This window comes from Helianthus annuus, chromosome 10 (assembly GCF_002127325.2).
Source record: "Helianthus annuus cultivar XRQ/B chromosome 10, HanXRQr2.0-SUNRISE, whole genome shotgun sequence".
Lineage (NCBI taxonomy): Eukaryota > Viridiplantae > Streptophyta > Magnoliopsida > Asterales > Asteraceae > Helianthus > Helianthus annuus.
Window position 1 is genome coordinate 179,761,527 of NC_035442.2, and position 60,948 is coordinate 179,822,474.

The window sequence follows — 60,948 nt, forward strand, 5'->3', positions numbered from 1 at the left end:
AAAAAAAGAAAGATTGGCTTAGCATTGCTGAAAGTCGCCAAACAAGTATCCTTAATGCATAAAGCTTCCTAATTTCATTAAAAAAAAGTTACATTCTTAGTGAAATAATATAATTTTTGTTTTCATGTTCTAACACATTAATTATATATGAAAAGTTTTAGAATTGTAACAAAAAAATCAAATTAACACGACAAAACACTGGAACCTATACCCGAAAAAGTTGTTAGGCTGGATGGTATGGAATGAAGCCCTTAGGGCCTCATTGTGCCACCTCAGCCACATTACGTCACGTCAACCAATAACGCCCCCTATTATTGATTTAAAATTGACTTGGCCCCACAAAATATAACTTAACTCTCGTTATTGCACTCGCGAGCAATCAATGGCGCCTAGGAAATGGGGTGTGTGTGTGTGTGTGTGGAGGGAGGGGGTAATTCTTCTTAATCGGGTGAGGTAGAGGGGGGCTACCCCATACCCACCAGACTTATGACCCAAATTTGTTTAGTCCCCTTATCCAACCAGACCAGTCCATTTTGCCAATTCCAAAAAGTCCCAATAATTTATGCCATTTATGCAACACTTTTGGGAATTGTTTACAAACATGTACATATGAGAAACAAGACACAAAGAAAACTAAAGAGTCCCTTTGGCAGAGGTCTCGGGTTCGAATCCAGTTTCCACTGGTTTTATTATTAACCCTCTCAAGTTGCATTATCTCATTGGTTAGCAGGGTATTTGTGGGCCACATGAGTTTTCCAGTAGTTTATCAAAAGAAAACAACAAAACTAATGTTTTGTGCAAGACAAATGATATTGTCACAAAACTTCTAGGTGAGAAAGGTGGAGTGTGTATCTTCACTTGTATAAATGTTATGCTATTTCATAACTCTTGCATATTATGGTAAATCCAGTATGGTTACCTTCTTTCCACGGACGACAGCTCCAGGCTCGCCTTGGATCACCATGTACTTTGCACCCGCAAGAAATAAACCCGTAGGGGCAAGGGTACCGGGTGCATCGAATTCTTTGATGATAGCATTAATCTCTTCAGGTTTAAACTGCACAAAAGAATACATGAAAGCAAGTATAAAATATGTAGAGTTGATGTGTAATATTAACAATGTCCATAGTCTATAACATATCAGACACAATGGTCTAATAACTCCTATAAAACCAGTCGGAACAAAACCACCTACACAACTGGTACGGTTGAGTACTCTTGAACCACCTTCATTTCAACCAGCCGGTTATGGTGACGACGGCCTACATTTTTCACTCCAAATTCATTTACTGGTCCAGGTTCCATATTTTTTTTTATTTACTATATGTGTAACTAATTTAAAAAAAAAAAAATCTAGGAAGTGCTTCACACGAGCCGAGCCGAGCCCGAGCCTTACACTATTCGATCATCGGCTCGTTAGGCTTTGCTGGAGCTTGATTCGAGCCTATGTTTTTGGGCTCGAGCTTGGCTCATGTACAAAACTTAAAGCTTGAGATCGGCTAGGCTCGGCTCGGCTCGACTCGAGCTAATTTGAGAAAAACCTTAAATGAGCTAAAGCTCTGCTGGAGCTTGTATGCAGTATCTTAAACAAGCCAAAGCTTAGCTCGAGCCCAGCTAGATATTAATTAATACATTGTAGTTTAAAAGGAGTTAAGTTAAAATTTAAAAATACACAAGGCTTGTTAAGGCTTGATGAGCCTAAACAATCTTCCTATTTAAGGCTCAAGCTCGGGCTCAATAACTAAACGAACTATATTCGAGGTCCGGCCTCCGCTCAGCTCGATAAGGCTTGACTCGTTTCGAGCTTTTTATTGCATAACTAATTTATACAAAACACACCTGAGGGAAAGAAGAGCTCTTAGCCCAGACGGTACCATCGGTACCAAAGATAGCGGCCGAGGCGAGATGCTGACCGGTACCTTCAATGTCACACATCAAATGTTCATCCACGTAAGTTTGCCACGACATTTTGAGATATAGTTTTTTGTGTTAAATTTGTTTAGAAATTTCAATTGTAAATCAGGAAGAAATGTTATATACAAAGTTGGAATTTATTGTTGATTTGTAGAGACACAATGATGATGTTGAGTTGAGAACGAGCAATCTTCTCGCCATTGTCAATGTTTTGCATCCATCCAGTCACCTTCATTTCCGCATTTATTTAAGGACTTTTCCATTTGTAAACATACCACAAACAATGTTTCCATATATAGCCAATGAACAATATGGAAAAAATTCTTAGGGTCTGTTTGGTATTGGGTAATGGAATGGACGAAGGAATGGAATAGACGTGATAATGGAATGGACGAGGGAATGCAATGGATCATTACCATTCTATGTCTTGTTTGGTTACCATGTGTGAATGGAATAAGTTATTATTGTGTATTGTTCGGTAGGCAAGAAAAACAGAGTAATAAAATCAGCGGTGAGTGGTGGTGGTGGTGGTGGTCGGTGGTAATGATTGTGGGTGGTTATAGGTGGCGGTGGTGGGTGTCGGCGGCGGCGATGGGTGGTGGTGGTGGCGGCGAGTGGAGGTGCGGCGGCGACGACGAGTGGTGGTGGTGGCAAGGTGGTCGTTGGTGGTGGGTGGAAGCAGAGGTGGCGGTTGGTGGCGGCGGCGACGGTTGGTGGTGGCGGTGGTGGTGGCGTTGACGATGGTGGTAGGCGGTGGCGGCGGCGAGTGTCGTTAGCGGTTGGTCGCAGCTGTGGGTGATAACGATAGCGAGTGGGTGGCGGCGGCGGCGGCTGTCGGGGTGAGGTGGTGGCGGGTGGCGGCGATGGCGTCGGTGGTGGGTGGTGGTGGGTTGTGGCAAAGGTGGTGGGTTGTGGTGTTGTTGATGAATAGTGCAAGAGGGGATGGAATGAAAAAAAAACATGGGGGGTGGAAGGAATGATTTTGAGGGAATGAAATGCATTTTGGAATGGGTGATTCCATTCCATTGACCAACCAAACACCATTTTCTTCATTCCCTTGTAATCATTCATTCCATTCCACCTCTCATTCCTGCATACCAAACACCACCTTAGGGTATCCGGGGCACTGTCGGGGAGATGGTGCGGTGACCCCTAACCCCGATCGGGAACACCGCCGCCATTAACGCGGGGACCCGATTCGGGGAGGGGATTCGGTGTGAATTCACCGCGTTGAATGGCACGATGTTTGAGGAACGGTCACTTTTAAACGGTAAAATTTAAAAAAAAATCACTTTTTAAACAAATATAAATAACCACACCCACCACTAATTTTTTATACTCTCAAACCACACTCACTTCACTCATTTTTTATACTCTCAAACCACACCCACTTCACTCATTTTTTATACTCTCAAACCACACCCACTTCAAACCGAGCAATGGAGAACCAACCCCGCGAAGCCAAGAAAAAAAACTAAGGGACGGGGCTCGCAACCGTCTCGTGGTGGTTCGAGCGGTGCAAGTGCACAACCACAACCCCCTTTCGGATATACTTCACAACCCCCGTTTTTTTTCCAACAACCTTCACACCCCTCCTTTTACAACACCCAACCACCCAACCTTCAACCCAATTTCGGCTATTTTCAAAATTTGTTATCAATGGATGCTCCTCCTCAATCCCCCGCCTTCGACCCATATGGTTTTCGTTCCCCACAAGTTCCATCTACACGAGAAAATGTTGAACGTCCTCTACCTATTTACGACGACGAGGACGATGAGGTAGTGCCCGAAACTCAAAATTTGGGCGACGAGGACGATGAATATAATGTGGATGAAGACGCGGGCAACGAAGAAGATGACGCTCGGGATAAAAAGGGGAAAATGGCGAGCGAAAAATGGACAAAGGTCCAAGAAGAGGCGTTGGCGAAGGCGTGGGTACATTGCTCTACCAACAAAAAGAAGGGCAATCAACAAAACCGCGATAGTTTTTGGCGTAAGATTTTAGATCATTTTAACGCGACCGTCGGTGAAAGTAACCGGACCGTTCATCAAGTACAGTCTAAATGGGGCCCGATGATGACGAAAATAAACTTTTTCAACGGCCTATACCAACAAGCGGTAAAAATTATATTTTTTAACATTGTATATTTTTTAATTTTCTTTACTAAGTTCATATTTTTTAACACTTATTATTTTATAATATGTAGGATCGCACACGAGGAAGCGGGTGTAAGGATCTCGACGTGATGAAAGTCGCTTTAAAGGAATTTAAAGAGAGATTTCCGAACGGTTTTCAACATGTCTAGTTTGAATGTAATTTTAATTTTCTAGTTTGAATTTAATTTTTATTTTTATTTTCTACTTTGAAATGTATTTTGTTAAATTTTATTTAATTTTTTGTAACGCCCCAAAAACGGGTTTGGTAAATTAAAAACCCGGTTGATGTAAACAAATAAGTTTTAATCTCTTATTTAACCAAAATGAAACTAGAGGGACCAAAACCGTTAAGTGGGAAACATGATTTTATAAACAAGAAATTAAAACACCACACACACATATAGAGTGTGTGTGTGTGTCGATGAGCAGGAAGGAAGAAAAGGGTTCAAACCCTAGTTTCTTCAAAATCTTCAAATTAAAAGGGAAATCGAAGGCTAGTTGACTGCATAAACTAAGAATGGTGATCATCTAAGCATTTCCTACATCAAGTAAGTCGAATTTTTGCAATTTGGTGATGTTTGATTTAGTGGGTTTAGTGTAATTCGTGAATGTAATGCTAAATCTAGTATGAATGATGGTTGCAATGGCTGAGTAGACATCGAGATATGTTAAATTTTGAATATGAACATGGATTAGGCAAAACCCACTTGCATGTCAAGGAATGGCTAGAAACATTGAGATTTCTATGTGTTAATTTGATTGTTTTTGATGATCTTGTTACGAATAATTGGTGTCACAACCATATGTCCGTAGTTAGGGCGAAATATTGTTATGAGCTTGATTGATTGTTAATAAGTTATGTGAAGAATTAGTAGGAATCACGCTTTAAAAGCTTGTACATAATGTTTTACAAATGTGATACCCGCCAAGTGTTCGATGAAATGCCTAAGAGAACAAAATTGTGAAATCGTATGAAAGTTGTGGGTAGTATGTATAGAAGGTGTTTATGGTGTAGTCGTTAGCAAAATAATATGTTAAGTGTGCTTAAGGTGGAGTCCATATGAGAATTCGGATTGAATGTATGGTTTGGTAAAATTATGCATTAGGAGCTTGTACCTTGTGCTTGAATGGTGTAATGCTCACCTTGTATTAGATGTGCTTGAATCAAGGTAATTAAGAGCGAAGGTGTATGATATGTGAAAGTATATGTAAGCAAATGTGTATGCGAGTATGATTATGTGATCATGTGGTTGTAGGTACTTTAGCATCATAAGTACGAAATGTACATAGTGTCGTATGGTAGGTGCTAAATTAATATGTGTTTTATGCGTTAACGTGATGGATTGCATGAGCCTAAAAAGATGTGGTTTTTGGATGTATGCTTTATGTTTATTAGACTTGACCATGAAAGTCAAATGTGAGTTACGCTCTTGATATGATCATTTAGATGTGAAATCGTGTACACTAACAAGGATGTGATTGCGGTAATATGAAAGCATTAGGGATCATGTGGACATGGACTCAAGCACGAAAGACTAACGGGTCAAGATGAGGCAAGCAAGCGGGTATGAACACGGATGCACAAGGTAAGTGGTTCCGTAATCACTTCTTAGTTATTTATGTAAAGTTATATGCAACTTAACTAGGTATGATAATTGAGATCGAATAGGAACAAATGGTATGATATCGATGAAGTATTAAACGGATCTCAGCTTTGATCCGAACAAGGTATGCGTGATTGAGAATCGTAACTAGGTAGTAGGATTGGTTGCTTATGCAAGGTAGTGCTTGTTGTTAATAATGGGGCAAGGTTGACAAAAACGCCCTTGGTGGGGATTTCGGGTAAACGACCTTAAAAGTCATTTGGAAGTGAGTTATTCGATTAGAGTAATGTCTTGGTTTAGTATGAAAGCGAAGTATAGGGTTATGTATGTTATAGACCTTTTAATGTATAAATACCCATAACGGGTCGAATAATTCATAAGTGAATAATAAGCCAAGAGCGTGTAAGACAAGAATTTCCTTAATCCGGATGTTGGGTTTTGGGTTCTTATGATAAACGGTGAATTTACAAGCATGTAGAAAGGAACGGGAGGTTAAACGGGTAAACGGGGTGAAAGTTATGCGAATTTTAGTTTATGCGAACAACGAAACAACACAGCAGGAAAATGAATAAACGAGGGGCCGTCGCCGACGCCCAGAAGGGCCGTCGCCGACGGCATGTGGGAATTGGATTTTGGCCGACGGCCTAGTTTCCTGTCTACGGAGCTTTTGGACGACGGAGGTGCGTCGCCGACGACCAATATGGGCGTCGGCGACGGTGCCCAGAGTTCATGTTTTCTGTTTTCTTCCATATGTGAACCGGGTTGATCCAGTTCGTGTCCCGGCGCTCCGTTAAGCTCCCGAATGGACCAAACTCAAGTTTCTGATGCATTTTTGATAAAGGAAAGGTATGTATGTTTATAACTCCAAGTGTACGTATGTAGTGGGTTATGTAGTTATGCTTAATAATAAGCATGAGTGTTTGAATGTATGTCTAGTTGTAGGAAGGATATGTAAGTACGTAGCTATGTATGTAGATATGTATAAGGGTGTGTATGAGTGTACGTACGTATGTAGATGTATATATATGTGGGTATGTAAATACGTATATGTGTATGATTTAGACACATTGATGATTAACGTTATTAATGGTGTACCACAAGAATGATAAGTAATGCAGGTACATTCATGAAGCCTCACCAGGAAATAGATACGCAGATGTAATTCTTGAAGTTGATAAAGAAAGAGATGTGAAGTGTACGTGAATGATCTTGATTATACATTATGTGCTAATGTTTGAGTGTATATGGTGAATGCAGGTTGTACGGGACACGGAGGATCATCAAGGTATAAAGATCGAGGACTGAGTCACTTGAGGGATTGTACGGGGTTGTCAAGGATGTAATTTGTTGTACATAAGCTATGATTTATTCTATAATTGAGTCAGTTGTTGTATTCTATATAAAAAGGTTGTTTTGAAAATAAAATTCAAATAAGCCAAGGTATTATTATGGAAGAAATTTTTATAAATGCATTTCCGCTGCGACTTTTGGTCAGACGTGAATTAGGGCGTAACAAGTTGGTATCAGAGCCCTGGTTTGAGAGAATCAAGTACAAGAGGATAGGTACTTGAACTCGAACCTGTGTGCTCTTATCACAAGAAGCCCGTACAATCCGAGACTCGACCAAGATCTAAAGGTAGAATCAAAGGTAAGTATGTGCTTAAGTATGTATTGGAAGATAACTAACTATATGTTATGTGTAAGGTAAGCATGGTTGCTTGAAAAGAATGATTTGTGGATGCGGTCTAGCACCGACGCCAAGGTATGTAATTTGACATATTGACCCAAGTACATATGTTTAATATATGTAAGTACATGTGATGGTAAAACCTAACAATGAAAGGAAAAATTTTAAGTGAAAAATAATGATAAGAATGGTAATGAAGTTCTGGAAATGTTACACGTGCCGAAACCTAATTCTTCGGACATAAGGTGACAATTACACGAAGACACGAAACTAGTGTGTGGATTGTGTACCTGGCCAGTACACAAGAAACGCATGACTTTCGTGAGCCCGTGATAATTGTTACAGGTGTGTCCGTTAGAATTAAGTAGTAGGTGGACGTGAGGGTGAAGGGAAATGTAAGACTCTCAAAAACGAGAGTATGAAATGCTATGTTAGAATCCGCGAGACGGATTCAAAACATGAAAGAAAGGTATGAATGCAATGCTTGAATCCGCGAGACGGATTCAAGGAATGAAATATGCGAATGCAACGCTTGAATCCGCGAGACGGATTCAAGGAATGAAAGATAAGAATGATGCAAATCCCTTGTGGATTTGGTTATGATGGCGAATGCTATGATAAGTTATGCAAGTCGACCGGTTCAAATTGAACAAGTCGAGTAAGGATAAGGTACCATCCGTTTGGAACGGGTGGTCGTGAATGCAATAACAAATGTATGAAGTTCAATCCGTTATACGGATAGAACGAAAGATTTATGTTGAAAGCAATTAACCCGATATGACCGGGTCGTAAGTGGTATGCTTGAATCTCATTATGAGAATATATGCCATTACCCATTTAATTGGGTAATCGAATGCGTAAAAGAAATAAAAGCATATAAGTGAATGGAATTAAAATGTTGGAATCGTAAGCAAAATAAGTATTATGACTAACTTTTAAAACGGGAAGGGCAAGTGTTTGCGAGAAAACATTGAAACAGTGAAGCGATGAGATCGCAAGCATGTCTGAATTAAAAATGGGTACCAACATGTACTCCGATACGCATGTTTATATATATGTATAATAAGAAATAAGTGGCAGTTTGACCTTGAAAAGTCGAACTGCAGAAGCTAAGAAATAATTTAATTTCAAACCGTGGGGCTGCTAGAGAAGAAAGGAAATGTGTAGAGTAGTACACCAAATAAGTTATAGAATTACGAAATAATGGTTATGTATCTACCTGTCAAGAACGTGTCAAATAATAAGAATGATATATTAAGAAATGGCCATGTATTGACCGTTATGAATAGGACTAGCACACTAATGCCTTACGAAGGAATTGAGAAAGTATTAATATATAAATAAGGCGATGTGATAAACATCATATCTGAATGAAATCGAATGGAATGTGTAAACCCCTAATTTTATAATGAGATTGGCAGGAATCACGATGCGATAAAACTGCTTAGGACGGCGAAAGAATGCCCATGAATGAAAGCTTATGATACCGATGGACAAGATCAGGCCTATTAAGTTATGGATTCGTGAAGGAGCAAGTCAACTCTGGTTGTTTCACGTTGGCTCGTACCAAATTAGCGAGGTTAGTAAATATATGAATGTAATATGCTTAAATAGGAAGCTAGAAACAAGCCATAGACTTGGGTTTGCTAGATTAATAATTGTATACAATTGGAATAAATTCGATGAATGAAACGTTAGTGATGATAGGCGTTAAGAGCTAGTAGCATAAAGTGAAAGACACTAATAAGAGCTCTGGAACAGATTCTGAGTTTCATGTAATTATGGAAGTAACTTACATAATTTAAGAACGTAAGGACAATGCGTACAATCATGTTTAGGTATGAAACGAACTTCTGACCAAGATCCCGAATGTATTCATGTTATGATGAGCATCGTGAATGAATAGATGGAAAGTAAGAGTAGTTTTAGTCTACTAAGAATGAGAAAGGTTTCGGGGACGAAACCTCGTTTAAGGGGGGTAGACTTGTAACGCCCCAAAAACGGGTTTGGTAAATTAAAAACCCGGTTGATGTAAACAAATAAGTTTTAATCTCTTATTTAACCAAAATGAAACTAGAGGGACCAAAACCGTTAAGTGGGAAACATGATTTTATAAACAAGAAATTAAAACACCACACACACACATAGAGTGTGTGTGTGTGTCGATGAGCAGGAAGGAAGAAAAGGGTTCAAACCCTAGTTTCTTCAAAATCTTCAAATTAAAAGGGAAATCGAAGGCTAGTTGACTGCATAAACTAAGAATGGTGATCATCTAAGCATTTCCTACATCAAGTAAGTCGAATTTTTGCAATTTGGTGATGTTTGATTTAGTGGGTTTAGTGTAATTCGTGAATGTAATGCTAAATCTAGTATGAATGATGGTTGCAATGGCTGAGTAGACATCGAGATATGTTAAATTTTGAATATGAACATGGATTAGGCAAAACCCACTTGCATGTCAAGGAATGGCTAGAAACATTGAGATTTCTATGTGTTAATTTGATTGTTTTTGATGATCTTGTTACGAATAATTGGTGTCACAACCATATGTCCGTAGTTAGGGCGAAATATTGTTATGAGCTTGATTGATTGTTAATAAGTTATGTGAAGAATTAGTAGGAATCACGCTTTAAAAGCTTGTACATAATGTTTTACAAATGTGATACCCGCCAAGTGTTCGATGAAATGCCTAAGAGAACAAAATTGTGAAATCGTATGAAAGTTGTGGGTAGTATGTATAGAAGGTGTTTATGGTGTAGTCGTTAGCAAAATAATATGTTAAGTGTGCTTAAGGTGGAGTCCATATGAGAATTCGGATTGAATGTATGGTTTGGTAAAATTATGCATTAGGAGCTTGTACCTTGTGCTTGAATGGTGTAATGCTCACCTTGTATTAGATGTGCTTGAATCAAGGTAATTAAGAGCGAAGGTGTATGATATGTGAAAGTATATGTAAGCAAATGTGTATGCGAGTATGATTATGTGATCATGTGGTTGTAGGTACTTTAGCATCATAAGTACGAAATGTACATAGTGTCGTATGGTAGGTGCTAAATTAATATGGGTTTTATGCGTTAACGTGATGGATTGCATGAGCCTAAAAAGATGTGGTTTTTGGATGTATGCTTTATGTTTATTAGACTTGACCATGAAAGTCAAATGTGAGTTACGCTCTTGATATGATCATTTAGATGTGAAATCGTGTACACTAACAAGGATGTGATTGCGGTAATATGAAAGCATTAGGGATCATGTGGACATGGACTCAAGCACGAAAGACTAACGGGTCAAGATGAGGCAAGCAAGCGGGTATGAACACGGATGCACAAGGTAAGTGGTTCCGTAATCACTTCTTAGTTATTTATGTAAAGTTATATGCAACTTAACTAGGTATGATAATTGAGATCGAATAGGAACAAATGGTATGATATCGATGAAGTATTAAACGGATCTCAGCTTTGATCCGAACAAGGTATGCGTGATTGAGAATCGTGACTAGGTAGTAGGATTGGTTGCTTATGCAAGGTAGTGCTTGTTGTTAATAATGGGGCAAGGTTGACAAAAACGCCCTTGGTGGGGATTTCGGGTAAACGACCTTAAAAGTCATTTGGAAGTGAGTTATTCGATTAGAGTAATGTCTTGGTTTAGTATGAAAGCGAAGTATAGGGTTATGTATGTTATAGACCTTTTAATGTATAAATACCCATAACGGGTCGAATAATTCATAAGTGAATAATAAGCCAAGAGCGTGTAAGACAAGAATTTCCTTAATCCGGATGTTGGGTTTTGGGTTCTTATGATAAACGGTGAATTTACAAGCATGTAGAAAGGAACGGGAGGTTAAACGGGTAAACGGGGTGAAAGTTATGCGAATTTTAGTTTATGCGAACAACGAAACAACACAGCAGGAAAATGAATAAACGAGGGGCCGTCGCCGACGCCCAGAAGGGCCGTCGCCGACGGCATGTGGGAATTGGATTTTGGCCGACGGCCTAGTTTCCTGTCTACGGAGCTTTTGGACGACGGAGGTGCGTCGCCGACGACCAATATGGGCGTCGGCGACGGTGCCCAAAGTTCATGTTTTCTGTTTTCTTCCATATGTGAACCGGGTTGATCCAGTTCGTGTCCCGGCGCTCCGTTAAGCTCCCGAATGGACCAAACTCAAGTTTCTGATGCATTTTTGATAAAGGAAAGGTATGTATGTTTATAACTCCAAGTGTACGTATGTAGTGGGTTATGTAGTTATGCTTAATAATAAGCATGAGTGTTTGAATGTATGTCTAGTTGTAGGAAGGATATGTAAGTACGTAGCTATGTATGTAGATATGTATAAGGGTGTGTATGAGTGTACGTACGTATGTAGATGTATATATATGTGGGTATGTAAATACGTATATGTGTATGATTTAGACACATTGATGATTAACGTTATTAATGGTGTACCACAAGAATGATAAGTAATGCAGGTACATTCATGAAGCCTCACCAGGAAATAGATACGCAGATGTAATTCTTGAAGTTGATAAAGAAAGAGATGTGAAGTGTACGTGAATGATCTTGATTATACATTATGTGCTAATGTTTGAGTGTATATGGTGAATGCAGGTTGTACGGGACACGGAGGATCATCAAGGTATAAAGATCGAGGACTGAGTCACTTGAGGGATTGTACGGGGTTGTCTAAGGATGTAATTTGTTGTACATAAGCTATGATTTATTCTATAATTGAGTCAGTTGTTGTATTCTATATAAAAAGGTTGTTTTGAAAATAAAATTCAAATAAGCCAAGGTATTATTATGGAAGAAATTTTTATACATGCATTTCCGCTGCGACTTTTGGTCAGACGTGAATTCGGGCGTAACATTTTTATTAATATTTTTTTAATAACATGCATAATTACAACAAATAAAAAAACAAAAACAAAAAAAATAAAAAACCAAGTCCCCTAAGAGGGGAGTGCCGCTATCAATTTAGGGTGTTAGGAGAGTTTAAGAGGGGAGTTGACGTGACACACGAGGATTGGTTATGCGTAAGAGAGGGGACTCCCCTCTTAGGGGAGTGCCCCTCTCCTCTCTCCCTTATGTTGATGACACAAGAATTTAAAATGTCACACCCCAACCGATGGCGGAATCATCGGGGCGCGGCACTGAGCGAAACAGATTGTTCAGAAGTTTCCACAACAACTATCGTACAATTCAGTTATATAACACGTCCCATACCGTGTCCCAAATAATAACAAGTTATCATAGAAATCAACCAAACAATATGGGAACTGTTCCGACGACTCATGTTCTTAATTATTACAGACCGAATTAAAATATTGTCTTAAGACTTCTAGACTGCTAACTATAGATCTTACTGACTACAGGTGCCAGTACAAGATCTACAGATAATTATGGCCCTGGATCAGGTACGTGGACACTGTCCTAAGGTCACAGGCTCCTAGAAGCTTATTATTGCCTCGCTTCCCTAGCACGCTAGTAGCTTAAACACCTGTTACATACGTTAAAATAAAAGTCAATACATATAATGTAAAGGTGAGTACACAAGTTTGATATAGCATATAGAGTTCGAATAGTTTACGCATAACCAAGCACGTACACAAGGGCAAACGATGCATGTAAATTATCAACATGGGACCATCGATACCAATGACTTCAAGTTGACTGTCCGAGACAGTTCGCAATACATGATTACCACCGTAATCCATGCAAGTAATTGTCCTTAGCAACCCCCGTGTGAACGGGTGCTGAGTCCAAACTATAGTACTACGTTGCTAAAGCAGGCAGATAGCACTCCACGTGTAAACATAATAAACAGCAATCATTTAGGCAAGTAATACATGCAAGTAGGTTAGCGTTCAAATAGTTTGTGTTGTTTGTGGATTTGATAGATTACGTATGTAACACCCAAAAGTGCTGAAAGCAAAAAGGGATCGAGTATACTCACAGTGGTTGGTTGTGGATTGAAGGGAGCACTGAGAATAGGTTAGCCTGAATAGTTCGATAACACAACGATGAGTAACACGGAAAAGTAAACAATGTACTTGGATCGAGTAGGCCATTCGATCGGACAGCAGTTCGATCGAGTGGGCTGTTCGATTGGTTTGAAAGTCCGTTCGAACATCCATTCGATCGGCTGGCTGGCTCGATCGGCTGGTTCCTTCAAGTGGATTGTTTCTTCCTTTGATGTGAAGGATGTGTTTGTGTATGATGGTTTGTACTACCTTTCAAGTTGGCCGATCGAACAGCTGTTCGATCGGTTAGCCCAACCGATCGGCTAGCACTTCATTGTTTTCAAATATGTCACTCGATCGGTTGGCATGTTCGATCGGGTGACATTCCAATGTTTCGAAAAGTCTAAGTGTTTTGAAAGTATAGTATCTCATGATTCGAGCAGTAGTGATTACAATCGAGTGGCGTAGTCGATCGAACAGTACCTCGTCAATACTACACTTTTGTGAGTTGGTGGGTCTAAGTGCTAGTCGATCGGTTAGCCTAACCGATCGGCTGGCATAGTCGTTCGGTTGGGCTGTTCGATCGAACAGCCTAACCGTTCGGCCAGCTTCTCGATTCGGTTAACCTACCACTTAACACTTGGTTATTCCCGTTAATTGTTGACGTTTTAGAGATATTTTGACTACGAGTTGAACCACAAAGCTGAAGTCCCTACTTAGTCTACTGACTCGAGCAGGAATCACCCAAGCTCGGTCAGAGACGGTTTGGAACCTAAGTTTAACGTTTAACCCGAAATCGGTATATCTCTCGGTAAAACCCGAATCTTGAACCATGTGTTTGTTTAGATTGATTTGTAAATCGGTTCAAGTCTCGTTTTCACCTTTTTGAGTGTAAAAGAGTTGAAAGATAGATGAAAACCCATCTTCCAATCCTTTTCCACCGTGAAATGTTAAGATCTTTGGAAGATTTTAGGTTATTGATGTGGAAATCGGTTAGATCTAGCTTATTCATGGTTGAATGAAGTCAAGAACATGAAGTTCTTGATGAACACCAAGAACACCATGATGACATCACTCAAGAACATCTAGATCTTGGTGATTTCATGGATGAAATCCAAGTTTTGAAAGATAGAAAGATGGAGAATCGATTAATGAACAAAAACGTACAAGGATTAGAGTGAAATACTTACTGGTTTGAGAGAAATCTGAGATTTAGTGAGAAGAAGAGGCTGGTCGGTCAGAGCTTTTCCAAAAGTGGAAAGTTTGACAATGACAGCCCTATTTATAGGCTTCCAAAAGGGGAAAGGGTCAGCTGATCGAACAGCATCCCTGATCGAGCAGCTGTCCGATCGAACAGCCTGTTCGATCGGCTAGCCTGTTCGATCAGGTTGCCCTGTTCGATCGGCTTGCCTGGTTTTGGAGTGTTTCGCGACGATTTTTGATATTTCGACTTCGATGAACGATGATTTGAGAATGATAGAATTCCTAATCAAATTAATTTTAGTCCCAACTACTATATCTAACATACAAGCATCCTTACAACCATTTCGGGTTCGATATCCATTGAGTTTGATTCACCTTTGAGTCTTGATTGATTTGATTGATTCACCACACACTTTATCATAAAGTAAACATGCACAAGTAACACATAAGGCACACACACACGTATAAAAGTACTAAAATCCCCACACTTGAGTTTGATGATTGATTCGATTAGCTTAATTATTGATTGATTAGCTTTATTGCATTGTTACTTCCTATCATTCACAGTCGGTCGTTGATTCACAGTTCGATTTCCGGTCGATTAGTTTGATTATACAACACTTACTCCAAATAATATGAAAATCAAAATGAAACTAAAATGAAATTAATCTTTATTAACCTTTAATTCCAATAACAATCAACACTTGACTTTGACTTTGACTTTTGGAAAACACGGGGTGTTACAGTCTCCCCTCCTTTAGGGAATTTCGTCCCGAAATTAGGCCGAGAACCGTACATCGCCGTGTGATTTTACCTATTTGATGCTTCAGATCTATCTGAACAACTGCGGGTACTTGGCCTTCATGTCACTTTCGAGTTCCCAAGTGAACTCCGCGCCTCGTTTGCCTTCCCATCGTACTTTTACAATAGGAATGCGAGAGCGTCTGAGTTGCTTGGTCTGTCGGTCCATGATTTCGACAGGCTTTTCCACGAAGTGTAGCGTCTCATTGACCTGAAGATCGTCGAGTGGTACTATTGCGTCGTGGTCGGCTACGCATTTTCGAAGGTTTGAAATATGGAAAGTCGGGTGGACATTGCTGAGTTCCTCCGGTAATTCGAGTTTGTAGGCAACTTTACCGATCCTTTCCAGAATCTTAAAAGGTCCAACAAATCGAGGCGCAAGTTTCCCTCTTTTGCCGAATCGGACTACTCCCTTCCAAGGTGATACCTTTAGGAGCACGTAGTCGCCAACTGCAAATTCGCGGGGCTTGCGTCGTTTATCGGCGTACATCTTTTGTCTATCCCGGGCCTTCACCAAGTTTTCCCTTATCTGGTGGATCTTGTCAGTCGTTTCTTGCAGAATCTCGGGCCCAGTCAATTGTGAATGACCGACCTCGTGCCATACAATAGGCGAGCGACATCTCCTACCATACAAGGCTTCGAAAGGTGCCATATCGATGCTGGAGTGATAGCTATTATTGTACGAAAATTCGACCAACGGTAGGTGTTTGCTCCAACTACCACCAAAATCGATAACACACGCACGGAGCATGTCTTCAATAGTACGAATCGTTCTTTCAGTCTGCCCGTCGGTTTGCGGGTGGAATGCGGTACTCAAATTCAGCGTCGTACCCAGAGCTGCTTGAAAAGTTTCCCACAATCTCGATGTAAACCGAGCGTCGCGATCCGAAATGATGTCTCGAGGCGTACCATGATTCTTAATGATCTCGTCGGTGTAGATTTGGGCTAGCTTGGCCACCTTATAGTCTTCTCGTATTGGCAAAAAGTGGGCTGATTTGGTTAGACGGTCGACTATAACCCAAATACTGTCGTGACCTGATGGCGTGGTCGGAAGCTTAGTTATGAAATCCATAGCTATGCTTTCCCACTTCCATACGGGTATCGGCGGTTGTTCGAGTAAGCCTGACGGTCTTTGGTGTTCAGCCTTGACTCTTGCGCAAGTTAAACAGCTACCAACATATAGAGCAATGTCCCTTTTCATCCCAGGCCACCAGTACTTGTAGCGAAGGTCCTGGTACATTTTGTCCGCACCGGGATGAATGGAATATCGGGATTTGTGGGCTTCGTTCATGATGATCTTTCGCAAGTCTGTCCTCCTCGGAACCCAGATTCGGTCCAGATAATAGAATATCCCGTTGGCTTTGCTCACGAGCTGAGTTCCATCGTGATAGATTCGTTCTTTCTTCAACGTACGCTCGTTAAAGCAAGCGTGTTGTGCTTCGCGGATGAGAGCTTCGAGGTTATACTGAGCCTGGATGTTTCGAACACCTATCACGTAATTCTTTCTGCTGAGGGCGTCTGCAACTACATTCGCCTTGCCTGGGTGATAACGGATCTCACAGTCGTAATCGTTGAGAAGTTCTACCCATCGGCGTTGACGCATATTGAGTTCTCTCTGGTTAAAGATATGTTGTAAGCTCTTATGATCGGTGAAGATCGTACACTTTGTACCATACAGGTAGTGTCGCCAAATCTTTAAGGCAAAGACAACTGCGCCTAGCTCAAGGTCATGGGTCGTATAGTTCTTCTCATGGATTTTGAGCTGTCGAGATGCGTAAGCTATAACCTTGTCTCGTTGCATGAGAACACAGCCAAGTCCAAGGTTTGAAGCATCACAATAGACAACGAAGTCATCGCTTCCGTCCGGCAGTGTAAGAACTGGTGCATGGCACAGCATGTGTTTGAGGGTTTGGAAAGCAGTCTCCTGCGCGGTTCCCCACACAAAAGGCTTGTCTTTATGAGTAAGGGAGGTAAGCGGTACAGCAATCTTTGAGAATCCTTCGATGAATCGCCGGTAGTAACCAGCTAATCCGAGAAAAGAGCGAACTTCTGACGGATTCCTTGGCGTAACCCATCCCCTGACTGCCTCAATCTTTGCAGGATCAACGTGTATACCCCGACTATTCACAATGTGACCCAGAAATTGAACCTCCTCCAACCAGAACTCACACTTGGAGAACTTGGCGTAGAGTTGGTTTCCCTGAAGCAACTCGAGAACCAATCGCAAATGCTGCGCATGTTCGGCCCTCGATCTAGAATAGATCAGGACATCGTCGATGAATACAATGACAAAACGGTCTAAGAACGGTTTACACACGCGATTCATCAGATCCATAAAGACCGCGGGTGCGTTGGTCAAACCAAAAGGCATGACAACAAATTCGTAGTGGCCGTATCGGGTTCGAAAAGCGGTTTTGGGTATATCTTCCTCTTGAATCCGCAATTGATGGTAGCCTGAACGTAGATCAATCTTGGAGAAACACTGAGCACCTTGTAGTTGGTCAAACAGATCATCGATTCTTGGTAAGGGGTATCGGTTCTTGATGGTCAGCTTGTTCAATTCCCGGTAATCGATGCACATTCGGAACGACCCGTCCTTCTTTTTGACGAAAAGAACTGGTGCGCCCCATGGAGAAGTGCTCGGGCGAATGAAGCCTTTTTCAAGTAACTCTTGGAGTTGGTTTGAGAGTTCTCGCATCTCAGATGGAGCGAGTCGATACGGAGCTTTGGCCACTGGGTTGGCTCCTGGAATGAGGTCGATTCGAAAGTCGATATCACGACTTGGAGGTAATCCAGGAAGATCATCAGGGAACACCTGAGGAAATTCTCGGACAACAGGAACATCCTTGACTTCAACTTTCCTTTTCTTGTCCGTCTCTGCTACAACAATGTTGGCCAAGAAGGCTCGATATTCCTTGCGGAGATATTTGCGAGCTTGAAGACAGGACATGAGCTTGAGATCTTTCGCAGTAGTTTCACCATAAACACATAGAATATCACCACTAGCTAGCACAAAACGAATCATCTTATCGGCACACACAACTTCAGCACGGTTTTCACGAAGAAAGTCCATGCCTACTATGACATCGAAACTTCCGAGCTGCATTGGAATGAGATTAATCGGGAATATATGATTGTTGAGCTCGAGAGTACAATCACGGAGCACAGAATTGACAGCAATGGTTCTTCCGGTAGCGACTTCTACTTCGAAGGGTGTCGAAAGATAAGAGCGCTTACGTCTAAGAAGCTTCTCAAATTCAAATGATACAAAGCAGTTATCGGCTCCAGTATCAAACAAACATGATGCATATATACCATTCACAAGGAACGTACCATTGACCACGTTGTTATCAGCTTGAGCCTGGCGTGCGTTGATGTTGAAAGTTCTAGCGTGAGCGGCTTGTTGTTGAGGCTGTTGTTGTTGCTGGGGTTGTTGAGCTTCTTGTTTCACCACCCTGTTCGGGCACCGGTTTGCGAAGTGGTTAGGGTCACCACATGCAAAGCAGGTCCGAACATTGTTTGCTGGGGCCTGTGCAGCTTGAGGAGCTTGAGGAGCAGGTAGCAGGGCTTGGTTAACAGCGGCTTGAGCTTGCGTTTGACGAGGACCATAGCGGCAATTCGCAGTGAAATGCCCGTAAACGTTGCAGTGGACACAGAATCGGCAGGCCACACCCACCGGGTGATGATAAGAACATGTAGCACAGAGTGGGTGGGGGCCGGTGTACGCACGCTTAGCTGGCGGCGCATTGATCACTGGCGCAGTGCGCTGTGGTTGTTGCTGTTGTGGCGGTACTGACTGAAGAGGAGCAGCATTGGTTGCGGCAGCACAACTCTTGTTCTTCTTTCTTCTTCTCGAGGACTTGGAGGCTTGAGCAGTAGGGTTGTCGGTTGATGCGGCAGTAACTTGATGCAACGACTTGGATGGCTTATCCCAGACACCAGCCTTAACTCGCTTGTCGTTAATCTCGGCAGCGAGCAGGTAGGTTTCCTCGATTGATGCGGGTTTGGCGGCGAACACATAATCTGCAACACAATCCGGAAGAGCACGGATGTATTTCTTGATGGTCATCTCGGGAGTCTTGACCTGGTCTGGACAAATAATGCTCAGTTGTTTGAAACGGGCGGTGAGACCAGCATTGTCTCCCTCCTTTTGCTTGATACTCCAGAACTCATCCTCCAACTTTTGGCGTTCGTGGGGAGGACAGAACTCGTCCATCATGATCGCTTTCAATTCTTTCCACGTCAGCTCGTATGCAGCGTCGTTCCCGCGCTTGTTCCTTTCTGCGGTCCACCAGTCCAAAGCTCGCGACTGGAAGACACCGGTAGCATTGAGAGTACGGAGGTGATCTGGGCATCCGCTTTGACGAAGGGTGACTTCTACCGAGTCAAACCAATGAAACAGAGCCGTAGGGCCATCTTCACCGGTAAACTCTTTTGGCCCACATGCCTTGAATTGTTTGAAGCTAAAAGTAGCTTTGTTGGAGTCTTTGGGCGTGAGGGTTCGGGATTCCTCAGATGACTTACTTGCGTTCTCGAACACATCACTGACGGCTTTTGCCACAGACCTTGAGATGATCGCGGCGAGACGTCGATCTCTCTTTTCCTGACGGGTAAGAGGTTGACGAGGCCTTGATGATGACGACATGGTCTGCAATAGACATCGCCATAGGGCTCAACACAACGAATTCGAATCTCGCACGTCTTAGTTTACTAAAGCTTAGAATCACGTCGCATCTCACGTCACGTAACACATATAACACATAAGCACATAATCATAGAGGCACATAAGCACAGAAGCAATTAGAGCACATAAGCAATTAAGCAAATAGAGCACTTAATTCCCTAAGCACGTACGAATTTTTTTTTCACAGAGGCTTTCAGAAAACAGAAACCTATAACCACAAGTCGAGTGTCGTTCGTTTTGCATATCGGATAGCATCACACTGTATCGTCTAACTTAGTCGTATAGCGTAGCATAGCACACTGGTTTCGTTTAGATCACATCAACAGGGATTCGAACCGAGATAGGATAGCAACAAAGGTCACGCAGATTGATAACAAATGGAGTAACCAACGAATCTTAAAACACGTAAACAGGTAAATCACATAAAATCAACGAAACAACACTCAAAATTGGAAAATGGATTGTCTGCGGCTACTAGACTTTGACTAACCATGGCAATTTAACTATTCACAGTTGACTTGTCGTCACTTTCGACTCTAGGGGACATGTTTCTGCCTCGATTCTTGGGCATTATGCATGCGCATTCTAGGCCATACTCGTGAGTTCAGGTCGTTGGAGTCCGTCAATTGCCTTGGCGAGATAAAATAAAGTCGGAAAACTGCCAAGGTTAGGGTTTCACCCCTAGCTCAGCAATTTCTTCCTTGTTTTAAGAAAATCTTAGAGGAAAGTTTTCATCAAATTACGGGTTTCAGCCCTAATTTGGTATAATTCTCCCCCGTTTGTTGATAGAAAATCGCACAAAATAATTGGCAAAAATTCGTAATTTAGGCAGGAATTTGCGGGTTTCACTCCTAATCCCGTCCAAATCACGAAATTTGGCTCGGAGTTCGGATGTAATGATAGAATAGAAGGAAACAACATAAAATAAGCACATAAACTTGGTCTCTTGGTTCCTAACTATAGTCTAGGTCTCTAAGACAGCGATCCGGACTAGACCGTGTCTAACCTAATTCCCTATAGTTATGGCTCTGAAACCAATCTGTCACACCCCAACCGATGGCGGAATCATCGGGGCGCGGCACTGAGCGAAACAGATTGTTCAGAAGTTTCCACAACAACTATCGTACAATTCAGTTATATAACACGTCCCATACCGTGTCCCAAATAATAACAAGTTATCATAGAAATCAACCAAACAATATGGGAACTGTTCCGACGACTCATGTTCTTAATTATTACAGACCGAATTAAAATATTGTCTTAAGACTTCTAGACTGCTAACTATAGATCTTACTGACTACAGGTGCCAGTACAAGATCTACAGATAATTATGGCCCTGGATCAGGTACGTGGACACTGTCCTAAGGTCACAGGCTCCTAGAAGCTTATTATTGCCTCGCTTCCCTAGCACGCTAGTAGCTTAAACACCTGTTACATACGTTAAAATAAAAGTCAATACATATAATGTAAAGGTGAGTACACAAGTTTGATATAGCATATAGAGTTCGAATAGTTTACGCATAACCAAGCACGTACACAAGGGCAAACGATGCATGTAAATTATCAACATGGGACCATCGATACCAATGACTTCAAGTTGACTGTCCGAGACAGTTCGCAATACATGATTACCACCGTAATCCATGCAAGTAATTGTCCTTAGCAACCCCCGTGTGAACGGGTGCTGAGTCCAAACTATAGTACTACGTTGCTAAAGCAGGCAGATAGCACTCCACGTGTAAACATAATAAACAGCAATCATTTAGGCAAGTAATACATGCAAGTAGGTTAGCGTTCAAATAGTTTGTGTTGTTTGTGGATTTGATAGATTACGTATGTAACACCCAAAAGTGCTGAAAGCAAAAAGGGATCGAGTATACTCACAGTGGTTGGTTGTGGATTGAAGGGAGCACTGAGAATAGGTTAGCCTGAATAGTTCGATAACACAACGATGAGTAACACGGAAAAGTAAACAATGTACTTGGATCGAGTAGGCCATTCGATCGGACAGCAGTTCGATCGAGTGGGCTGTTCGATTGGTTTGAAAGTCCGTTCGAACATCCATTCGATCGGCTGGCTGGCTCGATCGGCTGGTTCCTTCAAGTGGATTGTTTCTTCCTTTGATGTGAAGGATGTGTTTGTGTATGATGGTTTGTACTACCTTTCAAGTTGGCCGATCGAACAGCTGTTCGATCGGTTAGCCCAACCGATCGGCTAGCACTTCATTGTTTTCAAATATGTCACTCGATCGGTTGGCATGTTCGATCGGGTGACATTCCAATGTTTCGAAAAGTCTAAGTGTTTTGAAAGTATAGTATCTCATGATTCGAGCAGTAGTGATTACAATCGAGTGGCGTAGTCGATCGAACAGTACCTCGTCAATACTACACTTTTGTGAGTTGGTGGGTCTAAGTGCTAATCGATCGGTTAGCCTAACCGATCGGCTGGCATAGTCGTTCGGTTGGGCTGTTCGATCGAACAGCCTAACCGTTCGGCCAGCTTCTCGATTCGGTTAACCTACCACTTAACACTTGGTTATTCCCGTTAATTGTTGACGTTTTAGAGATATTTTGACTACGAGTTGAACCACAAAGCTGAAGTCCCTACTTAGTCTACTGACTCGAGCAGGAATCACCCAAGCTCGGTCAGAGACGGTTTGGAACCTAAGTTTAACGTTTAACCCGAAATCGGTATATCTCTCGGTAAAACCCGAATCTTGAACCATGTGTTTGTTTAGATTGATTTGTAAATCGGTTCAAGTCTCGTTTTCACCTTTTTGAGTGTAAAAGAGTTGAAAGATAGATGAAAACCCATCTTCCAATCCTTTTCCACCGTGAAATGTTAAGATCTTTGGAAGATTTTAGGTTATTGATGTGGAAATCGGTTAGATCTAGCTTATTCATGGTTGAATGAAGTCAAGAACATGAAGTTCTTGATGAACACCAAGAACACCATGATGACATCACTCAAGAACATCTAGATCTTGGTGATTTCATGGATGAAATCCAAGTTTTGAAAGATAGAAAGATGGAGAATCGATTAATGAACAAAAACGTACAAGGATTAGAGTGAAATACTTACTGGTTTGAGAGAAATCTGAGATTTAGTGAGAAGAAGAGGCTGGTCGGTCAGAGCTTTTCCAAAAGTGGAAAGTTTGACAATGACAGCCCTATTTATAGGCTTCCAAAAGGGGAAAGGGTCAGCTGATCGAACAGCATCCCTGATCGAGCAGCTGTCCGATCGAACAGCCTGTTCGATCGGCTAGCCTGTTCGATCAGGTTGCCCTGTTCGATCGGCTTGCCTGGTTTTGGAGTGTTTCGCGACGATTTTTGATATTTCGACTTCGATGAACGATGATTTGAGAATGATAGAATTCCTAATCAAATTACTTTTAGTCCCAACTACTATATCTAACATACAAGCATCCTTACAACCATTTCGGGTTCGATATCCATTGAGTTTGATTCACCTTTGAGTCTTGATTGATTTGATTGATTCACCACACACTTTATCATAAAGTAAACATGCACAAGTAACACATAAGGCACACACACACGTATAAAAGTACTAAAATCCCCACACTTGAGTTTGATGATTGATTCGATTAGCTTAATTATTGATTGATTAGCTTTATTGCATTGTTACTTCCTATCATTCACAGTCGGTCGTTGATTCACAGTTCGATTTCCGGTCGATTAGTTTGATTATACAACACTTACTCCAAATAATATGAAAATCAAAATGAAACTAAAATGAAATTAATCTTTATTAACCTTTAATTCCAATAACAGTCAACACTTGACTTTGACTTTGACTTTTGGAAAACACGGGGTGTTACATAAAAAATGAAACTGTTTATTCATGTAACCCGTTTATGACACAAATAACACGTTTAAATGTTTAACTAATCATGTTAAATGAGATATGAGGTTGACACGATATGTTTAAGACCAGTTTATCGAAACGGTAAACATTCATGGCCGGACCTACGGTATAAGTAACCTAGGCTTAGGCCTAGGACCTCCAAAAAATAGGGCCTCCAATTAAAAGGAAAATCATATGCTAACAATTAATATCAGTGTAAATTTATTGTTTTAGATTTGTTTGATTTCTTATACAAGCAAATCACTATGTGTTATAGTTGTGTTTGATTTTTGTTTGGTTACAAACACGGATAAAAGAGTACCGTTTGTAATAATTAAAAAGGAAAAAGGGCCCCAAAATTTCATTTTGTCTTAGGCCTCCAAAATATTGGAACGGCCGTGCAAACATTTATAGTTTTACAAATAATTACATACATTATAGTTTAATTCTCCGGCTAACGTGGCTCATTAAAAAAATTATAGATTTTAATTTTAATTTTTAATAATTTTTATTCTATTGTGCTAGTTATATCTTATTGTTTATTTACTGTGTTAAGTGAGTTGTGACAAACGTGTCATGTCTTTCTGTTATTGAATTGGTTATATATTAAACCGTGTGAAACATATTTGTGTTAGTGTACGACTAAATGACATATTTAGTTAAATGTTAACCATGTGGTGTCAGTACCGCCCTTTTAAATCATACACATACACATGATGGGGAACAAATAACACCGTGACCAGAATAGCATTATATCTGGAAGAGGCTGGTTAACGTACAAGACCTCTTTATCGTACACAAATAAGGTGCATAATTAGGGTTTAATCCAACCATGCGTAATTATACAAAAAAAATGTGTGTAATTATGCAATAATTATGTGCGTAATTATGCAAAGTTAATTACTATTGTGTCACTGCGTTCAATTGAAGGCCTAAATTAGATTAGATGCGCGATTGAGATGCCCGCGTACACATCACCCGATAAGATGGTCATTTACATCCAGAATACATTCAAGTCATGCGTTTTAGCTTATTATCCCAAGTGATATACTTTAACATTCTTGCATGGTTTAACATTATACGAGACAATTCCCAAAGGTAGATGAAAAAGAGGTACGTTTTAACTTATTATCCAACTACCTTCTTCCTGGTCTTGCAGGGGCGGACCCACATACGTGGGTCGGACCCCAATGTTTTAAAAAAATAGTAGATTCGGTATATAAAATTGTATAAGGATCTTATAAATACAATTAGATGGACATCATTGAAAGAAAAAAAAAACCTGACGTAATTGTAAATCTTTTACTTTACCAACAAAAGGTCATAGGTTCAATCTTTATATATCTTGTTTTTCTTGTTTTTTTAAATCTAGTTCAAACCTCGCTATGACCAAACCCGAAAATTTTAACATTTTGCTATGAAAATTTTGAACACTGAAAAAAAAATAGACCCCATTGAAAAAAATCTTGGGTCCGCCACTACTTGTATTATAAAGTCAGTATCCTTTAATGTAGCCAACAACTTCATCCGATGTCTGATATATCACCGACAAACTCCGTGAAATCCAATCTCAGTACACAGTAGACAAACATAATTAATCAAGCTTGCTTTGAGTTGAAACAAAAATGCTGTAGTAAATCAAAGTACAGATATCATATTTATATACATTACTAGAGTTGGAAGTTAATATACCTGTTCAGGTATCCAAGTTCTAGGAATGTCAAAAGAATTGTGTATTAAAGTCACAGACAAGAATAACTTTACTAAATGATACAAATGCATAAACAAAATAAACTAATCTAAGAGGTAATACATGAAACAAGATTAATGTAGCTCTAGATTACTCATAAATCGTATTAGTAAGCTATTTTGATAACTTAAGGAGCAAGCAACCCTCGCATACCATTAGGGGTGTAAACAAGCCCATAGGCTCGAGAGCTACTCGTGATCGGCTCGTTTAAAAGCTCGAACGAACCGAGCCTTAACAAGCCCGAGCCTGAAATAGAACTCGTTTAGTTATTGAGCCCGAGCTCGAGCCTGAAATACAAAGCTCATTTAGGTTCGCAAGCCTAAACGAGCCCAAACAATTTTTTTATATGTAATATAATAATAATGATGATAACATAGGTGAGTGGAGCTCGAGCTGAGATTTGGCTCATTTAAGCGATACCGAAGCGAGCTCGAGCCCAGCTTTTAGTTCATTTGAGATTGTTCTCAAAATAGCTCGAGGCGGGCTCAAGCTTTAGGTTTTACCCGCGAGCCGAGCTTGAGCTTCATCAAAACATGATGAGCCGAGCTCAAGCCTAGTCGGGCTTGGGCCTATGCCCCTAATACCATTAGTTATCAGAGCCCGTTATCACAAAATAAGCTCCTGAGGCTTGACTATTGACCATACAGTCAATGATCGTTAAAATGAACTTTGTTTTGCGTAAAACAAATACACGTTTCAGCATTAATGAAAGTAAACATAACGGGGATGCATTCTTGTTTTGGTCCTAAAGTACATAAGAATGTATTATTCCAATTTCATAAAACCTTTTAACATAATATTTTAACCACCACGATTGTGCTACAGGGTCACGCATTAGGGCAGGTTAATTCCAAATAGGGGAGTTAACGGATAGTGTTCGTGTGTTGGCGGGCGAACCTTAACACAACCTGTGTATTCACGGGTTGACTCAGACAAGTCACGTTTAACCAGAAAAAGTTATAATAAGGCGAAGTGTGTTAGGCGTGTAACATATCCGACAAGCAAGGGCGGACCCAAGGCATGCCTTGAGTGGGCGGGCGTCTCCTTTAAAATTTATTTTTTTGTGTATTACATAGGCAAAAATCCTGACCGCACCACTTGAAATTTTGGATGAACCCTTCATTCGCACCCCTAGAAAATAATTCCTGGGTCCGCCACTGCTAACAAGCCGACAATGTCTTCGCTCTTCAGCCTTCACTATTCAAATCGAAACCATATATAGTAAAACTATATAAAATGAAAATTAAGAGGACCTCTCTGTCTTCTCTATTTATTTTATAAACTGAGGGAAAGAACTTGCTGTGAGGCGTGAGCACTGAGCAGGGCCTTGACAATGGGCCGGGTGGGTGAGTGACCAAGCCCATTCTCACGGGCCATTTTTTTTTAAATTATACAATATGCCGTGTAAATATTGTGTATATATTTAGTTTCGATTTATAAAACTAGTATTAAGCCTTCCCGCGTTGTGGTGGGGGTGTAAGACTGTGATAAATAGCACCAGTGCCACACTATAGCCAACAATCACCAACACTGAAGTTGCAGCGTCTTAGTGCGGAAAAAAAGTAGACCGACACATAAAACATAGAAAATACTAACTAACTCGATTTAGGACTCGTGCGTTGTGACAAATTTGTTAAACAGTAAATAAATAAACAACGTAAAAACACTGTACAACACACGTACGTTGCGCCATGTTAACTTGCAAAATTTAGAACGAAACGTATAACAAAATGTAAAAACGTTTAACCACACACGCACATTGTGCCATATTAACTCCCAAAATTTAGAACGAAATGTAAAACAAAATTTTGCAAAATATGAAAAACATAAGAAATCAAAGTTGAAAGTAAAAAAGTTGTAAGATTAAATTGGTAACTGAATACTTTTGGGTTAAAAGTACAAAATCAAGTAATTTTTAGGTAAAAGTGTAATATCAATTTTTTTAAAAACCCCTCAAAGAAAAGGGTACAACGGGTATGTTTGGCATGGTGCTTTTGGAAGCTTATAGCTTTAACCTTTTTTTTTTAAACTCCTACTCGATAAAAAGTCTTGTTTGGTTGAAGGAGCTTGAAGCTTTTAGGTTAGGAGCTTGAAGCTTTTGGTTGAAGGCTCCTACTAGTAGCGTTTAGAAAGAGCTACAAGCTTTTAGGAAAAAAAATGACTATTTTAACCTCTAAAGATAATGAACTTTTTAGTTATGTCCATTTTGGTCATTTTATACATTTTATTAAAAGCTTCAGTTACTCTGCCAAACACCTAAATATATCTAAAAAGCTATAACTATCAGCAATCAGCTTCTAGCCACCAGTTACTTTGCAGAACATACCCAATACCTTTATACATCAACTTGTTGCTAATTTATACCTTTTGTTTTCTAGAATTTCAGACCTGGTCCGCAAAAGTAAGGTTTATTTCATTTTCAGCCATTAAGGTTTTTTTTTTTTTACATAAAACTAGTTATAAAGTAGACTTTCAAATTTGAAACCCGATAACCTTTTGAAGTTTATACCTTGAGGGACCGATTTTGTTATATATGAATTTATATTTCAGGGATAAACTATTTTTTTTCTAGTCGCATAAACCTTCTGAATTCTCATGAACAGCTCTCATTGTAATAAATCTAATACTAATAAAAAAGTATAATTAATGCCACATGTCATTCTTATACTAAAACAAGAGCCTACTTAATGTCACATGGCATTCTTTCATTCAATTTACTATTATTATTATTATTATTATTATTATTATTATTATTATTATTATTATTATTATTATTATTATTATTATTATTATTAATACAAAACAATAAAAATCCTAAACAACTTAATACTAATAAATATTTTATTATTTAGTTAGATAATGATTATTTACTTTTGACTTATCTAAAATATATATTTAGTTATTAATAACAACTCTACTTATAATAAACAATTTCAAATAATGTTGATGTGACAACATCTTCTTATTCTTTAAAATGATTTTTTTACTATATGTTTAAAACATCTATTAAATAAATTAAAATTTTATATTATAATAATAAAAATGGTAAAGAATAGGTTAATCCGATATTTGAAACCGGTTTACTTCCATGCTTTGAAAACACTTTTAATGTTATTAGACTCGTGTAATAAACGGGTTTAAGAAAAGAATATCTTCATAATAATTTTGATGAATGTCTATACTCACTGGATGTCCTAAATGGAGTTATATTTTTAGGTTTGCAAATCATTGATAATTACCAAAGGTCAATGTTCCAGTGACGTTATCAAGAAATATTGATCGAAAGAATGGTTTATGTAATGGAACTCGACTACAGGTCCTATCACTGGGTGATCAGCTTATTGAGGCACTCATATTATCCGAAAGTAATACTGCCACTTGAACGTTTATCCCTAGATTTCGTTTAATACCGCCAAATAGAAGGATTCCATTTAAATTGAAAAGAAGGCAGTTTCCTCTCGCCTTATGTTTTGTCATGACGATAAATAAAAGTATAGAACAATTTCTATGTAAAGTTGGATTGTTTCTAAAAGAATCAGTTTTTACACATGACCAATTGTTGTGTCATCTATGGTAAAAAAGACACTTATGTAAATTTTTGAAGAGAATATAAATTTAAATAATTTATAAATTTATATCCTTAAACCCGTGTAGTACACGGGTCTAATAATCTAGTATTCAATATAAAGCTAAGATAAATAATATGTAGATGATGTGTTTTAAAGAAATTGGTGTTGGATACCGAGTGAAAAGGTGTAAAAACGTAGGTGGATGAATAAAATTGAACTTGTAAGAGCAAGATGGGTTTTACTATTATACATACGCACGTACACATAGGCTGAATGGCTTAGGAATTTCGAACTCGTGCATATATGCAACATATGAAAACAAACGTCAGACAAAAACCCTCGGGCTCGCACAATCCATATTTTGTCTTATTCGGTTGTTGGTTTTGAACTAAGGTGCTCTAAACTAACCGGGATAGGCTGCTTTGACCGAACTAAGATATGTTGGTTGGCTCTCATGGTTTGTTGCATTATAAAGTGTAACTGATGTAATTATTATAAAATAAAATAAAATACGTATTGCGTACTAAACCGTTTAAATTCCATTTTTATAATACATAACCGGTACGTGTTTATCCCATTTGCCTTTAATAACTTTGGTTTACTTGTGACAAAAGCTGTGAATCTACTTAGTCGAGTTCAAATGGTCATGCATAGTAATGTTATGACCCCGAGATCTATGGATGTAGTTTTTCAGAGACTTAGTTTTGCTATTCAAAAACAGGTAGCGGCGCAGCTTTTTACCTGTTTACCTTCTATCTCGATGTAATTTCCATTAGAAGAGATGGAATGTTAAACCCTAAAATCTATAGTAAATGATTTGCCCTTTTTCTTTCTATATGACAATAAACCGAGCTATATACCTTAGAGCATTCATATCTATTCCATCTTTTCTATCATATAATTTCACTAAAAACAACTACATTTTTTCTATCATTTTAATTAAAAATATTTTTTTATACTTTTATCATTACCTTTTCTCTATTCTTCACTCATAACCACTTTCAAAATATATTAAAAAATTATAGAGGGTGAACAGTGTCCCCTCAAGTTTATAGATGAACAATAACATTTTCTCTGTCCTCTACTCACAACCACCCATAATCACTTTTCAAAATATAAAAAGCTCCCTCACAAAATTTGGGAGACGGATTGTCAATTCTCTCAGTTCAAAGAGACAAACAGTACGCACTATACAAAGAATGCAGACCAAAGATTCAACAAGAACATATTATTTTCAAGTGCTATTTTAGACAAGTGATTCTGTCTCTCAGTATAATCAATAGTTAAAATGTTAAATAATGCCTCAACGGTTGACCCTAATACAGAGACACATATGCAAAAGCTGTTTTAAGAAAGTGTTGTGTTTATCACGGGGTTGTCTTGAACGATAATGTATTCTTTTATTTTGACTTTTTGGTTAATCCGATAATCGATAGATAATCAGAGTAATTTACGCCCGTGGTTGCGGGGCCTAGCAAAAGCTGGTCAATAATACTAAGAGGATATAACTACAAAGTGACAATTTACGAAACTGACCCTTGGCCTTGACATGTGACTTTGGTGATGGACACTCTTCTATATAATAAATACAAAATGTTGGATATAATTATTATTTAACAGCTTCTCTTGAAAGATCAGTTTTGTCTTGTCACAAATTAGTTCGTGACTTTGCCTCATCAACAAAGATACTCTACAGTTATAATCCTTTGATTATTTTGCTCACAAGAATTCATTCAACTTCTTATGAGATAATGTCATAATGAGCAAATGATGCCAGTCCAACTGGTTGATGCACCCGGGTTTTTACCAATGGTACTCGAGTTCGATCCCCACTTGAGACGGTTTATTCCTCCCTTTGGCGGCTCTCAACTCGTCAAGTCTTGATCCAGGGCGAGGTACCTGTGGGGTTTTTTCCTTGGACGCCGGTCACTCTCTGCTGCCAGCTGGGGCACGGTTAAGACACTCACGTCTGGCCAGAGAGGGGCGACGGGCCTCCCCAATGAGGGGGTGTGGGGTGTCTCGCACCCAAAAAATTGTGCACATTGCCGTTCCAAAAAAAAAAAAAATAATGTCATAATGAGAATATGACCCTTGTTTGTTACTAGTGTCTAAACACTGTTTTACATGCTCTATTCGTTAATAAAAGTAAAACTCGTTCGTTATTTAGTATAAGTTCTACTTACGAGTTCTATAAATAATCTAGATGTTTAAGAGAACCGTTAACTATAACCGTTATAACTTTGATTGTAAAAATGTATAGTTATTTTATTGCTAAGAGAAAAGTGGATATATGGTTATATATAGATAAACCATGTATTTTCACAAATGTTTAGGAATAACAAACTAGTATTAATAACCATAACAATAATACTAAACCAGTGGCATGGCAAAATAATAAATTACAAACAAATGACAGGTAAACGGACAACAAGCTACGCTACAACCCACTTTTGAATTGCAAAACCGATCCTACTAAAGACGAACCGACTGTTTAAGGGTTGAGAAATAACCATAAAAAGCTCTATTTATCATTTTTCTATACATCATTTTTCTACGGATCAAGATACATATCTGGACCATCTTACATCTATGATTCTATGGGTCAACATAGACGCTCACTCCATGGTCGTGACACTTATGACATTATAAGCCATATGGTAATAGTTACAAAAGATCCCACATGCAACCGGTACGCCAACTCAATATAAAACCATGCCAAAACCTCTATAAATGCGATTGCACCCCATAAGGTACAAAAATGTTGACATTCAATTCCCATATTTTAATATCCCAACTACCAAAACATTCGTCTGTCCTCACGCCAAGGTCTGGTCGCAGGAGCAAAACTGTTTGATAAGACAAACAACGCGTTTGTTTTGCAGATCTAAAGCCCTCGATTCAAATCTTGGAGACATCTAGTCAATGGTGTTTCAACATTAAGCATAGTAGTTTTGACATTTTTTTCATAATTCCTAAATTTTAAAATGAGTAAATTATGTTTTTGGCCCTTATGGTTATATCACTTTTACTATATTAGCCCAAAATAAGAATTTTTAACATATCTGCCCCCATGATCTCTATAACTAACCATTTTGGCCCCTAAGTCTAGAGATCATGGGGGCCAAAATGGTTAGTTATAGAGACCATGAGGGCTAAAGTGGTTAGACTTAGGGGCCAAAATGGTTAGTTATAGAGACCATGGGGGTAGATATGTTAAAAATTCTTATTTGGGGCTAATATAGTAAAAGTGATATAACCACAGGGGCCAAAAACGTAATTTACTCTTTTAAAATTGACCTTTATATAAAATAAAGAGTAAATTACTTTTTGAGTCCTTGTGTTTTAGTGGTTTTAACAATTTGAATCCAAAATCAAAATGTTTAACGCCCTGAGTCCCTAAACGTTTTTTTTATAACTTTTCGAGTCCTTTTGAGTCCAACTTTTAACCTTTCGAGTCCATTTTTTTTTTAACAAAATTGGACTCAAAACGTTATCAAATGAACAAAATTGGACTCAAAACGTTATAAAATGAGCGATTAGAGACTCATAACGTTAAACTTTTTAATTTTTGACTCAAGTGATTAAAACTACTAAACTACAGGGACTCAAAAATTAATTTACTCTAAAATAAAATACATTAAAAAGGACTCATTGATAGGTAAATGGATCTATAAGTTGGACACTGGATAAGATGTTTGTGATCTGGCAAATATGTCATGCATTTAATTTTGTAACTAAAAGGAAGAATGCAATATAAAAATAGTACACTTATAATAAATAAACAAATACTCTACCTCCATTAATAATGCTGGTCAAATACTGTACCAAGATTGTTAAATCCCTTAAAAAACATGTGTTATCCATACCAACACAAACAATAATTACATATAAAACTATAAAAGTACTAATCTTTCCCATACTACCCCTCAAGAATCAATATTTCTTGTCTTGAATGCACAACACAACTAACTCATGGGGCTGATGCATTCAACCTTTGAAGTAAAGTCCCACAAGCAAGAGGCCTAATAGATGGAACTCTAAGACAACTCAACCCACCACCCGGAACCGAATCGCAATCCGGTTCGGGCCGTTGCATCGCCAACCCGGGTATACAATTCAAAGCAATATCAAAACCAACATTCTTATCATACAACTTGGCACATTGTTGACTAAACCCTGATATAAAATTATAAGCCACACTCAACTTCAACAAACTTCTTAACTCACAAACCAATTCTGGTAACTCCCCTGATAACTTATTATGAGCCACATTTAACACCTCAATATCCTCCAAACACGATATCGTATCCGGTAAATGACCCATCAACGAGTTGAAACTCGCGTCAAAAACTTGCACGTCTGACCACATACCTATCCCTTGAGGTATACACCCGGTTAACTGATTGTTCAAAAACAATATTTCCTTCAACTTTGGGCTCGAATACCCGAAATTAATCGGTATGTCACCCGTAAGCTTATTGTTAGCCAAATTAATAACCGAAGCAGGCGAATTCGCTAAATTTCGAGGGATTTCACCAGAAAAAAAGTTATTGTTTAGGAAAATTGCATCGAGATTTTTGTTGAACAAATCTTGAGGAATTGGGCCGGAAAATGAATTGAATCTGAGGTCTAGATATAACAAATTTGGTATTTGTAAAATGGTAACAGGAAATGGGCCTGTGAAGAGGTTGTTACTGAGGTCAAGTTCTGTAAGGGCATAAAGGTCTTTTAACGTTTGTGGGATTGTACCTGAGAATCTATTACTATTCAGATGAAGAAGGGATAAATCTGTTAATAATGATAGCTCTTTTACCAAAATACCCTCCAAGTTACCATGGTTGAGATCTATACCTGCAACTACCGGTTCAGATGGATCACCCATTTCATCACTCGGATCTGCACAAAACACACCTTTGTAACCACACACATTTGACCCGACCCATGAGTTTAGTAACCCATTTGGGTCACTTTTAATAGCTGATTTCCAAGCTTGAAGGGCAATATAGGCATTTTTGAGATTTGAAACTGGAGATGATGAGGGGTTTGGGTAGCTAACTCCGCCGCCTACCCAGCCGCCGGCGCCGCCGACACCGACACCAACTCCGACACCGCCGCCGACACTGAATGAGGCAGCATTGACGGTGGTTTTGAGGAAAATAAGGATTAAGGAAAGTGAAAAAAGGAAGGGTTTTTGGTTCATTTGTGTAGGTGGGTGTTGGGTTTTGTTGGAGTAAAGTTGTTTTGTATTTACAGAGATGGGGGAGATGGAGGTGGGTCTTGAATTTAATGATTTTGTATGGCCCATTCTATACACACCCCCCCTCCTTCCTGATTACACCCCCCCTTGTGAGAGGAAAACTGTCGGTCCCACGCAGGCCCCACCTGTAAGTATGTGAGAGGAGGGGGGTGAAAAAAGTAAATAGGGGGTGTAGAAAGTAGCACCCTTTTGTATCGTATGCGTGTGTGGATCTTTTGCATTATTGTTATTATTCTTCTTGGATTTGTTACATGTATTATTTATTATTGTTTGTAACAAGTACATTATTGACTTTTTACAATTGTTCAGTTGATCCTCAGCTAATCTAGAAGGACTATACATAATTTTGAAAAAACGTAATAATATACGTAAATTTCAAAATGAGGTTAGCAATTTGTTACTCGTTTATCTGTTATTCTATTTTGAATTTCCTATAATATTTGCTAATATTTTTTTTTGAACAGCTAATATTTTTTTTTGAACAGCTAATATTTGCTAATATAAGCCTACTATTAAAAAAATATGTACTAGTGTTGTTTATATAGGGTTAGAGTATTCACATCCATGGCATCAAAATATGTGTGTGGTGTTTTTAAAATATAAAGAGTATAAAAAGTGGTTGTGAGTGGAGGAGAAAGAAAATGTTACTGCTCATCTGTATATTTGGGGGGACACTGTTCACCCCCTATAATTTTTTTAATATATTTTGAAAGTAGTTGTGAGTGGAGGAGAGAGAAAATGTATAAAAAATATTATTTAATTGAAAAGAAGAGAGAAAATGTAGTGTTTTTAGTGTAATTTAGGGTGAAAATATGGTGGGTTGGATGTGAATGCTCTTAGAGCATTCACATTCAATCCATCAAATTATACATACATTCCACTAAAAAACAACTCCTATATCAATATATTTTTTCACTAAAAACAAATATTTTTTCTCTCATTTTCACTTAAATAATATTATCATTACATTTTTCTCTCTCCTTCACTCACAACCACTTTCTATATATATTAAAAAATTATAGTGGGTGAACAGTGTCCCCTCAAATATACAGATGAACAGTAACATTTTCTCTCTCCTCCACTCACAACCACTTTTTATACCCTTTATAATATAAAAACTCCGCTCACATATTTTGATGGATAGAATGTGAATGCTCTTAGGTTCGTTTGTGAACAACCCTCTTGATTGTGAAGACTACTGAACTAAGCATAGCCCTTGATTATTAATACACAAGTGCGAACGAGTGGTTTTACCAAATTTTCAAAGAGGTGCGATCGAGATTTTGTCCTATGAAATAAACTAATTTTTTTTTTCTAGGGGTGCATCCGCCCACCCAGGGCTCTACCTAGGTCCGCCAATGTATATATGTAAATTGTCATCTATGTTTTAATTGATAATATATGAAGTGAAGTTAGTGAGACGAATATTTTTGACCAGATTGAGTCAGGTTATGGAAATACTTTGAAGTTTTTAGTGTAGAAACAACTATACAAGTTCTTTAATTTGTATGGTTAAATCATGTTTAACTTTAGATGATTATTAAAAAAATATGGCTTCTAGCAAATTTAAACTTTATTTGAAAGAGAAGTATATATCTTACTTGAAAATACTTTGTTACCTGTTTATCTGCTATTCTACTGTAAATTTCCTATGATGTTTGCTAATATAAGTTGTATACCATTAAAAATATATATGTACTAGTTGTGTTCATACTTCATATGTACATTGTCATCCATGTTTCAATTGATAATATATGAAAGTGAAGTTAGTGATACGAATATTTTTTTACTGGATTGAGTCAGGTCCTGAAAATACTTTGAGGTTTTTAGTGTAGATAAACCTATACAAGGTCTTTGACTTGTATGGCATCTTTTTAAGGTGATATCATTTTCAACTTTAGATGATTATTAAAAAACTATGGCTTCTAGCAACTTTAAACTTTATTTGAAAGAGAAGTATTGCCTATACACATCTAATTAAGTGATAGCTACTTGAAAATATTTTGTTACCTCTTTATTTGCTATTATTATACTGTAAATTTCCTGTGGTGTTTGCTAATATAAGCCGTATACCATTAAAAATATATATATGTACTAGTGTTGTTCATACTTCATATATGTGCATTGTCATGATGTCATCCATGTTTTAATTGATAATATATGAAGTGAAGTTAGTGATACGAATATTTTTTAGTAGATTGAATCATGTCATGAAAATACTTTGAGGTTTTTAGTGTAAATACAACTATACGAGGTCTTTGATTTGTATGGTATAATTTTTAAGTAGATATCATTTTCGACTTTAGATGATTATTAAAAAATATGACTTCTAACTTTAAACTTTATCTAAAAGATAAGTATTATCTATACACATTTAATTAACTGATAGCTTACTTGAAGATAATAAGACATTGGCTCAACTCGGTGTATCTTATGCCCTTATATCACATATTTGGTGTTATTTTTTATTTTTATTGTCCTTAAATTAAAAATGACAATTATATATTAAACTTTGATGCTTTCATTGAGGTATGTGATTTATGATCCAACAATGACTTTAGTTTCTTGTTTCATTCAAGTTTATAGTGTTCTCATCCGAAGGGGTCATTTGACTTCAGTATTATATTATAACTTAAATGTACAAACCAAAAAACTACGGGTCACTTGACCCTTATGCGTGGGTCTGCCCTTGTATGTTCGGGTTATATCTCCGGATCGGATATTCGATTCGGGTTGGGTTAAACAATAATAGCTTCAAATAAAACTACATAAACTTCATTCATTCAAATGAGGCACTCTTACTAATAAAAAATGTTATGATTGTTTAACAAAAATAAAGACCAAATATTTATAATGATGCGAGATAAATGTTAAGTACCTGGACGAAGAATTACAACTCAGCCCAACGATCTTTAAGATAAATGGTAAGTAGCTTTAAGATCTTTAACATAAAAAAAAAACCCTCAACTTTGATTTATATATAAAGTAGTAACAAACTTTACTTAAAGTTTAGGCTGTTCACATTTTTTAACCCAATACGAAAATATGTATAAATATTGTTGACAATAAACTTGGTAGGGGCAGGGGAATTTTGGGCAAAATAACTGGCGGGGCAGACCTATATAATTTTAAAAATTTCGGACGAAAAAACGGAAATATTACAGTTCTAACCGAAACATTCGGGGGGGGGGGTGCACCCCCCGGTCCCTTAAAAGCTACGTCACTGGAGGAATGTCCCGGCTCGGTCATTCCGGGTCGGAAAAACCATCGTTAAATAAAGATATAATAACAACAATATCTCAATATTCTCATGCAAATAGAAGATATTCAAATAGAAGATTTGCATGATCTCCGAGAAAAATAGGAGATGTTGTATAACCTACTCTTCGATTTAAGAGGAAACCCTAATTCACCAATATGTATAAATAGAAGACGCATCGTAAGGTAAAGATATACAATTCTCTCTCAAAACACTTTTACTCCCACATTCGAATACTTATTCTCACGCCGGAGGGTGGTTACAGGAATAACCCCATTCCTGTAACGAGCCCTAACGGTATTCTGTTTTGTAGATCAGAAGTTGGATCACTCTCAGTCGGATCTTCCAGCCAAGGGACGTATCTCAGGTGACATTTCTAACAAATGTTGGGTATTATTGGCCCGGAATGCACGGGGATGCATTAAAGGAACTACGTAAATGCATGAGTTGTCAACGTCATGCGCCGCAAACCTTGCGTCGCAAACCTTGCACCGCAAGAACATCATGATACCAGTAACCACGGCATGGCCTTTCCAGAAATGGGCGGTCGATATCGTAGTCCCTTTTCGATTGCCCCGGGAAAAGTCAAATTCCTCATATTTACTCATTTTACCATTCTATATTTTCTTTCTATTTCATTTCACAACTCGTACAAGTTTTGAGGAAACAGTATATATCTAGGAAAACAAAAAAACATATTTGATATATTTCCATGTTTTGAGTAAGAGGTATTTAAGATCAACTTAAATTTACATTAATTAAAAATGCCATTTGGAGAACAATATAAAGTTGTAATCCATTAATTAAAGTAGACATTCACATCACATTAATTGGTTCCGACCGGGTCGCAAGGTTCCCAGCTAACCCCCACCAGGACTGGTCCCTTTTAAATCATGGACCTGACCCCCTGGGCCCAAAGATAACGAACGGTTCAGGCCCAATACTGATCTTAGGATCTTTTCCAACACACACTTTTTCTGTATGGTCTCTTTTGAATTTTTCATTGTGTTATTTATTTCTTTAACTATTTTTATTTCAGTATAAAATATTTCTCATGTATTAATTCACAAAATAGTTTTGTGAGTTAATTTAGTATTCAATTTTGTATAAGTTATTATAGCTTGATGTATAATTAACTAAAGCACACATTATTTTTCTTTTCTTTTCTATCCAGCATTTATGTGTTCCTGATTTTATCAACTTCTGGTTTGTAAGTAGAAGTTACGGTTTAACTTTTTTTACACTTTTCACCCCTATAGATTTTGTGTCTTTTATAACTTTGTCAGAAAACATTTTTCATTTTTTTAGACGAACACTTTTCCATTTTCAACTTTAGTTTCATATACGTTCCATCTTTTACAAATTTTTCGTTTTACGTTTCGGACTAAATTTTACAAATTAACACCCTGCAACGCGCATATTTGGTTTTACGTTATTTTGTTTTGTTGTTTAACGGGTCTGTCGCAATGAGTTGGTCATAAGTCGACTCAGTGCCGTTCCTACGTTTTCGGAGGCACTAATCGAACTACGAAGTGGTGGCCCTTTTCCAAAATTATCATTTTCAAAAGTTCGGATTCGATTTGACATTGCTAAAATATAAATCTATTTAGGAGATTAACAATGAGCCTTAAAAAACAATTTAAAATAATCAAATAAGCCCTAAAAGCCTAAATAACAAACTGAAATCGGCAAATTAGCCCTAATTCAACAACTTAAAATCAACAAATAATGAAATAAGCATAATCCCTAAACAAGAGATTCAATTTGGCAAATACACCTTACTTCCCTATTCAACAAATGAGGATGTGAATGTCTAAACTGAATGAGAGCCAAAAGATTAAATCGCAAAAAAAGAGTCTGAGTGCCAATGTGTTCTGAGTTCTGAGTTCCAAGCCAGTGGCAGTCACAATAGTGAAAATCACAAAACTGAGGAGAGTGAGCAGTATGTTCCAAGTTCGAAATTGAAAAATCGACAAATCACAATTTCGATTAAAGGAGCAGCTGATTATTGTAGAGTGTATATAAAAGATTAAAGGAGCCGTCAGTTGTTAAATGTTACCTTGCGAGTTGCAATGATGCAGAGTCTGATACTTTGATTAAATCGCAAAACTGATGCCATGATTATTGCTTATCTTTGCCTGATACTTTGATTGCTCAATGCTCATTGCTCAATTCCATATCGTAAACTCAAACGTCTCTCAGAGACGGTCTCTGATGAATCATCGCCGCTTTGGCTGTCGCTGTTTGATACAGTGATAATATCGCCGCTTTGGCTTCTGCACAGCAGCACGTGCTTTCAATGTTCACAGATTGAGAGATATGCCATTGGGTTATTAGGTTTATGATTAGAGATTTGGGCCTGATTTGCTAAAATGGGTCTAATACACAGAAAATCTACTAGAAAACTGGTGGCCCTTCAAATTTGGTGGCCCTAGGCCTGGGACTAGGTTCAATAACCCATTGGGCCGGCTCTGTCGACTTAGTTATTCTTTTATATATTTTACGTTTCAATGTAATATTTGCAAGTTAACACGCTGCAACGTGCGTTCATGTTTCGACATTTTTACGTCTATTTTTTTTAACAGCCTCGTCGCAAAGCGCGAGCCCTAAATACTAGTTCTTTTTATATTTCATACAAATCACTGATTATTAATATGAACCTTATTTAAAATAAAATAAAATAAAATATGTAATCAAGACACATACAATGTGACCGACACTTTGGAATAAAAATGCATCAAAAAATATTTTTCATGTTTAATCGGTTCTAATAGGTTATAGGATCGAGTACTAAATCAGAAATGTATACTCCAACATTTATAATAACGATATTTTCTTGATGAAATGATTTGGTAGATCCAGTTGTTAAAGCATAAGCATGTTATAATACAATTTTAGGAGAGGATGGGGTCGTATATAGCACCTACCATGTACTTTATAATCATAATTTGTATGCTTTACGTTTTTATTTCTTTCATATTTTTTTTTGTCCATGAGTATCATAATGTTCGAATTGACTATTGCATGTGGATCAATCTTTGTCACAAAGTTTTAGTATGAGAATGAAGAAAATGTTGATGAACACCAAAAATACAACCAAGGTGGGGGATAATGATAAGGAAATATAGATGACAGGAAGTATTTTTAAGCATAAAAATATTATATGAACAATTTGACAAGTATATTATTTGAAATAACTAGTAAATTGCCCCGCACGTTGTTTTGGCGTTTCGTAAAATTTTTACGTTAAAACATAGAGCAACCGAAAACGTACATAAAGATAAACACGAAAATTTATTATATTTGACCTGACTCATTTCCGAAAAAAGTTACGTTGTAACGTAAATCAACTTGAATTTTTATACTCCACGTACATAAAAATAAACACATAAAACTTGACTACAAAGTTTTTAATAAATTAAAGAGTTCTACGTATCAATGTTAAAATTTGAATGGTAAAAATATACAAACATACAAAAGAACAAATAAGACAAAAAAAAAAAAAATCAAACCACCACTATTCATAGTGGTTGGTATTTGTAATGTAATATATACTTATATAGGATATTATTCGGTCAGATTTTCTATTAACATGTTAAAAAAATTTATCGGTTCTTGAACTTCGACCATTTAAATTATCATCGGTAGAGTAATTAAAAAATATAAATAAATGTCTAATTGCCTATTTTCTTTTATTTGTCTATTGTCTATTGCATGTAACGGTGCAAAGCACTGGTATAAATAAACGTAAAGCAAAAGGAAAGTCCACCATACCATGCCATAGTACTTTTCAGTCTCAAGTTGTCACACCCCGATTTCCACGAGTCTCACTGGTGGGCCCGGTGGGGGATTACCGTGACGATGTTGGCAACAATATAGTCAAACCACACAATTATATAATGCACAGCGGAAGCATAAGATAAATATATAAATTTCAACCTCTGATGATAATATCAATGTATTACAGAAGTTGAATATCCACAGTGGATCGTAAATAAACATAAAGTATTGTTCCATCAGATACTGCAATCAAGCTTGCGAGACTTATCACGACGCTAGGGAGCTAATACCAGCCAATTTTCGTTTAGGTACCTGCACTTAATCTTTTTTGGGGAAAATACGTCAGTTTACACTGGTAAATACGTTCAACTGACACATTTAAAAATGTTTATTAAAATTGATTTGAATGCACAAGGCACAGACTCTTTTATAACTTAGGAAAATTCATAATGATCTTGTGAACGTTTTACATGTTCTTTTATGCGTTCAGTAGCCCGGGTCGTGCCGGGTTAAAGATTTATAGACACACCACGTTTGCGTAAAACCGTAGTATAAAAACCAACGGCTACGTCTTTTAAATTTAATGTCGACACTTTATACCGGGTGTACGCCTACACCGGGATGTCGATGGTCGTGGCCATTTCGTAAAATGATGCCAAGGATATCCGGGACAACGGTCATTAAACCCCCCAAAGGCTTATAAGCAACAAAACTGTTTAAATGAGCCGATCATATTTAATCAATTAACCACCTAAGCGATGGAATTATACAATGCTCAATCAAGCGGTATTAATATACCGTAACCCAAGCCCATATAGGGGAAATAAGTTAAAGTATTTACCTTTGCAAGTATAAATCCTTAATTTAGATCAAGTCGCCGATAGCTTTTACTGGGGCTCCTAATCTGGAACGAAGGTTTTAATTAACCTCTTAGAATCCTAACGGTCCTTATATTAGCCGTAGCTTAAACCGGTTGATTCCGATACATAGATATGGTTAATTCGCACGAAAAGGCGAAAACCGAGAATGGAGTATAATTTGGACCCAACAAGTTCAGAGACTTGTTTTATATGGGTTTATAGTTCGTACTCTGGATTTTGGGGTTCAAATAATATAATTTGACCCATATCGGCTATTGCACGAAAACTAGTTCCATGAGCCGTACCGTGTGCGCAAATAGGCGAAACGGTTAACTATGAGAGTCGTACGCTTATTTCCTAAGTCAATATGCCTTAAAAGTATTTTGGTATCAGTAGGATACCTTCCGTAATGCCCGTAACGAGTTTAAGTTTATATTATGCCCCGTAGGGGCTTTTCGGTCATTTTAAAGACTTTAAAAAGGGCTTTTCGAGTTCTTCAGGAAATCTGAGTTTCCCGAACAGCTTATAAAGCTTAAAATACTTTATTTATTATTTAAAACTAGTGGCAACTGGAATCGGGTCAAAAGACCTTGTAGAACTCCCGTTTTGGCCAAAAAGGGCGTATTCGGTATTTACCGAACCGTAGCCATAACCGCAGGTTATGAGCAAGGTAAAAATTATTAAAAATCTTTAAAATTTCCAAAATATTATTTTACCACAGTGGGTAAAAGTTTTGGTGACGAAAACTTGGTTTAGATGGGCGTTACGCTAATTGCGCCGTTAATTACTAAAGTTTATTTAAATTGCGCTAATTAGCATAACTCTCATTCTAGACCTCGGATTGACGTGAAACTTTAAGGACATGCTCATAATTTAATAAGCAAGGTTTTGATCCGTTCACGTGTCCGAAATACTCGTTTAAATTTTAAAAGGCCGTTACGGTCAACTTTTAGGCGAATGACGGAAATACGTAAAAGACTCGGATAACTCATGAACCGACCACAGAGGTCTATACCAACATGTGACCTGGTCCTAAGAGCGTCCTAAGGTATATTTATACCTCACTAAAACGGGTCAGAACTGAAGTCAAAGCAAAAGTCAAACTTTTGCGACTTTCGGCTCCGAACCGGTTCAATATAGTAAATGATCGATTCAAACGAGCGCAAACAGGTTTATATACTTATTATCGTGTTTTATGATTGTCAAAACAGGTTCCATAACATATACATTACAGATTATGCATAAATCGCTAAAATAGCTTTCTGTTGACTTTTTAACCGCACGTTTGACTCGACATTTGACATAGTTAGAGTGGTGATCAGGGGGAACCATTTTAGAGGTTTATTACCCACATAAATACCAACTCATAACCACTTTTGATTCGTCATAAGACTGAACCATTATTGATTTATTGTAAAGTCAAACCGTAGTTACGACGGTTTGGTTCTTAGCCATTTACTAAGGAAATGTGGAACCACAAAGGGTTAGATCACTTACAGAGGTTGTGTTCTTGCTTATGGAGCAGAGATGAGGACTTGAGAGCACTTAGAATGATCAAGGATGTGAGTTTGAGTTGTGTGAATTGTTATCAGCTTAAGGCATGCTATTTATAGCCAATGCCAAGCAAACATGATCATTACAACACTTACAATCAGACCAGAGGTGATGGTAGGTGTCCCCTAAGTGTTATGGGTTGAGCATAGGGTGCCCATGCCCCATTTGTTGGTTATTGATCGTTCAAGGCTCCAAAAGTCAAGAAAACATCAACATTCTGCATCTGGGCACTTTACGCGGCCCGCATGGGAGTTCCCATGCGCTTTAACGCGGGTCGCCTGAGTTTAATAAATCAGATGCGTAATTGAGGTGGCTCGCGGCCCGCCTCAACTTACCCCTAACCTTCACGCGGGTCGCGAGAGGTTATAATTTCAAAAACTTTAAATCTTTTGTTATGATTACAGAATCTGGCCATTAATAACGAAATCTTTCGTAATGATTTACCTGACCTTTCGGGTTTGAAGGGGTAACTTTGCGGTTTGGCCCTCGGTTATTTACCGATAGGGGCCTCGTGTTATTTACCCGCATTATTAAGTCCCCGGTTTATTTATTAATTATATTGGAAAGCCTTAACTTTCACTGTTGACGCTTTTAACCCTTCTTATACGAATTTGAGTATAACTCTTTCGTTTTAAAACGGAACTTCGCGGAATTTATACGGTATATTCTAGTGAGCGTATAATACTGTTACGAAGCCTTGGGAACGTTAAAGGGTCACTCAGAGGTAATTTTAAACATGTTGACACAGTTAACCCCTGTAGTTCGTAATCTCTTACTTTCTTCCGCGTTTCGCTTCCGTACGTTTTATGATTTATTCGTTTGAAGGTACAAGCATTTATTTAGGGTTACTATACAGTATATTACCCTTGTTGACATTTATAACCCTCGAATTTATATATTTTCAAGGTTTGTCAAAATTAGTCCTTTATTTATTATAGGTGCCACGTGTACACAAATGACACGTGTTAACACATCATTGGACACAAAAATTCGAGGTGTTACATCCTCACCCCCTTAAAATAAATCTCGACCCGAGATTTACTCAAATAAATAGGGGTACTTTTCTTTCATTGTAGCTTCGACTTCCCACGTATATTCAGGACCTCTACGAGCATCCCATTTGACTTTTACAATCGGCACGTGCTTTCTGCGAAGCTTCTTCACCTGTCGATCTTCAATCGACAAAGGTTTTTCTATAAATTTTAAGCTCTCATCTATATGCACATCTGTGTGTGGAATCACCAACGATTCGTCGGCGAAGCACTTTTTGAGATTGCAGATGTGGAACACATTGTGAATTCCATTGAGCTCTTCAGGCAAATTCAAGTTATAGGCAACTGATCCGACCCGTTCAATGACCTCAAATGGTCCTATGTATCTCGGACTCAGTTTGCCCTTCTTGCCGAAACGCATCACCCCCTTCCAGGGTGACACCTTAAGTAATACCTTTTCACCCACTTCGAAGTGAAAATCCTTACGCTTTGGATCAGCGTAGCTCTTCTGCCTATCGCGGGCAGCCTTGAGACGTTCCCGGATTTGGACAATCTTGTCCGTCGTCTGGAAAACAATCTCTGGTCCCGATAGTTGGACCTCCCCTACTTCCGCCCAACAAACAGGCGATCTGCATTTCCTACCATATAATGCCTCAAAAGGCGCAGCCTTTATGCTGGTGTGGTAGCTATTATTGTAGGAGAATTCGATCAGGGGTAGGTTTTTATCCCAGTTACCACCTAAATCGATCGCACATGCACGAAGCATGTCTTCTAGCGTTTGGATAGTACGCTCACTTTGACCGTCCGTCTGTGGATGGTAAGCCGTACTAAAGTTTAAACGCGTGCCCAAAGATTGCTGGAAACTTTTCCAGAAGTGAGATGTGTATCTAGTATCCCTGTCGGAGATAATAGACACAGGTATGCCGTGTAAGGCTACAATCTTATCAACATAAAGTTGGGCTAACATATCGGAGCTATATGTCTCCTTGATGGGTAGAAAATGAGCTGATTTAGTCAGCCTATCGACTATGACCCATATTGTATCATTTCCTTTCCTGGTTTTGGGTAACTTGGTTATGAAGTCCATAGTTACACATTCCCACTTTCACTCGGGAAGTTCAGGCTGTTGTAGCAAGCCAGATGGCTTTTGGTGCTCGGCCTTGACTTGAGCACAAGTCAAGCACTTCGCTACATGGGCGGCTACAGACTTTTTCAAGCCTATCCACCAATAATTTGCCTTTAAGTCTTGGTACATCTTGTCAGCACCAGGATGGACTGAGTATTTGGAACTATGGGCTTCCTGGAGAACAACATCTCGTAGTCCTCCATATATCGGAACCCATATACGTCCGTTCAGTCTAAGAATTCCATCCTTGCTAAGAGTCAACTGCTCCTCAGTTACTCCCAGCTTTTCATTAGGATAATTAGCTTCCAACACAGCCTCACGCTGCGCAGCTAATATCCTTTCCATCAAATTATTTTTAACCTCAATGCTCTTGGCATTGATTCGAATGGGTTTTACCCTTTCCTTCCTGCTCAAGGCATCGGCGACCACATTCGCCTTGCCGGGATGGTACCTGATTTCACAGTCATAATCATTCAGGGTCTCCATCCAACGGCGTTGCCTCATATTCAACTCTTTCTGGTTGAACAGGTGCTGGAGGCTTTTGTGATCAGAATAAATCACAAATTTAATACCATAAAGGTAGTGCCTCCACAACTTAAGTGCAAATATAACGGCACCCAACTCCAAATCATGGGTGGTGTAATTCTTTTCATGCACCTTTAATTGCCTTGAAGCATAGGCAATCACCTTCCCCTTCTGCATAAGCACACACCCCATGCCCGTGTGTGATGCATCGCAGTAGACTACGAATTCATCTGTACCTTCTGGTAAGGTTAACACAGGTGCGTTGCTTAGCTTCTGCTTCAGTATTTCAAAGGACTCTTGCTGCTTTGGGCCCCAAATGTACTTTTCTTTCTTCTTGGTCAAAGAAGTCAAGGGTGCAGCAATCCTTGAAAAGTTCTCAATAAACCTTCGGTAGTATCCTGCCAAACCCAGGAAACTACGAATTTCGGTAGGCGTTTTTGGCTCTTGCCAGTTCATGACTGCCTCTACCTTAGCGGGATCCACTTGGATACCACGCTCACTCACAACGTGTCCTAAAAACTGAACTTCTCGTAGCCAGAATTCACATTTCGAGAATTTGGCGTAGAGTTTCTCACGCTGTAGTAATTCGAGAATGCAACGGAGGTGCTTCTCGTGGTCAGCTTGGCTCTTGGAATATATAAGGATATCGTCGATGAAGACTATGACGAATTTGTCCAAGTATGGCTTGCAAACGCGATTCATGAGATCCATGAACGCAGCCGGTGCATTTGTGAGCCCAAAAGGCATCACTAGGAACTCGTAATGACCATAGCGAGTCCTAAATGCAGTCTTGTGTACATCTTCATCTCTGTCCCTTAGTTGATGATAACCCGACCTTAAGTCGATCTTTGAGAAGTAGCTTGCTCCTTGCAGCTGATCGAATAGATCATCGATCCTTGGTAAAGGATATCTATTCTTTATGGTAACTTTATTTAGTTCTCGATAGTCGATGCACAACCGCATCGATCCGTCCTTCTTCTTTACAAACAGGACTGGTGCTCCCCAGGGAGATGAACTAGGTCTGATAAAACCCTTCGCCAGCAGTTCATCCAACTGGGTTCTCAGTTCTTTCATTTCCGTCGGAGCTAATCTGTAAGGTGCTCTTGCTATCGGAGCCGCTCCAGGAATGATGTCTATTCTGAACTCCACTTGTCTATCTGGTGGCAAACCAGGTAGTTCTTCAGGAAAAACCTCGGGGTATTCAGAAATGACAGGAAGATCCTCGATCTTCGGCTTTGGTTCTTCAATTATCACCTGAGCCATGTAAATTACACAGCCTCTGTTCAAACACCTTGAAGCTTTCAGCATAGATACTTCTTCGGGCAATCCGTAATGCGTATCCCCGCGAATGGTAAGAGATTCACCACTCGGAGTCTTTAAAACTATTTGCCTTTTGCCGCAAATGATTTGGGCCTGATTACGGGATAACCAGTCCATGCCTAGCACGATGTCAAAACCCGCTAATTTGAAAGGAAGTAGAGATAAAGGAAAAGAATGGTTCCTAATGGACATTTCACATCCTTCTAGAACAGTAGAGACGGTTTCTATCGTGCCGTCTGCTAACTCTACTTCGTATTTCACGTCAAGGGTTTTGATTAGCATATTTAGTAGTTGGCAAAATTTCTGGTCTACAAAGGATTTATCGGCGCCAGAATCGAATAGTACTCTTGCAAATATATTATTTACGAGAAAAGTACCTGTAAGCACATTGTCGTCCTTAACCGCTTCCTTTGCATCCATGCGAAAAACTCTCGCATTTGACTTCTTTGTCTCTTCCGCCTTCTTGGCATACTTTGGGCAATTACTCTTTATATGCCCCTTCTCATTACAATTATAGCAGGTTGCATCCTTTATCTTTTTGCACTCCACTGTCTTATGATCCTTGGACTTGCATAGCCCACAGGACGGAGTCTTTTGTTGCGACTGTGAACCAGACGCAAACCTACACTTCCCGGAGTGAGGTTTCTTGCAGACCTTGCAGTGAGGTCTTCCATCAGCTTGCCCCTCCTTCTTTGCCTCCGACCCTCTCTTGCCTTCACCGTTTCCACGGTGCTTCTTCCCAGACTTTCGTGAGGTATCATCCTCACGTTTTCGCTTTTCAGCCTCCTTGCTCCTTTGTGCCCTCAGACGGACAGCATCGAATGTAAGAGACAAGGAGAGGTCAGTAACTGACCTGAAGGTCGTTGGCCTAGAGGCCTTTACGCTGGCCTTGATCGCCGGCTCTAAGCCCCCAATGAAACGGGCAATCCTTCGCGGTTCTGGTGTCACAAGATATGGCACCAGGCGTGACATAGTGTTAAAGCTTGTCAGATAAGCTTGACAATCCAGGTTTGTCATCACCAGTGAGACAAAATCCGCCTCAATCTTCTCAACCTCGTGCTGAGGGCAGTAGTTTTCTTTTATGAGGGTAATAAACTCCCCCCATGTCATTTTGTATAAGGCAGACTTACCTGAAGCCTGCACCAGAGCTCTCCACCACGCCAGGGCCTCGCCCTTGAATGACTGGGACACAAACTTAACCACGTCCCTCTCAGCGCACCCGCTGATGTCCACAATCGTGTCCATCTCGTCCAGCCAGGTGATACAATCAACCGCACCTTTCTCCCCTGTAAATTCACGGGGCTTACATGATACAAAGTATTTGTAGGTGCAACCCTTAGCACTGGACGCATCAGTATATTCTCTATCGCGATGAACGCTGTGCTCAGTAGACGAATGTTTGTCGTCATCTTTCTTGGGTTCAGAGGGTGGTTTGGAGTGTGTCTTTGGTTTAGAGGGTGGTTTTGACACAGTTCTGCCTTGAGACTCAGTATGTTGACGATCAATAGCTGCCTGAACAGCATTGTCAATCAGAGCCTTCAGTTGTGCGCCTGTCAAATGCACTGACGCATTGTCATAGTCATCTTCATTTGTGTGGCTGTTCTCTCCATTGGGATCCGCCATTGTAACTTGAATCTGTTACAGAAGATAACAAAATTTTATTTAGGAGATTGTTATATGATTGTCTTTTATGACAATTCGTCAACCATGGTACAGAGACCATATTTGGTTAACTTATTATTTCATTATATATTAGGATCTGAATATCTCCTATTTCAACTATATAAATAGTATTGGCGGCATAAAGCCTAATCATGATGATGTTTTATAATATTAGCCGAGATTTCAGAGAATCAAAGGCATAGAGAATTGAACCGTAGTTCTTTTATCTCTTTCTGACAGAGAGTCATAGACTACCACTGCCTTTTGTCTTTATAAGACAATTATTATGGCCCAAAGGCACTACACCTCTAATGGATGTTTTAAATATAGTTGGCCCGTAGGCGCTACATCCCTAATGGATGTTTTAATATGGTTGGCCCGTAGGCACTACATCACTAATGGATGTTTTAATAATATTGGCCCGTAGGCACTACATCACTAATGGATGTTTTAATAACATTGGCCCGTAGGCAATGCATCACTAATGGATGTCTTTAATAATATTGGCCCGTAGGCACTACATCACTAATGGATGTTTTAATATGTTGGCCCGTAGGCAATGCATCACTAATGGATGTCTTTAATAATATTGGCCCGTAGGCACTACATCACTAATGGATGTTTTAATATGTTGGCCCGTAGGCAATGCATCACTAATGGATGTCTTTAATAATATTGGCCCGTAGGCACTGCATCACTAATGGATGTCTTTATAATACTGATCACCTTCATTGGTGATTTAACCCACGACTTATAAATCATTTAGTGGGGTTTGAAATCCTTAAAGGATTATTGTATAAGAATGACGTGCGTGATTTTAACGAATCACATTTGCCATGAATGTTAACATGCGTACAGAGGTTAACAGGGAATCAGAATCTTTTCAATTAGGTCGTACCATCTTAACTGGATCTTAAAAGACACCAAGCTAGGTTTTACCTTTTAAGATTCTTTATTTAGGCAGATCAATATAAAAGGAATGGTTTTGATTTATTTTTTATATATATTAAAACAAAACTTATAACATACATTCCATAATCTCAAATACAATTACATATTGCCCTAAACGGGTCTTTTTAAATAGTACATACCTCCACAGAGGTTTTAAAATAAGTGACAAGTCCACGCAGGGACTAATACAAGATAGGTGTCCATGCAAGGACTAAAGATAAGTCCACGTAGGGACTGAAATACGATAAGTTGTCCACACAGGGACTTATTTTAAAGTAGAAATTACAGTAGTACAATTATTAAGGGCTAATGGTCACGTTTCTTCTTTTTGCCCTTTAGTAGATTCGCCAAGCCTTTGAGAAATCCTCGGTGGCTTTTCTTCTCTTCCTCGAACTCTCTCTCCACACGATCTAGTCGATGGAGTATTTCTTCCTGTTCAGGAGGAGAGAAACGTGGTTGTGGCGCTTGATGCGGAACTGGAGGTCTGGGAGGTATTGGATACCCATGAGCTGAGTAATCCGGTGGTCCCATGCTTCCATGTGCTCCGTCAGGGTAGCGCGCATTATATCTTGCCGACACCACATATGGGTCGCGTTCATAACCATAGTTGTATTGTGCTTGTGACGGTTCGAACGGGTTGTAAGCCGTCGGACCCGTATAAGCAGGTATGGGTTGGTCATACCCAAATGGTGGCGAATTTCGTGCAGCTGGTGCGGAGTTCGCCTCCTGTATAGGACTTGAAGGTCCTTCTTCTTGTAGCGGCGGATAGTGGCTACTACTAGAATGTCGAGGAGTGCTGAAGTGGATACCCCCTCCTCCTCGGGTAGACATACGAGCATTTGTCCTCCTACGCCTCGGCGGATCAGGTATCACTGGTTGTGCCGGTGGCGGAGGTGGTGGCGTAACTGCCTCAAAGCGTGAATCCTCAGAGGGATCCTGTGGATGTCTCGGTTGTTGAGATGTCTGTCGAGATGGCGTGTAGTACCATTCATGTCGGTCAAACATCGCTTGGAAACTGTCAGATCCTTGATAGGGCGTTCCATGGAAGGATGACCCATCCGAAACTTCTATCGGATGCGTGGGCGTACCACGAGCTGGTTCAGTAGGGTCCTCATCTTCCTCCATGGGATCTTCAGAAAAGTGGTCTTGTGGACCAAGCGGAACAAATCCTAAAGGTTCCTGTATGTAGTCAGCCGGATTAAACTGACCTATGTAGTATGGAGTAGGGTCGTCATAATTCCGGTGCGAAACCGAACGTTGTAGAGGTATGAAGGAAGGTTGTGGGTTGTTAGGATCATTTTCTGAATTTGGTTCAAAGGAGTGCCGGTAGGATGGCGTCGAGCTGTGCGAAGTGGAATGCCTCGCGGGTTCGTAAAGATCTCTTCGTCGTTGTGGCTCTTCGCTCCGTGTCATCGAAGGATGTCTTGTACCAGATGGTCCAGCTTCGTTATCGTGATGTGTCACGATTTCTCCTCTGCCTCTTCGTCCCCTTCCTCTTCCTCGGAATATAACAGGTGGCATTTTCCTGCTTAAAACTTATTAAAAATCGAATCGAAAATAAAGACAAAAAGGAGTATTAATCCGAATTTGTCCTAAGTTCTTGTCTAGACTCAAGTATGTGCAATTGTGTCATTGAGATTAAACACAATAGGATAGTGTTTAATTCACTCAACGTTGGCTCTGATACCAACCTGTCACACCCCGATTTCCACGAGTCTCACCGGTGGGCCCGGTGGGGGATTACCGTGACGATGTTGGCAACAATATAGTCAAACCACACAATTATATAATGCACAGCGGAAGCATAAGATAAATATATAAATTTCAACCTCTGATGATAATATCAATGTATTACAGAAGTTGAATATCCACAGTGGATCGTAAATAAACATAAAGTATTGTTCCATCAGATACTGCAATCAAGCTTGCGATACTTATCACGACGCTAGGGAGCTAATACCAGCCAATTTTCGTTTAGGTACCTGCACTTAATCTTTTTTGGGGAAAATACGTCAGTTTACACTGGTAAATACGTTCAACTGACACATTTAAAAATGTTTATTAAAATTGATTTGAATGCACAAGGCACAGACTCTTTTATAACTTGGGAAAATTCATAATGATCTTGTGAACGTTTTACATGTTCTTTTATGCGTTCAGTAGCCCGGGTCGTGCCGGGTTAAAGATTTATAGACACACCACGTTTGCGTAAAACCGTAGTATAAAAACCAACGGCTACGTCTTTTAAATTTAATGTCGACACTTTATACCGGGTGTACGCCTACACCGGGATGTCGATGGTCGTGGCCATTTCGTAAAATGATGCCAAGGATATCCGGGACAACGGTCATTAAACCCCCCAAAGGCTTATAAGCAACAAAACTGTTTAAATGAGCCGATCATATTTAATCAATTAACCACCTAAGCGATGGAATTATACAATGCTCAATCAAGCGGTATTAATATACCGTAACCCAAGCCCATATAGGGGAAATAAGTTAAAGTATTTACCTTTGCAAGTATAAATCCTTAATTTAGATCAAGTCGCCGATAGCTTTTACTGGGGCTCCTAATATGGAACGAAGGTTTTAATTAACCTCTTAGAATCCTAACGGTCCTTATATTAGCCGTAGCTTAAACCGGTTGATTCCGATACATAGATATGGTTAATTCGCACGAAAAGGCGAAAACCGAGAATGGAGTATAATTTGGACCCAACAAGTTCAGAGACTTGTTTTATATGGGTTTATAGTTCGTACTCTGGATTTTGGGGTTCAAATAATATAATTTGACCCATATCGGCTATTGCACGAAAACTAGTTCCATGAGCCGTACCGTGTGCGCAAATAGGCGAAACGGTTAACTATGAGAGTCGTACGCTTATTTCCTAAGTCAATATGCCTTAAAAGTATTTTGGTATCAGTAGGATACCTTCCGTAATGCCCGTAACGAGTTTAAGTTTATATTATGCCCCGTAGGGGCTTTTCGGTCATTTTAAAGACTTTAAAAAGGGCTTTTCGAGTTCTTCAGGAAATCTGAGTTTCCCGAACAGCTTATAAAGCTTAAAATACTTTATTTATTATTTAAAACTAGTGGCAACTGGAATCGGGTCAAAAGACCTTGTAGAACTCCCGTTTTGGCCAAAAAGGGCGTATTCGGTATTTACCGAACCGTAGCCATAACCGCAGGTTATGAGCAAGGTAAAAATTATTAAAAATCTTTAAAATTCCCAAAATATTATTTTACCACAGTGGGTAAAAGTTTTGGTGACGAAAACTTGGTTTAGATGGGCGTTACGCTAATTGCGCCGTTAATTACTAAAGTTTATTTAAATTGCGCTAATTAGCATAACTCTCATTCTAGACCTCGGATTGACGTGAAACTTTAAGGACATGCTCATAATTTAATAAGCAAGGTTTTGGTCGATTCACGTGTCCGAAATACTCGTTTAAATTTTAAAAGGCCGTTACGGTCAACTTTTAGGCGAATGACGGAAATACGTAAAAGACTCGGATAACTCATGAACCGACCACAGAGGTCTATACCAACATGTGACCTGGTCCTAAGAGCGTCCTAAGGTATATTTATACCTCACTAAAACGGGTCAGAACTGAAGTCAAAGCAAAAGTCAAACTTTTGCGACTTTCGGCTCCGAACCGGTTCAATATAGTAAATGATCGATTCAAACGAGCGCAAACAGGTTTATATACTTATTATCATGTTTTATGATTGTCAAAACAGGTTCCATAACATATACATTACAGATTATGCATAAATCGCTAAAATAGCTTTCTGTTGACTTTTTAACCGCACGTTTGACTCGACATTTGACATAGTTAGAGTGGTGATCAGGGGGAACCATTTTAGAGGTTTATTACCCACATAAATACCAACTCATAACCACTTTTGATTCGTCATAAGACTGAACCATTATTGATTTATTGTAAAGTCAAACCGTAGTTACGACGGTTTGGTTCTTAGCCATTTACTAAGGAAATGTGGAACCACAAAGGGTTAGATCACTTACAGAGGTTGTGTTCTTGCTTATGGAGCAGAGATGAGGACTTGAGAGCACTTAGAATGATCAAGGATGTGAGTTTGAGTTGTGTGAATTGTTATGAGCTTAAGGCATGCTATTTATAGCCAATGCCAAGCAAACTTGATCATTACAACACTTACAATCAGACCAGAGGTGATGGTAGGTGTCCCCTAAGTGATATGGGTTGAGCATAGGGTGCCCATGCCCCATTTGTTGGTTATTGATCGTTCAAGGCTCCAAAAGTCAAGAAAACATCAACATTCTGCATCTGGGCACTTTACGCGGCCCGCATGGGAGTTCCCATGCGCTTTAACGCGGGTCGCCTGAGTTTAATAAATCAGATGCGTAATTGAGGTGGCTCGCGGCCCGCCTCAACTTACCCCTAACCTTCACGCGGGTCGCGAGAGGTTATAATTTCAGAAACTTTAAATCTTTTGTTATGATTACAGAATCTGGCCATTAATAACGAAATCTTTCGTAATGATTTACCTGACCTTTCGGGTTTGAAGGGGTAACTTTGCGGTTTGGCCCTCGGTTATTTACCGATAGGGGCCTCGTGTTATTTACCCGCATTATTAAGTCCCCGGTTTATTTATTAATTATATTGGAAAGCCTTAACTTTCACTGTTGACGCTTTTAACCCTTCTTATACGAATTTGAGTATAACTCTTTCGTTTTAAAACGGAACTTCGCGGAATTTATACGATATATTCTAGTGAGCGTATAATACTGTTACGAAGCCTTGGGAACGTTAAAGGGTCACTCAGAGGTAATTTTAAACATGTTGACACAGTTAACCCCTGTAGTTCGTAATCTCTCACTTTCTTCCGCGTTTCGCTTCCGTACGTTTTATGATTTATTCGTTTGAAGGTACAAGCATTTATTTAGGGTTACTATACAGTATATTACCCTTGTTGACATTTATAACCCTCGAATTTATATATTTTCAAGGTTTGTCAAAATTAGTCCTTTATTTATTATAGGTGCCACGTGTACACAAATGACACGTGTTAACACATCATTGGACACAAAAATTCGAGGTGTTACACAAGTACAACATCAAGAATGAAAATGGAATTTTCTCGTTTCCCTCTGTCACACCATTTATGAGTCTTTGAATATTAAAGAACTGACGACTTGCTATTTGAACAAAGTAGGGTAAATAAACAGAAGCTCTATTAATACATGGAAAGACAAAGTAGACAAGACTCTAGGTATAGGGTGTGTTTGATTTGTATATAACTTAGACCACGTTGTGTGGGCGTCGAGTCGAATCAGGGGCACAACTATTAAGGGCTCGCGGGGTGGGGGGACCCCGGTTTTATAAAAAAAAATTTAGGTATATTCGTTTTCGACCCCCTAAATATTATATAGCCCAAATAATTATATTTGGCTCAAATATTGTATCGTAAACGTGTTTGCAAGAATGTATTGTTTATGGCCCACCCTATTATTAAAAAAAAACCCAAAATAAACCTGGTGATTAATTGAATAATTGAATCCGACTATGATATGGTTTACTTTATAGTTCAAAACTAGCAATTATACCCACTCTTCGCGGCGGGATAACGTTTTTTTTTGTTGCGTATTACGGCTGGTTGTTTATAAAATTCAAACGTAGAAAAAATGAACTTAACAGCTATATATTTGAAAATCACGAAAATGTATGTTGTTGTAAAAGTGTATGCATAGAATACCCAAAAATAAATTCAAGGAAGAATGGTATGGCATGTTGAGATGATGTCGAAACGTAAAGTGTCTCAAATTCATACTGTTTAATAAAAAATATTACATTTGACCTGGCTCGTTTCTGAACATAATTACTTCAAAACGAACAAATTGAAAACGTACAGAAGAATAAGCATGAAAATCTTTTATATTTGACCCGACTCATTTCCGAAAGAAAAAAAATTACATCAAAATGTAGAACAACTGAAAACGTACATAATAATAAGCATAAAAACATATTATACTTGACCCAACTCATTTATAGGAAAAATTTAAGTCGAAACATAAATTAATTTTAAATCTATACCGACACATATATAAAAACTAGTTGGAAACCCGCGCGATGCGGCGGGGTGACAATTTACAATGTGGCATTCATTTTATGTTAGTTTATCATTTCTTTTGTAATTGTATAGTACGTATGTTAGTTTTTTTTATCCGTAACATCAATGTAGTCTATGTCATGAGCCTTACAAATCTCAATTTATTTTACAACTAATGGTACACAACTCCAAATCTCTACTAAATTACACCAAATTATCATCTTACTTGAGTTTGAACCCAAGACCTCTCACTAAAAGGCAAGAGTATCTACCAAGTGAGTTTGCTCCCACATTAGCTTTACATATTTCAATTAAATATAGCAAACACACGAATAAGAAAATATAGGCATAAACATGTTGCACGTTTTGAATGTGTATAACAAGCTAGTCACAAGTCTCAAGTATATTACAAGTAGCCCGGTTTCACATACCTTTAGTATTCTATATTGTATATAAAATTTTGCACCAAAAGCAAAGAGAGGTTGCAATAATATGATAAATCAAAGTTGATCTTTCCACAAGTTTTTACACTAAACCATCACAGAAACATAACTTGGTCTAAAAAAACAATCATTTCTCCAATCAAAATAAAACAACAGAATTCTTCAATCTAACTTGTTCAAATAAATAGAACACTGCAGCAAATAGCTAACCCTATCATCCTAAATTATCATCAAACTTTACTTTGCTTATTTCCAACTGCAACACATCAATAAAATAATTGTTTGAAGATCTATTATGACAAAAGGGTGAATTCGTAAATTGAGAAGGTCCACAATTCCACCAATCACCAGTTCCAAGTAATATTTTACAAATAGAAGTATGAAGTTTTCAGTTATTAAAAAAATGAATCTGGATTTCTGTTTATTTGATTACTTACATACTGCACCTTGTCTATATATCTATGGATCACCGGACTTGCTTTCTTGTCTTTTGGAGTTTTCTGTAGAAAATGTGAAAATGAAACCAAATGAAATTGAGAAAAGAATAAGATTAAATTCTAAAACTACATATTAAAAAAGTGAAATTATGAAATACCTGAAGATTCACAATAACAACCTTGCCACCACCTGGGAGACACTTCGAGGCAACTTGCATACATGAGTTATTTGTAAACTGAACAGAGTAGAAATTATCAATACACCCATAAAAGATTCATTTATTTACACTGCAACCAGTCATAATCCATGAACCAAAGTCATAACTACATATTTAGTTATCTTTTTTTTTTTTTGCATATTTAGTTACCTGATACCCCAAACATAATACAACATCGGCCTATTGACAGTACATATCAGCTAGATTCATTTCTTCAAATGGGAAGGCATCCTGCACGAGCACACAAAGCATTTAGAAAGTGATTGAAAAAATAGGTTTATAATTGATAATAGACTTCTGAATCTAGTACGATGAGCTTCAACCACAACTAATGTTTATTTAGCTTTTCAAATTCCAAATTGGCTTTTGTTCTGTAAAACTTTTGAGCCCTTTGAAAATCCTATTACATTTGAAAGTTTGACCAACTCTATTGAGATAAGTAGTATGTCTAAAAAATCTTTGCAGCTCAACCTGGCCCATACCAAAAGATTACCCATTGAAGCCATAACACAACCTGCCTGGCCTGCTCCTTGTAACACTCCTACAAGGGAAGGCTGTCTGTGACACTTTTCATATATCTATGGACATACTTATGGTCTGAATTGATCCGAGACAACAATATTAATATAAATCTTTTTAATATATACGATTAATATTCTTTCAAGTTAATGATTATTCAAGACATCATATTAAACTAACAATTGCCCTCAACAAGATTTAGATACCTCAAGGCTATACATTCCAAAAGAGAACTTTATTTAATTTTTAGGTCATCCCAATTCAATACCAAAGTAATATCAACCCATCAGCTAAACTATCATGGATATTATACAATCTCCAATGTCATTGTACCAACTAACGTTTTGTTTTGAGAAAAGTTTTGGTTCAGATTATTTTAACAGACCATGCCTAGTAACCTCAACACATAACTATTAATTGACATGGGGCCATTAGCTCATTGCATTAATTTAGTGCTGTAATAATAATAATAATAATAATAATAATAAAAACAATGGATAATTTGGTTCTTTTTTCTAAAAACCTTGGAACCATCTTCCTCTAGGATAATATCAGGCCACTTCTCTCGAGCTCCACCAAACATTTGTTCAGTTTTCAATATCATCGTTCCTATATAAAAGTAAAAATAAGATACAAAAAGTACCCCAAACAAAAACGTTATTGGTCACTTTGACTGGTTTGGCCGAGTGCAAAATCCCACATTAGCAGAATACAAAATAAAACTACAGAAAGGTACTTGCCTCAAAATTTTTGTATGATTATCATGCTAATGGCAAAAGGACATTTATTTTTACTACCTAACTTACTTTGTAAACACTGAACCTTATCATGTAAATTAGGTTTAAAATTAGTTAAAACTGCTAATCCGCCAAATTTAACTCCAAATATTGTACAACTGCCTTTTAACAAAGAAAATGTACAACATATCATGTAATTAGGTTTAAGAATAGTTTCACTACAACTACAACTACGATGAACCACATAGAGAAAATGAACTACTGTTACTTCTCTAATTTAAAAGTAGCTTTAGAAAAACTATAATAACCTGGACATTTCCAGGGGGATCTCTTTCAAGCAACAATCGATTTTGAAGTGCTGAAGGAAGCAACTCAAAAGGCTGCAAAGATTGAAATAAAAGTTTGTGTATCCATATTCCATTATCGTTAATGGTTTCATGAGCCATATTAACATCATAAAGTAATCGAACTTACCGGGAACTAACAGTCTTATTCTCGAAATTCATAAAAAAGTCAATAAAACCCTAGAAACAACAAAGAGGCGTAACGATATCGTAACAATACAGACCAAAATACACACAGAATAATTGATTATACTAAAAGATTTTACCGGTGGTTACAGCTCTTCATCGTTGTCACAGATTTGAATTTGAGAGAGATAGAGAGAAGAAGATTTTAAAACTGGTTTGAATTTTGAAATGAAATGGGAAGTACAACATGAAGGCTAATAATAAGACTTTATTAGACCTTTAAAATAGGGAGTTTTGTTGATGTTTGACTAAAGCATAAAGAAATTTTTTAATAATAATAGTTTTAGTTTTAAAAATGATAATGTTTTTAGTTTTCAATATATATTTTATTTGTGATGATGACTAAAAATATGCCGGGCTTTAATTACTTGTACACTAAGGTATCATCTACTTGTACATTTTAATCCGCATTATAATATGGTATAGATTACACATTATTGTACGAAAAACATAAAAGATTATCAGTTGTTATTTTATTCTTAAATCACTTGTACATTAACGCATTATCTACTTGTACATTTTAATCCGTGCGTCAATATTGAACAACACAACTACCGAAATATCGACAAAAATGTGTAGGTCGTCATGCTATCTTTGGATTTTTTTAAACAATATAGTTTATAATATATGCCAATAATAAGTAGAAAAATTATAGGTTTGTTGTGGAGTGGTGAATTGTAACTAATTATCTATAATATTGTTAAAACTTTAGGGATTTAAGTGTAATAAGTTTAGGGGCTAAAAAATAAATACTGTCTAAAAAACCAAACTACCCTCATTTTTGGGGCCTTTCTATAAATAAATGGGAGAAAAAGTTCTTATTTTTTGGGTATCTTAAAATGTCCTTGCCTCATGCATTATAATATAGTATAGATAAGAGCATCCACAATAAAGTCATTTTTTTGTGTTTTTAAGGAGAGAGGGTGTGATGTGGAGGAGAGAGGGTGTGAGGTGGAAGAGAGATAGTGTAGTGGTGTATGTGAGAAAAAAATTAGGGAAGAAAAGTATGTGAGTGTGATGTAGGAGAGAGGAGAGTTGAGAGAGAATATAAATATTTGATGGGTATTTTGTTTGTGAGAGGGCAAGAGAGAGAAATTTATGGACAGCTGCCATGTGGCACCTTAAAAACATCTCCTAAATATTGCTTATTGTGAATGGTCTAAGAGATTGTAAGTGTTAAGGGTATAAGGAGTGGTTAAACACTTTAAAGTGGCAAACCAAAAAACCGACCAATGAGAGCGCGCCATGTCAATTAGGCAAAAGTGTTTAAACTTTGGTGTAAAGTGTTGGCAATGGTTAGACACTTGGTAAAGTGGTAAACTTTTTATAAAAAAAAAAAGAAAAAAGGTTTGATTGGTTAAAAATGGCATGGACCCCACTCCCCCCCACACACACTCTCTCCTTCCCTCATTTCACCGCTTCAGCAATGGCACACCGAGTGGGAATGAAACCGTGCGGCAACATTGGTTGGTGGTGGTGTACACCGATCGGCAAACCC

General features: G+C 38.4%; 2 protein-coding genes and 1 long non-coding RNA gene across 4 annotated transcripts in view; all 3 read right to left on the bottom strand.

The window, feature by feature from the left end:
• Window positions 1-1,968, bottom strand: part of LOC110886926 (profilin-1) — a 2,587-nt gene extending 619 nt beyond the window's left edge. Inside the window, exons 1-2 of the mRNA XM_022134813.2 lie at window positions 1,840-1,968; window positions 920-1,057 (exon numbers count right to left, since the gene is read on the bottom strand). Of these exons, the coding sequence (XP_021990505.1) occupies window positions 920-1,057; window positions 1,840-1,968 (267 nt within the window). The remainder of the gene's footprint in view (window positions 1-919; window positions 1,058-1,839) is intronic.
• A 30,974-nt stretch (window positions 1,969-32,942) lies between these two features.
• LOC110886934 (leucine-rich repeat extensin-like protein 6) lies at window positions 32,943-34,602 on the bottom strand. The gene has a single exon (XM_022134822.2). It carries the CDS (start codon window positions 34,493-34,495, stop codon window positions 33,161-33,163), a length of 1,335 nt encoding a protein of 444 aa, XP_021990514.1. The 5' UTR covers window positions 34,496-34,602; the 3' UTR covers window positions 32,943-33,160.
• A 22,823-nt stretch (window positions 34,603-57,425) lies between these two features.
• Window positions 57,426-59,616, bottom strand: LOC118483257. Of its 2 annotated transcripts, none has more exons than XR_004870072.1 (5): window positions 59,531-59,616; window positions 58,707-58,792; window positions 57,815-57,895; window positions 57,605-57,682; window positions 57,426-57,509 (listed from the first exon to the last, which is right to left on the bottom strand). It is a non-coding gene; the product is annotated as an uncharacterized LOC118483257 (long non-coding RNA). The 2 variants fall into 2 exon arrangements; XR_004870073.1 differs by lacking the exon at window positions 59,531-59,616 and adding an exon at window positions 59,229-59,481.
• Between the last annotated feature and the right edge of the window lie 1,332 nt (window positions 59,617-60,948).

Excerpts from the sequence above, each read along its gene's own strand:
- LOC110886934 (XM_022134822.2), bottom strand. The coding sequence starts at position 34,495 with ATGGGCCATACAAAATCATTAAATTCAAGACCCACCTCCATCTCCCCC.